Below are 71,545 nucleotides of genomic sequence, written 5' to 3'. Positions count from 1 at the left end.
GTGGCAGCAAATACTGAAATTCAAGAGCTTAAAGCAAGAGGCAGCTCGCGCATGGAAGCTAAGGAAATATATTCTGACAATGAGAAACAAAAAGATGTTGAGGTCTCGAAAGGGAAGCAAGTCCAGATAATGAAGGACATTGAACTCGACAAAATATCTACATGTCCACCATATGGCATGGGAGCTAGCCTCTATCCCCTTGGCAATGGCGCAAATGCTGAGTTGGATGATGATATGCTTCAGCTGTGGGAGGCTGCGGAGACGAACTGCAAGAATCAAACAGCCAAGTCGTCGTCATCTGAGCACGACATACAAGCAGTTGAGGAGGTGAAGAGTGAGTACCCTTCTTCTGAGCTAGTAAGGGGAAGGGACCTCGGGATCAATAAGCTAGAGGTGTCAAAGGGACCTGTAGAGCCCCATGAAGTGTGGAGCAAGAGTGTACTCGAAAGGCTCGCTTCTGATGCTCAGAGGCTGTTGAGCATGCAAGCGAGCATCGAGGAGTTGAAGCGGAAAATGGAGGAACCAGCAAAGGGCAAATCCCCAATGAATTCCGAGTACAGTAGTGTGAGCACTCAGCTTCATGAAACGGAGGAATATGTCTTGGAACAGATCAATTTCAACAACAAATTGACTAGGAAGGCTGAGAATTATGCTGCTTTGTCAGATAATATGAACACTGAGCGAGAAGGGTACTCCAGCAGGAGGAAAATCTCCGAGCAGGTGCTGAAAGGGTCGGAAAATGTGGCAAGATTGGAACTCGAGCTTCAGAAGATACAGTACGTCCTGCTCAAACTTGAGGAAGAGCATGAGTACCGAAGGCTCAAGGTCTCTGACAAGCGCACCCGTGTGCTTCTTAGGGATTATTTGTATGGAAGGAAGGACCGTAGTGGCGGGCAGAAGAAGAAAAAGAAGAGGGCCCCATTCTGCGGCTGCGTGCGTCCTAAACCAAGAACTGAGCCCTAACCTTTTTTGTTCTCGCGGCAGAAGAAATAAAACGAAATTGAGATGCTGGCTCCTCTAAAAGGCTGGCAGAGTGTCACTGCTCTGGAAGAGCAAGTGATGTTGCTAGGATCCCATCTGTAATTGAGTTAGAATCTTAGCATTCAGAAGAAACTTGTGTATTATTTTTTTTGGTTTCCTGTCTAAATGAGGCCATTTTAGCTAGCTCAATATGTTAAGCCTTAGATATCAATGTGATATATATCAAGCCATCAAGGCATTTTATTTCTATTTATACATGCTTCATATTGATGGCCAATGCAGTGCATTTTCCTTGCAGGCTCAGACTGCAGCGGTAGTGCATTTGATATCCAACCCCTATCCCAATTTCCTTCAGATTCTGCAGAAGTTAGGCAATCTCCTGTTTCAAGTAATGAAGTAAAATCGGTTATTTCTGTTTCTGTTAATCTCCTGTGATATAAAAGGCATCATATTGTGTGTGTGTGTGTGTGTGTGTGAAAACATTTATTTTCGGTACTACTTTTGTTCACAAGTATGCAGTGGTTATGGTGCTGTACCTTGTGCTGCTGTTTGGTGCCTAGTACTGAAGTTTCAGATAAGGTTACTGCTCTTTGCAACTGTACACGGCAGATATGAAAATTTTGTCGCACCAATGTAGTTTTTCACCTCCAAATTCATGATTTCAGATTAGCATTAGAAGTTAAAAGCTGCTCTTAGCAGAAGTATACAGTATTGAACTCTGGCTCTACCAAAAAAGGGCCTTGTGGCCGTACTTTCAGTGATCAACTTGGCCAGCCAAGCTGGTGTTCAGAGCTTCAGAGTTCAGACCATCTCATCAGGAGACACGGTTCCAAACTTGCAGTTGCTCTGCGCGTAGTCGCAGGCCTCGGCCACCGTGAGGAAGATCCACTCGTCGCCGACGAGCTGGAGCACCTCGGATTTGTCCAGCTTCCTCATGATCTCGCTCCCGGGGTTCGCCAGCGCCATCTGCAGGCGTCTCTTGTCGAGGCTCTTCTTGAGATCCTCCACCATCTTGGTCCCGCACGAGTCGATGCTCGTGACGGCTCCCATGTCCAGGACGACGCACCGCAGGCTCTCCTCGCCGGCGGCCCTGATCCTGTCCTCCTCGTCGTCGACCCACCGCGCGATCCTCTCCCGCAGGTAGCTCGCGTTGGCGAAGTAGATGGGCGAGTCGATGCGGAGCACGAGCACCCCAGGCGTGCCCCGGGCCGTGGCGTACTGGTCCATCCTCCGGTACACCGTGGTGCCCGGCACCCTCCCCAGGGCCATCGTCCGCGGCCGCGCGACGGAGAGCAGGATCCGGAGGACCAGCACCGCGACGGCGACGACGAGGCCGATGTCGACGCTGGCGAAGACGACGCCCAGGAAGGTGCCGAGGCAGACGCAGAAGTCGACCTTGTCCACGCGCGCGAGGCGCGCCGCGGCGCGGAGGTCGACGACGCCCAGCATGGCGGAGGCGATGATGGCCGAGAGCGCCACCTGCGGCGTGTGGCGGAAGAGCGGCGTGAGGAAGAGGAGCGTGGCCAGCACGGCCAGCGCCATGACGGCGTTGGACGCGGCCGTCCGGCAGCCGGCGTCGCGGTTGACCGCCGAGCGCGAGAAGGGCCCCGCCGTGAGGTAGCAGGAGGCGCAGGACCCCGCCATGTTCATCGCCCCGAAGGCGATCATCTCCTTGTTCCCGTCGACGTGGTAGTTCTTGGCCATGGCGAAGCTCCTCGCCACCGCGGACCCTTCCTGCACGGCGCAAACCATGCATCAGATCATTAGTTATCTTGTACACGAATTGAACCAAGCGGCAGATAGATAGACAAGAAGGCGATCGACGACGTGCTTACAGCGAGGGAGATGATGCCGGTGATGATCCCGGTCTTGGCGGCGAGCCACGTGTGCGGCGACGAGAAGAGCAGGCTGTGGATGGAGGACGGGTTTATGCCCTTCTTGATGGAGCCGATCTACACATCATCAGTTGAGGTTGCCAAGTTTAGTCATACAGTGAATCTCGTGAAACAAATCACGCACTATGATCTAGTCGATGAGTGAGCTTACCGATTGAATTCCGTGCTTCTCCCCATGGATGAGGTAGACCAGAACGGTGGAGAGGATGACCGAGACCAACGGCGCCGCCGCCGATACCCAGAACAACTTGGGCCGCCTCTTGCCCAAGTATCGAGTGATTTGCAGGAAGAGGAAGAGGCAGCATCCAAGAACAAAGGGTTGCCAGTGCCACTGGCCCGTCTGGGAGAAGACGGAGGCCAGGATGGCGGGGAGGCCGGTGTGGTGGGTGAAGTGCGGGAGGCCGAGGAACCCCCTGAGCTGGCCGAGGCAGACGACGGTGGCGCAGCCGCCCATGAAGCCGACGATGGCGGCGTGCGAGAGGAAGTCGACGAGGAAGCCGAGGCGGAGCAGGCCCAGCGCGGCCTGGAAGGCGCCCGCGAAGAAGGTGGCCGTGAAGGCGAGGCGCGCGTACAGCGCCGGCTCCGAGGCGGGCGGCGCCGCCGGCCCCAGCGTGGAGGCGAAGAGCAGCGAGCCGACGGCCATGGTGCCCACCGCCAGGTCCCGCGAGCTCCCCAGCACCGTGTACACCAGCGCCGGCACGAAGCTCGAGTCTGCAGCAAAAGGGCCAGTCAGACACTCGCACGATCGATTACAAGTACTAGATCTTGATCGGGACACTAGCGAGCTAGTAGTACTTACAGAGGCCGATGACGGGGTCCAGTCCGGCGAGCCTGGCGTAGCTGATGCCCTGCGGGACGGCGAGGCTGGCGACGGTGAGGCCGGAGACGACGTCGGCCCGGAGGTCGGCGAGCGAGTAGGACGGCAGCCACTCGAGGCAGGGGAGCGCGTAGCGGAGCGCGGCGAGCGCGCGCGCCCGGCCCGCGGGCTCGCGCGCCACGGCGCGCCACGGCTCGTCCGGGAAGAGCGTCTCCCGGAGGCCGGCGCCGACCGTGCGGAGGAACGAGCGCGGCGGGGGCACCGGCACGCGCGGCGGCGGCGCGACGGCGACGATCTGGTGGCTCCTCATCACCATGCTGGCCGGCGTGCACGGTGATCGGGCGGCGAGCGGTGCGCGTGCTAGCCGCCGGATCTCTCTGCTGGTGCCTAGCTGCCCGGCGTGCGGAGATGATGATGATTTGGGCCGGTGATCGTTGCGAGGACGTAGACGGGAAGGATGAACACATATATATAGTGATAGGGTGCGCGTTGGAGGGACTCCGATCCTACCCTCCTACTCGTACTCGGCTGCTCTGCTCCTACTCGGAAGTCTTTTTTTTTTTTTGGGAACAGCTCCTACTCGGAAGTCGGAACAGCGTAAACATTCTGCTCAACCTAGCGCCTCGTACCCACCCATTCGAATCACCGTTGGATTGGATTTCCGAATCTTGGCGCACCACAGGTTAAGGTTAGCTAATTGCTCTGTTACAGTTAGAGCGGGGATGGCGGCGGCGGGCGTCGAGGCGGCGACGGCCGGAGCCCCGCTCGCAGACGGAGGTCGAGGCGGCGGTGAGCGGAGCCGCTGCCCGCTGATTCCGTCAAGCCCGTTTTCTTGGCTGTGGTTTCACTGGATAGTAGACAGAGATAGTGGAAATCTCGTTAATCCATTCATGCGCGTCACTAATTAGATGACGAGGCATTTGGCTATCTTAAGAGAGTCATAGTTACTCCCGCCGTTTACCAGGGAGTCGAGGTGGCAGCGGGCATCCAGGCAACAGTGAGCGGAGATGTCCGCGGCCGCGGAGCGGCCGCGTCTTCCCCAACTCTTGTGGGTTTAAAAGAGAAGGGGCTCGGGGTAGGCATGCCGGCCAGGCGGTGGGTGGCAGGAGGGCGGCTTTAGGGTTCTGGCGGTGGTGGAGGCGGCCGGGCCAGGTCGGGGTGGGGGCGAAGCACCCATAACCGCGATTTGCCTATTGTTACATGTTCCATTACCTAAAACCTGTTGTGTTTAGTCGCACCAATCCTAAAGTCTGTTGCATCTCCCGACCGTCGATTCCCTATGGGCACATAGCACTAGATTCAGTAAATCCGCATCGGTCGGAACAGAGGGACCCGGCCACCGGCGGGCCGGTGGTGGCCAACCCAACCCAAGCCAATGCCCAATGCAAGGGTAGGCTACCATGTGCGACGGCCGAAAGCCCAAGAGGGGGCTCAAGCTCCTGTATATTTATGTACATACAATACGGTTTCTGACCAGCTGATCTATGTGATCGCAGTCTAAGACGTCAAAAGTTAAATATTAAAGGTGCTGCAAGTAACTTTGCTAAATTTTTTGATGTCAGCACTTGAGATTCTGAAGTTGTTATGACTGCAGATTATTGTCCAAATATTTTGGTTGCTTATCGAATCCTCTTAATTGTACCTGTGACTGTAGCTCTAGCTTAAAAAAAAATTCTCATGACTGAAGTTGTTGAACAACTCTTTGAGATTTCGTTGAAATTGTTCGTTTGGATATGTCAAAAAAAGATTAAATGGCTTTGCAATGTGGAATATTGTAGCAGCACCGTCTAAATTAAACCGGCTTAAGTGCACTAACCATCATCTTAATACTTAATAGAGTTACTGTGCACTTAAAACAGTGTAATCTGACAGGCTGTCGGGTAAGTCCCGATTAAACTACTGTACTCCAGGATCACAATTGCACTAGTAGACTCGTACGAAGACGAGCACACTCCAGGATCACAATTGCACTAGTAGACTCGTACGAAGACGAGCACATGTGACACAAGCATACAACAAAACCAAATTAATTTACAACACTGAGTTTTACAGATAAGTTCGATATATCAAATACAGTGTTTTTAAACATATAGCGGAAGTTTTAAACGGGTTTCCAAATACAATACGGTAGATGCAAACGACGATAAAAGGTGAGCTCCACATCCTGCCCACCGATGTGATGCCGACCTGCCCGACCTTTACGGAGAAGACGGAACCCACTCAACAGTCCACCCAGGAAGAAATGATTGTCCAATCCAAGACGCACAGACCTCCTCGAAGTCAGCGGAGACACAACCTGCTAAAAGGGGTTACAACAACAACCCTGAGTATACTAATACTCAGCAAGTCTTACCCGACTATGGTATATACTTAGCCGACTCCTAGACATGCAAAGCTGTTTGGCTCTGGAGTTATTTTGCTAAAAAGCTACTAATAGTGGATCCTTACTTTCAGTATTTTAGCTCAAGTTTATTATACAAATACTGACTAAGTTTGCCTAAACATCTAGAGCACGCATGGTTGATCACATTATCTTTTCAGAGTACCGCAGCCATACCTCATATTCTCAACTTTCCATTTCTAATTCCATCATTTACTACGATGTGACAGAGAGATCAATGTTCTCATATCCGCGAGTCACGGCGAATCGATTCGATTTAACCTTGCAAGGTAGACCTAACCAACACGACACATGTAAACCCCGTCGGGCCACACGCATCAACTGTTTCCATCGTTACCACGACATCTGAATCGCGCCTGCTAAAACCCAGGTGTTGGGCCCCTCACGGTGAACTCCCAGAGAACCCGAAGGTGGCATCCATCCAACACCCGCCAACTCCCACGCCCAGCGTAGCAGGTAGGGATTCAAAGTATCGTTGTAAAGCGGTACACAGCTTACCGGTTTCGAGTACCTCCTACTTCCGGCATGTGGTTAGTACTGTTCAATCCTCGATCAGTAGTGCCAACAATGGTACGGTCCTCAATCGACATAGGCGGAGACTCACTTTCCATACCTTCCATATCCATAACCAAATTCATCTCCGCCCGTTCTCCATTTTTCCTTTCTTTCCCAATGATTCATTCTCTAGCAACCCTTTCATAAGTAACAAGGACCTATATCTCGCGAGTGACACGAATCACTCGACTTCTACCGAATCCTGATTAAGCATTGCAACACTAACGACCTATACACTAGTAGAGACTCATAGGTACCTAGGGAGAGACATGTATACTAGGGTTTCATTCAAATCCTAGAAAACTTAATGCACAATACTTAAATAATAACATTGAATACTGAAAGTAGGGGTTATGCTCCGGGGCTTGCCTTGCAGGTCAGTAGGTTAGTGATTTCTTCGGGAGCTTGATCAACGACTTCTCCTGGCTGCGGTTCTCCTGCGGAAGGCTCCTAGACCGGCTCGGCAATCAGCTCGTAGGCGACTTCGGTTTCAGCGTCTATACGAATAAAATATGCCATGCATGAGACTCATGAAATGATGCAATGAAATGCAACACACGCAAATAGAAGCATAGGCATGACCGATAAACAGCATCCCAAAACTATGGTTCAAAGGAATGATGTAGTGCTGAGATGGGGTTTCGGTTGCTAATTCCTTTTAGCCTGAAGTGTCTCCATCAAAGAAGACTGGAGTTGCCCTTGCTCAAATCAAGCTCAACTCTAAGGTAGATAATAAGTGTTCTAAACCTCAGCAGCGATTAAACAAGCCTAAGAAAAACCACCTAGCAAAAGGGTGTGAACTACCCATTACAAGAGTCTAGCAGGTAGAATATGAAATTATGAAGCTATTGCAACTGGTTTTGCATTTTTAGGATTTTTCTAAGAATTTCTATGAATTTATGAAATATCACCAGAAATAAACAATAAAGAAAACATTAGGGGGGGGGCTGACAGCCGGGCCCCACATGTCAGTGGGCGCCGGCCCAGCCCCCAATTCCCCCCCTCCCCTGTTTTTGCCCGCGCCACTGCTGGCGCGCGGCCAGGCGGTTCGCGGCGGCGCTCCCCTCGCCGGCGATGGCCGGCCGGCGGCGCGGCTTGGTCGAGCTGCGGCCAGGGCGGCCGGGGAAGACAGGGGTGGCCGGCGGCCGAGTAGGGCGCGCGTGGAGGCAGGGCATAGGGGCGCGCACGGCCTGGCGGCGGCGCACACGGGGCAGAGGGGGCGCCGCCGCGTTCCCCGCCGGCGGGGGCCGGCCGACGGCGCTGCGGCACGGGCCCACGGCCAGGATGGGCAGGCGGGCCCGGGGTGAATGGCAGGGGCATGGGGCCCCGCGCAGGGCGGCCCCGCGGTGTGCGCGTGCGGCGCGCAGAGCCCGCGCGGCGGCGCGACAGCGAACCGGCGGCGGTGGCGGCGGATTCGCGCGGGGAAAGGGTAGGGAAGGAAGAGGGGGTCATGTACGAGCTCACCGCGGGTTCGATTTGGTCGGAGAGTGGTCGGAGGAGTGGGATCGACGGAGAGGGCGGAGCTCCGGTGAGCGGCAATGGCGGCCGGCGGTCTGCGGGCCTGATTCCGGCCGGGTTTGGGCGCGGCCGAGCTCGGGAACGAGTGGAGAAGGCAAAGGGCGAGGCGAGGGAGGCTCTCACGCGAAGGATTCGAGCAGGGCAGCGAGGAGATGGCTGGCGTAGCGAGCGGCGGCGGCTCTGCTTGGTTTGGCTCGTCTCGAGCTCGAGCAGGAAGAAGAAGGGGAGCGAATGAACCAGAACGCGGACGTCGAGGAGAGCGGCGAAGCTTCGAGGCGAGATGGCGTTCGCCGCGATGGCCGACGTGTGGCGTCGCCGGTCGCGGTATGGGCGCCGGGGCGTCACAGTGCCGAGCACAGGAGAGCACAGTGAACGATTTTTGACCAAAATTGACTCGCGTTTGACCGCCCAAAACTCAAAATTCGATATAGGAACTTGAAATTTGGCCAAAATAAAAGTTGTAGAGCAAAAGAAGATCTACAACTTTCGTTTTGGGCGAAAGTTGATTTGAGGCTCGGATCAAGGAGAAAAACGTAGTCGAACACGGCTAAAATGATGTTTAACACGCGAACTCGGTTAACGCTAATGACGCGCTTAAGCCATGATTAGCGATTAAACACGGGTTTAGCGAGCACAATTAACACAGGGGTGTTACAAATATCAAGAAGGCTATAGCAGACACTATTGATCTCAATACTGTCTTAATGATTTTGCGTCAAGAAACGCCAGAAGAAGTATCTTTTTTGAGCCAATAGATATTATGGAGTGCAAACATATAGTAATCAAATTAATTTTAGATGTACAAATAAACTATTGTTTTAGTCTATAATGTTTCCCGATAATTATCAAACATGTTTAATGTTGCAAGAATACAAGGCAACCTTTTTGAGTATTCTCCACAAAGCAATAAGAAGATATTTTCATGTAGTACTCTAGAATTAGTAATAAATAAATTAGAAAATCTTGTAATATTTAGGAATTCTCTAAAAGGGGCACGTGTCGCCTTGGACTATAAATAGAGGACTCCCTCCTTACCATGCCATCTATCTAATTGTATGGTAGATGAGTAGGGTGAGTGCTAGCATAGTCACAAAGAGAGGATGTGTTGTGTAGTCTTGTGTAATACTATTGTGTTGTAATAAAAGTTATAAAATAAATATTTTGTAAGTGTTAATCTCCTAGTTTTTAAGTACTTAGTTTATAAGTTGTGATCTATTGTAGGGTGGCTCTGCCACTCGGGATAAAAAAAGGATCTGAATTTCATCATAGAAATGCTCTACCTTCCGGAAGCCAGCTTCATCTGTTGGTAGGCTCTGCCACCCGGAAGTAAGAAATCGACTCTGCCGTCGAAAGAACCTTATACACTAAATAACTAGAAATTGAAAAAACTAACTGACTCTAGAATGAGTTAGTGTGTCGTACTCGGCTGCTCCCATTAGGAAGTCGGATGTCTGAACAGAGGGACCGTGGCCACAACCCAACCCAAGCCAAGCCAACAAAATAGCGGAGACATGCTTGCACTACTACAAACTAGATTTATATAGTGGTAGCAGGATGCGTGTTGGAGCGAGTCCGATCCCGCTCCTACTGCTCCTACTCATACTCGGCTGCTCCCAGGGGCGGACCCAGTATTAGGACATGGCCACATGAGTGTCAAGGAAAAGTGTTACAAAGGAGAAAAGATTCTGCGTCGTACGATCTGTAGATTTGGAGAGGTGGTCGCGTGCCACGGTTGAAAATCTTGTTGACTGAGGAAGGAGAGATTGACCAGATATTTTAGCTTCGGTTTGGCAATAGTTATCTTATTTTTAGAATAGTTTCTTATTTCTTAAGATAGAATCGTGCTTTGCCGTAATCAGCTAGGATTGTGTTAGCGTGGGGTATAAATATGAGTCCCCGGCTATTGTATAGATTGATACACATCCAACCAACAAAACTTTACTACTTGCAATTTACTTTCTCGTCAGCGACTTCGCCACCTTTTTTTTTCTTTTCCGCGAGTTCTTTCAAGCTGATCAAGGACGCCTCACATTCGAGCGACTTGGTTTACTGGTAAGTGTTTGTTTTACCGAGTAAATCTGAGCTTTAGCTATCGGGTGTATCGTTGTTGCTTCGTTTAGATCTATTCAAAATTTATCGAATTCATCTAAGCTTTGATCTCGGGCGTATCGTTGTTTTATCGTTTAGATCTATTCACAACTTACCCAGGTTAGTGATCTGTTTAATCGGCTGTAAGCCCATTGTTTATCACAATAAACTTTATAAAGCTGATTAGATCGGTTGCAAGCTTAGCTTTGTACAGATCCATACATTCGTGGGTTTATACACTGTTACCTGACACGTGTCGGTTCTAGATCTAGCAGTCTAGTTGCATATCGGTATAGGCAGCTCATTGCCAATTCCTTGTAGATCGCTTTTATTATACACTTTTCATACCCGATCTGTTGTCGTTTTCTGTATCGACAGAATCTTACCGATACACCATGTAAAAGTGATTCGGAAATGCAGCCGATACACTTTTGAATTTGGCAGTTTGCTGTTTCCTTGTCAATTTACAGGTCAAATTGACTGGCACGACTTGGTTTGAATCAAGTGCAGTCCGAGCTTGGCGTACAGGGCTCTCGGGCTTGGTGTGTGAACGTTTCGCGTCAACACATCTTTTCGCACGCCTGGTGGGACAAGAAACATCAAGATGTCAACTGAAGAGATGGGAAAGGTTTCTCCGCAGAACCAGATCCCGATCGACAAGGACAAGCTGAGGGAAGAGCAAAAGGCAGAACTCAAGGCAGCCACTGAAGCTTTTGAGCAGCAATGCCTTTTATCCTACAGCACCAACAGTAGTAGAAAGATAATCAAGAAGTATGATTTTCCTACTCTTCCACCCTATAATGAGTCACAGAAGGAAGACAGGATGATACACCTGATGAATCAAGAGATCGGACAAGCTTTCGTAAATCATGCTCCGATCATGGCTAACCATGTTCACAACGCTGTGCTCAAGACACTGCAAGACAGGGGGACACCTGGCTTTGTAGGACCGGCCTATCAACAGGCCAGTCAGATGGTCTTTTCTCCTACTGGATCGGCTACTGGGCATCACAGATTGACCCTCAAGCTCAGGCAGATGGGAATGTCATAGATGCACAGCCGATTAGTACTATGGCGTCAACTCAATTTTCTTTTGTGTACAGCAGTTCCATGCCAATGGCTACATATGCACAGGGAAGCTTCATGTCAGGATACCGAACTGGTTGGGATCCTACCACCGGATTTGGTATGCCTCCAGAATACATGATTCCATCTCCAATAGGGCAACCAAGTACATCGGCTTCTCAGCCGATGGATCAGAAAGTTAATGCGTCGGTTCCACAGCCGACCCAACCTCAAGATGTCGCACCGGTTTCACAACCGTCGGTTACACCTGCATCAGTACCTTCACCAGCAAGCCCAAGCAACGCGTCGGCCCCATGGCCGACGCCTCAACAACAGAATCTGGCGATGATACTGCAGCCCAAGTCTCCTACGAAAGTCCTGGCAAATAGAATTCCCCATGCCAGTGGAGTCACCTGGGTTTTCTATGATCTTGCGACTGGTTTTGTGCGTCACGTGAACATGCCCAACATACCTCTTGTGGCACAACAACAACCCAGTCAGAGGACAGCGCAGAGCGGTCATGGTAATGAGATGGTACTCTACCAATCACCGTCTAATCAACCTTCTCAGCAAGTCGCACAGACCGCATTGGCTGCTCAGCCGATGACCACACCGAATGTCCAGCCAGCATCGGCAACCTTGCCGATAACTCCACCAGCGCCACAGGCAGCATCAACTGATGGTCAGTAGATTGACTGGGCGTCTAGGATTGCTGAGGTGATGAGAGATCAGTTTGGTTTGAAGCCAAAGCATCAGAATCTGATGTACAGGACTCCGTATCTAGCTGCTTATGATCAATTGCTGTTGCCCCACAAGTACAAGCTTCCAAATTTCACTAAATTTTCTGGACAGGGAGAGGTCTCCATAGTGGAACACATCAATAGATTCATCATGCAGTGTGGAGAAGCAGCTTAGAACGACGCATTGAAGGTGCGATTGTTTTCCATGTCTCTCTCTGGATCGGCTTTTATATGGTTCACGACGTTGCCAGCTAACTCCATTATATTCTAGGCCGATCTGGAGAAACAGTTCAACCAGTTCTTCTATTCTGGTATAGAAGAGATGAAGCTGACCGATTTGACCAACTTGAGGCAAAGGAATGATGAATCGGTCTCTGCCTTCATTCAAAGGTTCAGGGATGTTAAGAACCGGTGTTTTAGTCTGGTTCTATCTGATCAGCAACTTGCAAAGGTTGCCTTCCAAGGACTCCTACCATACATCAAGGAAAAGTATGTTTCCCAGGAGTTCTACAGCATCAGTTAGATGGCTCACATAATGACAGGGGAGGTCAGACCGTATGAGCAGAAGAGAAGCAACTTCCAGAAGAAAGTCAATATTGTTGACTGTTCGGACACTTCTGATTCAGATGATAACCAGATCATGAGATCGGCTGAATGGGTCCAGAACAACAAAAAGCCAGTTTCATGTACTTTTGGTAACAAAGAACCCAAAAAATATGGGTTTGATATCACCCAGGCTGACAAGATCTTGGACCTGTTGCTGTCAGAAGGGCAGATTAAGCTGAAGCCATATCATAAGATCTCGACAGATCAAGAGTTGAAGAATATCATGATAGGTGGCGATATGAATCAGCACAAGGATGGCCCAATCTTCACGATAGTAGGTTCAAGAACAAGAATAACTTTGCTGTGAACAGCGGGTAAATAGCTTTATACCTGCCAAGGTTGGATGCGACCAAGCGATGGGGAGAGAGGCATCGAAACCTTGAGGACTTCGACTCGATCTCCGAACGATCGCAGAACCACAAACCGGGACTAATCCACACAAAATGGTGCAGCTGAACTGGCAACCGTTGAGCACGAAGTAGGAGACCTCAGAGAGATCTTCCTCACAAGTCCAAGAATAACTCGCAAGAATAAAGGTGTAAGTCACTCATCAGCAAATCAGCTGGAATACCATACCGGTTTATCAAACGATCAAAAGTTCTTTTCTAATTACACATAGGGGATATTTATACTAGGAACAACCCTCTTAGATAGGTAGGAACTGAAGTCTCCACGTTGGAAGATGGAAGGCCAACAGGTGAAGCATTCACGAGATCATCTTCAATTCCCGCGCGCCTCCTGGGTTTCTGCGCAGTCTTTAGTAAAATGACCATTTCTCCCTACTCGGAAGTCGAAATGATAAGCTGTTTATTGGGTGTGAAACTAGACTTGATAAGCTTTCCAAGCATGTGTGGCATGCGCCATGAAACATTGTAGAATGATACAGTCTTGCACGGGAAGTTGAGCAAGATAAATCCTCGGGCAGACTCTTGACATTCTGAGTAGTCTTCAATGATTCGATAATAAATCCTGATTGGGAAGTCGAAATGACGTGAAACTTATTGGGTTAGAAATTAGACTTCATAAGCTTTCCAACGGGTACTCATGGACCTTCAGATCTTTCGGGAATCAATAGTTATGGGTGTTTCTTTTGGTGGTCCGAACTGGCTGGTCCGATCTGGCTGTCCGAACTGGTTCGGACTGGTCCGAACTGGTTGACGTGAATTGGTTGCCTGATTGCTTGATGTTCCAATATTCTTTATGTACATGCCTAAGTAGAATCAAAGTAGAACATTTAGGCAGTATAACATCCTCAAATATATTGAAGTTAGTTTCAGATAGGAGTGAGTTCACCTCTTTTTGGAGTAGTTTTGCACGGCTTCGTGTAATTGGTCCATCATAAACAAATTTATGTGTAACTTGAGTAGCCTCTAGGGTCATGTCCTCATCATCCTTCCCTTCTTGAAAAGGAGTCGTCCGCGACTCTTCTACTCCCAAGAATGGAGACAAATCGGCGACATTGAAGCTTGAACTCACACCATAAGAACTGGGAAGATCAATCTCATATGCGTTGTCATTGATCTTGCGAAGCACTTTGAATGGACTATCAGCTCGTGGCTGCAACTTGCTCTTGTGTTGTTCAGGGAAACGATCCTTGCGTAGGTGCACCCAAACCAAATCTCCTGGTTCAACTAACATCTTCTTGCGACCCTTGTTGGCGCGCTTCTCATACATCTTGGTCATCTTCTCAATATTGGCTCTAGCTCGATCATGAAGGTTCTTGACAAATTCAGCTCACTTGCTTGCATCAAAGTTCACTAGTTCCTGCATAGGCAAAGGCAAAAGATCGATAGGAGCAGTGGGTTTGAACCCATAAACAATCTCAAATGGACAAAATTTTGTAGTAGAGTCTACTGCCCTGTTGTATGCAAATTCCACATGAGGCAAACTTTCTTCCCACAATTTTAGGTTCTTCTTTAGGACAGCTCGCAGCAGTGTGGAGAGGGTACGATTCACAACTTCAGTTTGTCCATCTGTTTGTGGATGACATGTTGTGGAGAACAGCAACCTTGTCCCAAGTTTACCCCACAAAGTCTTCCAAAAGTAACTCAAAAACTTGGTGTCACGATCCGATACAATGATACGTGGCACTCCATGGAGACGCACAATTTCCCTGAAAAATAATTCAGCAATGTGTGAAGCATCATGGCTTTTATGACAAGGAATAAAGTGTGCCATTTCGCTAAAACGATCAACCACAACAAAGATTGAATCCTTCCCCCGCTTGGTTCGAGGTAAACCAAGAACAAACTCCATAGAAATGTCTTCCCATGGAACACTAGGAATAGGCAATGGGGTATATAAACCATGGGGGTTCAAGCGTGACTTAGCTTTGTGGCAGGTTTCGCAGCGAAGAACATGTCTCTCTACATCTCGCCCCATCTTTGGCCAAAAGAAATGATCAGCTAACACTTCCTCCTTTAAGATGTTTCAAAGATTCATGGTCTGAATGGATCACAAATTCCTTAGGTAAAAGATAGTGTTGCCAAGTCTCCAAACACCTCACAAGAGCATAAAGTTTTTTTTGTCATAAACAGAATAATTCAGAGTTGGACCACTTAGCTTTTCACTGAAGTATGCAATGGGCCTTCTGTCCTGCATGAGCATGCCTCCAATCCCTACACCACTTGCATCACATTCAATTTCAAAGGTCTTACCAAAATCTGGAAGTGCAAAGAGTGGGGTTGTTGTCAACTTCGTTTTCAGCTCTTTAAATGCCTTCTCTTGTGCTTCACCCCATTGGAATGGTACATCCTTCTTTGTCAACTCATTTATTGGGGCAGCAATGGAACTGAAATCTTTCACAAACCGACGGTAGAAGCCGGCGAGTCCAAGGAAGCTTCGCACTTGGCTCACATTTTGTGGAGGCTTCCACTCACGAACTGCCTTGATCCTTTTCCACCTCCACGCCATGAGCTGAAACAACAAAGCCTAGAAAGACTACCTTGTCGGTGCAAAATGTGCACTTTTCAAGGTTAGCATACAAACATTCCTTCCTCAAAATAGCAAGCACACATTTTATATGTTCAATATGTTCATCAAGAGACTTGCTGTAAATCAAGATATCATCAAAGTAAACAATAACAAATTTTCCAATGAAAGTCCTAAGCACATGATTCATCAATCTCATGATTGTACTAGGTGCATTAGTCAATCCAAAAGACATTACCAACCATTCATAGAGCCCAAACTTGGTTTTGAAAGCTATTTTCCACTCATCTCCATCTCTCATTCTGATTTGATGATAGCCACTTCCTAAGTCAATTTTTGTAAAGATAATAGCACCACTAAGCTCATCAAGCATGTCATCAAGCCTAGGTATGGGGTGTCTATACCTTATTGTGATGTTATTTATAGCTCAGCAATCAACACACATTCTCCATGAACCATCTTTCTTTGGAACTAAAAGAACAGGAAGAGCACAAGGTGAGAGACTTTCTTTCACATAACCTTTGTTGATGAGCTCTTGCACTTGGCGCTGAATTTCTTGTCTCCTCTGGATTTGTGCGATAGGGAGCACGGTTAGGGAGCGAAGCACCTGGAACAAGATCGATTTGATGCTCAATCCCTCTCTTTGGTGGCAGCCCAGGTGGTACTTCCTCTGGAAACACATCTTCATAATCCTGTAACACATAAAAAAACAGCACTAGGTAAAGTAGAGGGTAAGTCGTTAGTGGAAAGAAAATTATCCTTGTACAGGAGTACAAAGAATATGGCATTGGGTTCACTCAATTCTTTTAAATCCCCTTTCTTAGCCATCATCACTAAACCCTCTTTTCCCTTTGACTCGGTTCTTTGCAGCTGTGGAGTTTTGTTTGGCTTTGGAAACACTCCCTCACTATGTTTGTGGGTCACTCGTAATTGTTTCTCACTCTCTCGCTGTTTTCTTTTCAGATCATCATTCAAAATCTCCTCCGGTGACAAAGGAAGCAAAGTGATTCGGTCTCCTTTGTACATGAGAACAACTTTATTGGATCGACCACAAATCTGAACATCACGATCATACAACCAAGGTCTTCCCAACAGCAATTGACAAGCTTGCATTGGCATCACGTCACACTCCACTTGATCATTGTATCTTCTAATGGAGAAGGGAACAGTCACAACATTGGTCACACGCAGCGCACCACATTCATTCAACCATTGCATTTTGTATGGAGATGGATGGCGCTGCTGCTTTAATCCCAATCTCTCAACCAATTCTTGACTTGCAATATTATTGCAGCTGCCATTATCAACAATGATTCTGCATAATTTAAACTTAATCATGCCTCGAGTATGGAAAAGATTATGCCGCTGTCCATTCTTCTCCTTCACAGTAGTAACACTAAGCACTTGCCGAGAAATGAAGCATTTATCACCACCTTCTTCAGGTTGGATCTCATTCTCATCATTTTCAATTTCCTCATCATAGCGTGGTGCATCTTCTTCTTCACTTTCAGATTCCCATTCACCAAGCTCATTTACAACCATGGTTCTTCAACTAGGACATTGAGCAGCAATATGTCCACGACCTTGACACTTGTGACAAACAATGCTTCGGCTATATGAAGAAGATGCAATAGCTGATGCAACAGAGGGGACTGCTGTACTTGTAGTAGAACATCATTTTTCTTGCTGAATTGCAGGTGAAGATGCAGTAGAAACCGCCATCTTTGCAGCACTAATAGATGGAGCAGGCCTAGCTGTGACACCTTGAGATCGACCTCCAACAACAGAGGTCCCAGCTTGCTGTCGACGCCATGGAGCTGAAATAGATTGACTACCATATGACCTCCGTCGGCCCTCTTGCTGAATTTTTCTCTCAGTGCACATGGCTTGCTGTATAAGAGCTTGCAAGTTATTATATGGAAACATCTCAACAAAATCTGAAATTTCTTCATTGAGACCATTCAAAAATCTTGCCATTTTTGATTCTTCATCTTCTCTAATTCCAGATCTCACCAAGAGCAACTCCATCTCCTTGAAATAATCATCAACTGATTTTGATCATTGTCTCAATGCTTGTAACCTATTGCGAAGGTCACGATAATAGCTTGATGGCACAAATCGTCTTCTCATCACTCTCTTCATCTCATCCCATGTGTTGATATGATCATGTCCCAACACAAGCTGATTTTCTTGAATTTGATTCCACCAAGTGAGAGCATAACTAGAGAACTCAACGGAAGCAGGATTTACACATCTTTGATTAGAGAGATTATGCACTCTAAAAATTTGATCACATTGCTCTTCCCACTCAAGATATGCATCTGCATCTTCTCTACCACTAAATTTAGGGACACTCAACTTGACTCGAGCAATGCTATCTGGATCATCCCTATTGTGACGACCACGATGATGTCCTCCATCATTACCAGCACCTCGACGGCGATTACGATGCTGTCCAAAACGCCCATGGTCAGCAAAATGGTTGTCATTATCATCATATTCCCTATTTTTAGATTCACTATGAATTTCCTCTTCATCATCAAAGTGAACACGACGACCATGTCTGCGTTCTCCTCCAGCACGCCGATCATTGTGACCAGCACGCCTACCACCACCATGACCTCTGAAATCATCATGAAATCCATCCCCAAAACCTGAATTTTCATCATCAAAATGCACATGACGATCACGTCCATATCCTCCTCCACGCTGATCACAAAAATCAGCATGCCGTCCACCACCTTGCTGATGAAAATCAGCACGCCGTCCACCACCACGACCACCATTACCATTGCAGAAACGGTCATGAAAGCCATTACCAAAACCAGAATTTTCATCTCCAGATTCTTCTTGATGTGGACCTCGACCACCCGCTGCGGGAAGACGTTCATTGAACATCCTCTCCATGGCTTCCAACAATGAGTTTTGTAGTTGGTGTAACTCAGCCCGTGCAACAGGAGGTTCTTGCTCACCATGATGACCACCACGAACACTCGAATCAGATCCTGCCATGTTAGAAAAATGCAATGGAAAGTGGAATAGGTAAAATTTGTGGAGTCACACAATCTCACCCCTTACTTACCAATATTCTTACTCATTCTCAAGGACTGTGAGTGTGCTAATGTGGAAGTACCGCAGCTGTGATTAAGCGATCGAAAGGATACAAGACGAGAGGTCCGGTTTTAGAGTTTTGTTGAGCTATAGGTGGCTATTAAAGGGAGGCTTATGGTACTAAAAATTCAAGTGTGTAAGCCCTCAAAAAGATGCAAATGTTGCTGTCACAGACACCACAAACTTTAGGATCTGAAATTAAATTTGCAGCTACACAATCCACAATATATCCCCTTTCAACTTCTTCTCTCTTTCAACTTTTTTCAACTCTTTCTTTCTGATCTCTCTATTTTTTTTCTTTCTCTTTTTTTTTCAGCAGACACAAGATAGCATACGAGGAGGGTGGGTGGGAAAAAAATTAACAAGAGTACGGTAGAAGAACAACGATGGTGACTAGCAAGCAACAAGATGAGTGCAAACAACACAAGATTATCAGTACCAACAAAAGGCTATAGGACTTTTTTGTATGGCTTTTCAGTGGACTATAGGATATGGCAAAACAAATATATGTGATGGATGAAAACAGTAACAGATGGTAAACAAATGATAGATAAGTGGATGAAAAACAAAACCTACCGTGACAACGATAGCTCTGATTACCACATGATAGGTGCCGATATGAATCAGCACAAAGATGGCCCAATCTTCACGACAGTAGATTCAAGAACAAGAATAACTTTGCTGCGAACAGCGGGTAAATAGCTTTATACCTGCCAAGGTTGGATGCGACCAAACGACGGGGAGAGAGGCACCGAAACCTTGAGGACTTTGACTCGATCTCCGAACGATCGCAGGACCACAAACCGGGACTAATCCACACAAAACGGCGCAGTCGAACTGGCAACCATTGAGCACGAAGTAGGGGACTTCAGAGAGATCTTCCTCACAAGTCCAAGAAGAACTCGCAAGAACAAAGGTGTAAGTCACTCATCAGCAAATCAGCTGGAATACCATATCGGTTTGTCAAATGATCAAAAGTTCTTTTCTGAGTACACATAGGGGATATTTATACTAGGAACAACCTCCTAGATAGGTATGAACTGAAGTCTCTACGTTGGAAGATGGAAGGCCAACATGTGAAGCATTCACGAGATCATCTTCAATTCCTGCGCGTCTCCTGGGCTTCTGCGCAGTCTTTAGTAAAATGACCATTTCTCCCTACTCGGAAGTCGAAATGATAAGTCGTTTGTTGGGTGTGAAACTAGACTTGATAAGATTTCCAGGCATGTGTGGCATGCACCATGAAACATTGTAGAATGGTACAGTCTTGCACGGGAAGTTGAGCAAGATAAATCCTCGGACAGACTCTTGACATTCTGAGCAGTCTTCAATGATTCGATCATAAATCCTGATTGGGAAGTCGAAATGACGTGAAACTTGTTGGGTTAGAAAGTAGACTTCATAAGCTTTCCAACGGTACTCATGGACCTTAAGAGCTTTCGGAAATCAAGAGTTATGGGTGTTTCTTTTGGTGGTCCAAACTGGCTGGTCCGATCTGGTTGTTCCGATCTGGCTGTCCGAACTGGTTGACGCGAATTGGTTGTCTGATTGCTTGATGTTCCAATATTCTTTATGTACATGGCTAAGTAGAATCAAAGTAGAACATTTAGGCAGTATAACATTCTCAAATATATTGAAGTTAGTTTCAGATAGGACTGAGTTCACCTCTTTTTAGAGTAGTTTTGCATGGCTTCGTGTAATTGGTCCATCATAAACATGTTTATGTGTAACTTGAGTTGCCTCTGGGGGCATGTGCTCATCATATCAAGTACTGCAAGTGGCATAATGCAACATCTCATAATACAAATGAGTGCAAAGTGTTTCGTCAGTAAATACAATCGGCTATAGAACATGGTAGGCTCAAATTTGAGACACCCAAAAAGCCGATGAAGATTGATGGGCATCCATTTCCTACAAACATGGTGGATGTTGGAAAGAAAGGAAATGCACTACAAACGAAGGTGCTCACGTCGCAATCGGCCAAGGCATCTGGGGCTGTTGATCCCAATGCACAGATGACGGCCGATGAAGCCAAGGGTAAGGAGCCGCAACAGAAAGAGGAAGCAGCAGCACCAAAGAAGAAGGTCATGTCTTAGATGTTGCTGAACAAGTTTCAATGTGATCAAGAAAGGAGACAGTACGAAGAAGAGTCTGCACGACGGCATGAAGGACACTGGAGATGTCCTTTCTTTGTGAACTGTTAGGAAGAAGGCTTTACTCTGCCGACAGTAGATAATTGTCCAGAGTGCAACGGTTTCTACCGTGAAGGCCGATCGCACAAGAAACCATGTTTCTACCAGAGGCCTCGAGGGCCGATCATCAGAGAGAGGGGTGACGATAGACACATCTCTGTACATGATCGGCTGGGGGTAGGGTTTCGGTGCATGTTCGGCTGGGAGGCAGGACCATGCTGCGTGATCGTACAGGAGGAAGGATTTCTGCCGATGAGCGGGTTGAACGAGTTGCTGATGCCCAAGTTTCGGATGAATACCCACATCGCAGGGATCCGGAAAGAGAGCCTGTTCATGACAATGTTGATCGGCCTCGATGGTGCCCGGCAGGTTTGATCAGATCACAGAAGAGACGAGTTCAGAGATTACGTCAGACAGAGACACTGGAGGAGGAAAAAAAGGAGGCTCCCAGAAGAAGGGTCAGGTCAGAAGTTTGGCGTGTCAAGCCAAAGACCGATGATGTGCAGCAATCAGGATCATCGGCTGCACCTGTTAACATAGCTACCATGCTTCTACCGATCCAAGCAGTCGGTTTCTCTAAACATTCCTAATGGATGAGTTCCTAGAAGATGAAGGAAAGTTGGGGCACGGGTTCACGTCGGCCGATGCATTGGAGGAAGTAGATATTGGAGATGGAGATAGACCAAGGCCGACGTTTCTTAGTGCTAAGTTAGATCCAGAGTATAAACAAGAGTTGGTGAAGCTATTAAAAGAATATAAAGATTGTTTTGCTTGGGAATATTATGAGATGCCGGGTTTGGATCGATCTATTGTTGAGCATCGGTTACCTATTAAACCTGGATATCGGCCACATCAGCAGGGTTCAAGGCGGTGCAACCCTAAGATTTTACCAGATATAAACACTGAGATCACAAAGTCAATAGAAGCAAAGTTCATTAGGTAGTGCAGATATGCTGAGTGTATATCCAATGTGGTTCCTGTATACAAGAAAAATGGGAAGTTACGTGTGTGCATTGACTTCAAGGATCTCAACAAAGCTACGCCGATGGATGGTTACCCGATGCCAGTTGCTGATATGTTGGTGGATGCTGCTGCAGGACATAAGGTGATTAGTTTCATGGATGGGAATGTTGGATATAATCAGATATTCATGGCTGAGGAAGATGTTCATAAAACTGCATTCAGATGTCCAGGGCATGTCGGTTTGTTCGAGTGGATTGTTATGACTTTTGGGTTGAAGAACGCTAGAGCAACATACCAGAGAGCCATGAACTATATTTTCCATGAAATCATCGGCAAGATTGTTGAGATTTACATTGATGACGTTGTGGAGAAATCCAAGGGGTATCAAGAACATTTAGCCGACTTACGTAAAGCTTTGGAATGTACCTGAAGACAGGGATTGAAGATGAATCTGTTGACGCGAGATGATCACACACCAAGCCCAGGAGCCCCGTACGCTAAGCCCGGACTACACTAGATTTGAACCAAGGCGTGCCAATCAATTTTACCTGTAAATTGACAAAAAAATAACAAACAATCAAATTCGAGATTGTATCGGCTGGATTTCCGAATCACTCTTATGCGGGGTATCAGCAAGGCCCTGCCGATACAGAAGACGACAAAAGATCGGGTATGATGAGCGTGTAATAAAAGCGATCTGCAAGGGATCGGCAATGAGCTGTCGATGCCGATAAGCAACTAGACGGCTAGATCTGAAGCCGACACGTGCCGGGTAACAATGTACAAACCCACGAATGTTTGGATCTGGACAAAGCTAAGCTTATGATTCAATCTAATCGGCTTTACAGGATTTATCGTGGTAAACAAGGAGCTTTCAGCCGATTAAACAGATCACTAAGCCGGGTAGTTTGTGAATGAATCTAAACGAGAAAACAACGATGCACTCGAGATCAAAGCTTAGATAAATTCGATAAATTTTGAATAGATCTGAACGAAGCCACAACGTTGCCCCCAGAAGCTAAAGCTCAGATTTACTCGGTAAACGAAGATTACTAGCAAACCAAGTCGCTCGAATGTGAGGTGTCTTTGATCAGCTTGAAAGAGCTCACGAAAAGAAAAAGAATGGCGAAGTCGCTGACAAGAAAGTAAATTACAAGTAGAGTAAAGTTTGTTTGTTTGGATGTGTATCAACCTTTACAATAGCCGGGGGTTCATATTTATACCCCACGTTAACACAATCCTAGCCGATTACGGCAAAGCACAATTCTATCTTAAGAAACCTACTTAAATAAACAAAAAACACCGCCTTCCAAACCGAGATCATCTCGTATCAAAACTTGCCCAAAAAAAATGCTGAGACGCCTGATCGGCACCAAACCATGCCCGTACCCTTCCTTCTGCGCACCACCATCATTTTCAACCTGGTATTCCTTCCTTTCACCAATCTCTTGACACGTGCCAAAAAATAGTGTCAACACATGCTCCCTAGTTTTGGAGTGAGATATCTTTTTGCTCTGAAATTATTTCTCAATCATAATTATTTCCTTCAAACAGTTGCCTAGAAAGCGCTCCATGCCGTTGTGATGTAAATGGCCCATCAATTCGGAATCCCAATTTTTTAGGTGGGGTCACCTTACAAATACATCAGCACATTTTATCCATCTTCCTTCTCCTCAGTTCCTTGCACCCAGGCCATTCCTCTCCTTGCTCAAGAACTCACCCGTTCTGCCGCCTTCGAAGTCCAGCGCATCTTCTCCAATCACAAGAGGCTCTTTCCATCTCCGAGATCCCCTTGGTACAATAACTCCCATTCTTTTTTGCGTTGCCATTTCATTCTGCGATCTGCGACTGTTCCTGATTTCCCCCCTTTTTCCACCATTACTTCTAGGCCCTTAGGAATTCAATCCTCGTCCCCCTGTCCGAACAACCTAGCATGGTCTGTCTAGGTCCCATGGGTAATTCAGATCCGATTAGCATAATCAATCTGGAGACTAGCAGAATCCCCCTCAAGGCCTCAAATATGACATCAGACTGGTCTCTCGCCTTCAGGTCTTGGCCAAGCATCACTCCAGGATGGAGAAACTGGTTTCGTAGAGTAGCAGGCAGTCACCGAGCCACCTGGGAGCAATATGACATTAGCCAATGTCTCAATTTATCTTTGTCTGAAATGGTTAGGAACGAGCCGATGCTCATATCGGCTTCCTTCTTTTGGTCTGATGCCATCAACGCCTTCTTGTTTGGTCACGGTCCAATGACCCCAACCTTGCTAGACGTTATGATGCTGACCGGTCTAATTGTCACCACCTCCGACCGGTCTTTTAACTTCCTTGACAGTGCTTCTTTCAAAATAGAGACCAGGACCATCGGTGGGTGGAAGGGATACATTACCAAGAACATGAAAACCGGTTCTGTATCTCTCAGAGAACACACCGCTTTCCTCAACATGTGGCTAGAAAAATTCATCTTTTGTGGTAAAACAGTGGGTCCAACAAACAACACCTTGAAGATGGCTGAAACTCTGGCTAGTGGAAATCCAGTACCACTTGGTAAACATCTTCTTGGATCAGTTTATCATCTGCTTTACTAAGTATCAGCCAAACTTGGGGCCGATCAACCAATCTCTAATTTGGGGGGCCCACATTGGTTCATACAATTGTGGCTGAACATGTACATGCATAAAACCATGGGCATCAGGCTGTCAGAAATGTCCTTCCCATCAGAAGACTTTGGTGAAGAGGAAAACCCAATTACTCGTCGTTGCACTTCTTTCGGCGAAGCTGCTATCATGATTGCCAATGACCCCAATGTCTTTGGCAAAATTGACTTCTTCAAATGCTTCTATAATGGCTTCACCGAAAATTCCACTATCTGGTTTGCATATCATGATGATAACAAGGAATACGAAAACCCCTTCAAGTTCAATCTTGATTCCTGGAGGGATGATGAAGAAGCTACAAACATCATGAGAGAGGTCATATCTCCAAGAATTCTGCTTGCTAACTTCACCTCTGGAAAGAGTGCGATTGGTTACGAGTTCTGCTACCCATCAGTTGTAGCTAGGCAACTAGGATTTGTCTAGATACTGTCTCTCCCTTACTTTGCCGATAAAGTTTAGGCAAGGAACCCAATCGGCAATGCTCTCACATATAATCGGCTGAAGAACTTGGAACCTGTGATAGATATGACACAACTAGCCGATTGGCAAGTAGCACCGCTTACCACCATACCCTTCACACAATGGTGGTCAGAGTGGCAAGAGCACCTTTTTTGCGGATCACTAAAAGTCTACTGCATTGCCCTGAACGAAGATTACCAAGGTGCTGATGACGAGGTACACACAAAAATTCCTTTCGTTGCATTTCTCTTCCCTTACTGCTTCTTCATATTTTGACAAATATTTGCAACAGGTCGACGATACTCCACCTCCAACAATCAGCGGAAGCGGGCAGCCGATTAGATATCCCCCCCCCAACTAACTATCCTCTCATCAGTTATGACGCACCAACCCTCGCTGATGTCACTGTTGGCAAAAAACGCAAGATGACCAGCACCAAGAAGATATCTCAGAAGACCCACGACTCTTCTAGTCAGGTTCTGACCATTACATCGGCACCATACACCGATGCTCCAACAGATGCTACTCCTCCTCACTCAGAAGGTAATAACTAACTTTTATTTCCTCTACTAACTATAATGCATCCCTTACTGATCACACTGTTCGGCATTTTAAGATATAGCCACTGAAGATACAGACGAGGAAGACATCCAAGAAATTGCCTCTCAAACATCCCCGATAGTCCAGGTATTTTGCCTGTTTACTTATCACCCTTTGACATGCATCTGACATTTGTATTATCATACCAGATTCAACATCTTCCTTCCAAGAGAGCCAGAACAACTGTTTCATCAATCCAGGTAACACAATCATCTTTCCTTTTCTGTTTCAACTCTGCACCTAACATTGATTTCTTTATTCAGCAAACACCAAACACTGTGCAAGAGCCATCAATTACCCCACAAGATGCCCTTCCTGACTCTGGCACTTCAGCATTATTGCCTGCATCCTCTTCTGCACCGATTACTGATGAAGTTCCTCGAATTCAAGTAAGATATTTCATTTTTTCAGAAATTCAAAAAGGGAACATCTAATTAAAATCTCCTCCCCTCTTAACCAGGCACAAGATAGTCCAGACAACAGTCTGTTTTCTTTTCAACTAGGGACTACTGGTGCAGAAGATGAGGACATATCATCAGCAGAATCGGCTCTACTATCTGAAGAAACTAGGGCCAAACTCCAGGAAGTCCTGTAGTTGCTGAACCAAGACATTGGCCAACTGGTTCAAGATGCTGAGCCGATTCACATTATTCTGAAGTCTCTAAAGGGCACTCTCTCTGAATCTCTTGAAGAAGCACTACATCCTGCTGCTTTTATCGAAAGCCACCAGATCTCTGTCTTCAAAGCCCAAAAGCGTCTCTCTGATCGGCTTCACCAAGAGCGAACGATCAAACAAAGAGATGACCTGAAGAATCTTGTGGAAACAACCCGTGGGAAGATTGCCTCTCTGACTCAGTCCAAGGCAGATATGGAACAGTTCAAAAGAGACTTGGAAGTCAAGCGGGAATGCCTCATCAAAAACTGGAACAAGTAAATCAAGAAATTGCTGATGTGGATAACAAATTATCCCAGCTTCCAACGGCTCTTCAGCAACTTGAGGCAGAGAAACAAGGGCAAGCTTGTCAGACTTATCAACTCCACAAGAGCATCAAAACAGTACCAGGTTCGGCTGAGGCTGACATCAAAGAGATCTAGGATGCTGATGATATTCGCCTGCGTGCGATCTCTGTGATCCAGAATGCCCTTGGATCCTTGTAAATTGCTACTTGTTCTTGTCAAGGTGGAAAAACTTCAATCTAATGTATTGTAAACAATGTTTAACTTACAATCCCTGCCTCTAGCCAATACATCCTTTTCCTTTTGGATTTTATTGCCCTAAGGTCGATACAAAATTATATCGGCCATGTATAGCCAATGTTATCACAACATCAATGGCTTTCCTTTACATTTTTTCTCTAAAGGCAACATTTACTATGTCGGCTATACTAAATCCTAGCCGATGTTTGCATCATTAGCTTTTACAATGCCATTCAAGATTCATCTGTAGACTCAGTTGCTGAACTTGATGACATCTCATAATCGGCGACCTTTAGAAACTCAGCTTCCCATGCTTGGCCAGAAAAACATTTTACTCTTTCATAGTTTTCCTCACAGGTTTCTGCCGATGCAATACTGAACGACGAATCGGCAGCAACAACTTCCACAACATCGCCGATCCATTGTATAAGGCATTGATGCATAGTAGATGGTATGCAACAATTGGCATGAATCCAATCTCTCCCCAACAGCAAACTGTATGAACCCTTCCCATTAATGACAAAGAAAGTAGTAGGGAGAGTTTTACTACTGATGGTCAAATCAACACACAATGCTCCAACTGCCGGAGATACGACTCCTTCAAAATCCTTGAGCATCATATCCGTCTTGGCCAGGTCCTCTCTACCCTTTCCGAGCTTGCGTAGCATGGCATATGGCATTATGTTCACCGCTGCTCCTCCATCTACTAGCATCTTTGTAACAGGCTTACCATCAACAAATCCTTTCAAGAACAAAGCTTTAAGATGTTTCCTTTTTTCATCCTCTGGTTTCTCAAAAGTAGCCGGCATAGGTTCCAAATTTAGCTGAGCCATGGCCTCATCCAAGTCTTGCTCCTCATCATCATCACTTGGAGCCATGAACTCACTGGGTAGCATAAAAACCATGTTGATAGGGACAGCCGATGACCTTGATTGTTGCCCTTCATCGGACCTTGGCTTGACATGCCAAACTTCTGACCTGACCCCTTTCCGGGGAGCTTCTCTTCTTTCTTCTTCCTCTAGGGCCTCTGTCTGACGCAGTGTTGGCGTTCCTTATGCCCGATTAGAATAGATATTCTACAAGCGCACAGAATCACCGCTGTAGTACTTCACCTTGGAGTATTCCAGGGTATCGTATTTTTCCTCAGGGAAGCACAATGGTAAAGAGTATCGTAAATCGATTGATAACCGTACTAGCTTAATCGACCGACTGACTAGATGGGGGTAAGCCAGATAGGTAGTGACATAAATGGCCAGGCAATGACCGAGTGACACACGGAGATTCTAAACCTTAGAGAGGTAGAGCTGGGAGGACAACGAGCAAGATAAGACACCTGATACACTTCTGAACTATCGAGCTAGCCTCTCTAGATCAGACTAAGCACCTAACTAGTTTTTGAGAAAGCAGAGCTTACTTCGGCGGCTGGAAGAGGAAGGACTTCAGAAAAGGATGAGAGGGGAGTCCAACGGCAACCTGCACTACTGCTATGAAAACACCCGAACGTGGTGGACTACAAAGGACGGATAGGGCTGTCACCATCTACCGACTACCACAATGGTTCCGTGGGGTGGAACACACTTTCTAGCTAACACTAAGATCAGACACCACGTCTGCACTCGGTGTTAGAATTTCTCTCGAGGCCTTCGAGAGAAATCCCCCTCAACCTAGAGCACTAACTTGAGATACTCTAGTCCGGGCAAGAAAACCCGTAAGATAGATTCCCGATTACTAAGAGAGATAACTTAGCCTAAGCTAAAGGACAACTTCCGTGCTCAAGCTGAACCTCAGACTTGTGTAAATAAAAGACTACGGAAAGTAAAGCTGACTCAGAAAAGTAAAGAAGATAACTTATATTAATAAAGTCAAAAGAAAGATACAAGAGCTATACCAGACTTCCGACGACTCCGGAATCCCGAGCAAGCTCAACTCGACTCTAACTCCCAAGCTACTAACCTACTCTAGAAAGTAGAAGAGAAGAGCTCCAATGGTGTGTGTCTTGAGTGATGGATGGTGCCTCCTTTTATAGCCCTCCCAAGGTCGGTACTGGCAGTTATCCCCCGTAGCGTTAGTTGCAAGCAGGTAAGGTCGGTGTGCTTATCTTCCACGCGAAGCCGGGGCTTAAGATGCTGCAAAGTGGGGCCGGCCGGTCTCCCCTAGGCCGGCCGGCCTGGGGGTGCCATCACGTGGCCACCGCCTTTCGGACAACAGCTCTGATCACTTCCTAGAGGCGGTTGGTAGTTGGTTTTGCGTCGGTGTTGCAGTTGCTAGGCCGGCCGGCCTCCCTTTGGCCCATCTCGACCTTTGACTCGACCGAGGCTCTGCTCTGGTCTTGTGTAGTCTCCTGGGAAATGGGTTCTTGAAACACTTGTGACCTTGGGCTGCCTTGTAGAATTTTGGATGGATGTTGAGACCTTTCGGTGTTTCCAGTTGAACCAAGGCCTAATCCTTGACTTAGAGCCCCTTGAATGTGTCACATTGGCACTGGTTCAAAGCTGGGACCGTGTCTCTGGAGGTGCCAGGCCGGCCGGCCTAGGAGAGGCCGCCCGGCTTGGGATTTTGCCCAATTCTGCTCAATTTTGGTATACCTATTCCTGGAATCAAAACTCATCCAAAACTCGTGGAACTCGTTAGAAATAAATAGAATTTGAATAGAACATAATGTAAAGCTCATATTATTTCCGAGAAGTTGACGGCTTAGAATGTGAAATTATGGCCGTCAACACCCCCCAAGCTTAAACTTTTGCTCGTCCTCGAGCAAAGCTTAAACTGAGGCTCGGTGAATCAGGAGTTGCATCAATGTTTACTCCCTTGCAGGTACCTTGTGCACAGCATACTACTCTTCCCGTATGTACTTATGAAAAGTTGCCACATACCTATGGTTTTGGAAGATGGGGCGTATTTGTTTTTCATCCCTCGGTCTTGAGCGGTTGTTGGACTGAACAACCTTCACCGGAATGTTCCCTGCTATCTATTCAGGTTCCCAACTCGGATTTTTTGCAAGAATTTTTCAAAAGAGGTTCAGATTTCCCAATGGTACTCTCGAGTCTCTCAAAGTGTATGATCCTCACATATGGTCAAGAAATATGACCATCTTCTTCCTATCTCTAAAGTTGGTATGTGTAGTTTATGGGTAGGAAGATGTATGCATATCTTGGTTACCTGTATTGCTTAGCTGAAGGGTGATCCAAGCTGGGGTCGGTACTCTGCCAAATCCAGGTCTCACAGAACATGGGGTTTTTGGAGGGTATGGAGTGGATGGACTGGATGGTTTCCCATTTGAATTTATTTGAACTCCATAATTTGCAACTTGAAATGGAGAGTGGGCTTCTTTTTCTTTCTTCCTTCCTCTCTTTTTTTTAAGGAAGATAACTCCACTCTCCTTTGTTGGAATATCTTGAATTTCTTTGGAGTTTTGAATGGGGAAGCTTTTGTGGAATGAACTTGTGGTATATGAGATGGTGATTGTGGGGACACATAGCTGGCAAGAGTGGATGTCAATACCCGGAGTGAGTGACTGACAGGCCAGCTATGTTTGGGCTAGGAAATGGTGGATTTCTTGTGGGATAAAGACCTGTAGATGGCAAGTACCATTCCCGAAGTGGATGCACCATTTGACAAAGCTCAAAGTAACTTTAGATAGGTCAAAACAGCTTATGCAATATAAGGCTCTGGATGGGTCATTTTTACCATGGGAAACCTCCACCAAAATTTCAGTTTTAAAAGATTTCCGAGGGGTTCCCTACTAGAGCAGCAGTTTAAATTTCGGTTTGGGCTATCTCGAATCCCGCAACAACTTAGACTTTCTGAAATTAAACTCATGCCTCCACTCAACCAAATTTTCAGTGGAACTACTATGTGCCAACTAGTTCAGGTACTAGGAGAGTAAAAAGCTGTAAACAAGGCACATACAGAATTTAAATAGAGCAACTATTCATCATTTCCAAAGTGAGAGCTTACACAGATTTCCACTCATATATTTTATTCAAAGCATGTAAATATTTTTTGGGTTTTTGTTTAAAGATTATTTATTTATTACTACTACTATTTTTGTTGTTTTTTAAGCATGACTACTGAATAAAAGGAACGGGTGTGATGACTTACCTGGTGGTGTGACTCCCCCCAAGCTTCGATGAAGCTCAGTCCTCCTCATCGGAGTCCTACTCTCCCTCGTTGGGGTCCTCCTCATCGTCATCCTTGTCCTCCTCCTCGTTGTTGTTCTCCTCCTCATCATCGTTGTTCTCCTGCTGGTATGGCTGGTGCTGCTGGTACGGCTGGGACTGCTGATAGTCCAGCCCAAGGTGGATGAAGACGTTCGAGATGTCGTACTGCAGAGCGGAGGTCAACCCCCAGCTCTCCTGAGTGAGCTGGGTGTTGTGTGTTATCGTGTCCTGCATCTCCTACTGCTGCGTACCAAGTGTGCTGATGCAGTTCGAAAGGTCCACGATGCTCCGAAGGATCAGGTCCTCGTAGTTGAAGCGTACTAAGGACGAGGGACCCACCTGTGGACCATAGGACAGATGCATACCTGCGGGGTAGTACAGTCCTTGTCCACCGGTGAATCCGCTGCTGCCGGCCTGGTACGGGTTGTAAGTATAATGCCCGTGCGCCTCCTCGAAGCTCATGTTCTCCATGGACGGCCCCGGCTGTGCTGAGGCGTGTCATGAAGGACCTGCTTCGGCTTGTCCGCGCCGTGTTCTGCTCCTCGTCTGTGGACCTGCAACACTCCTTTTTCGGGTACTCTTTTCTCCATCTGCAATGTTAGACTCTTCACCGAGTAGATAGAGAGTCTCGGGCATGGAAGTTCGATCTCCCTATCATACCCAGGGTAGCACATAAAGATAGAATTTCCTGGCCCTTCCCGCATCATGTGCCCTTGCACAAAATGCTCAAGACCGACCTCGTATCTGTATGCCTCCGTCTCAAGCAAGAAGGTGACTTCGGCGCCCTCCATCGCTTTGACATACCTCGCCACACGGGTGACCAGTGGGGTTATGTCGATGGGGCCTTTGGCCGTGATCATCTTCTGCCAATGAGCAAGCTTGCTCCGGATGGGCGAGAAATGAATCTTGTTCGCCATAGCGTACAGACACTGCAGCTCAGGCAAGCTACAGAGGCGAAGGTCTGTGCGGCAATGCACAACCATGGCGAGCCACTTGGCAAGAAACCTCAGAGTAGGATTATGAATTGAAACTATGATGTTCTTACTACTCACGGGTTCATTAGAAATTTCACTCCACCAAGAGCTACGGTCATACTGATAACGCTCAACAAGTGTGTTGGGGTCTAAGATTCATCTTTTATTAAAGCCCAAAGCAACACTAAACTGTTGGAGAGTCATTTCAAATTGCTCGTTAAAGAACCGAAAGTAAACTTTAGTTTCAGTGCTGGTTTCTTCAACGGTAAGAGACATAAGAAACTCCATGGTCAAGAGGTGCGAATCTGGCTCGACGATGTCGGCGAGTTCTCCCATCCGACGGCAATGAAGGCTTGGTTCTTGTCTTGCAGAAGTCCCGTCATGATGAGGAAGCGGGTTTCAAACCTCTTGGCATGGGCATAGGTCTGCCGCTTCAGTAGCTCGAGTGCTTGCCGCTCGTAGTCGTTCTTGTAGACGATCTGCTCCACCATTGTCAAGATCCTGATGCGGAAGCGGCTTCTTGGGACTGCGGGAATTTCTTCTTCTTCCCGAGATGCATGAGAGCGGTGACCGGAGTCGACCAACATGTTATCTCGAGAAGAAGAGGAGCTCCGCGAGCTTCTCGACCTTCTTGAGAATGCCTTCTTGACCTTCTCTTTTGCTCGGGTTATCAAGATGCATGCAAAAGGTTAGCATGAACAATACCCGAAGGAAACAAGAAGTTAAGAGATGGGTTAGCGTTAGTCGTTAGTTGTTAGTCATTCTTGCGGGGCGTTAAACCACCAAAAATGTTCAACGTTCAGCGAGCCATGAATTTATTAAGGGAAATATTTTTGTGTTTTTTGGTTTATGAACTTCACTAATTACTACTCAAATTTTTGTTTTTAGGCAAGCTAGCACTTGAGTTTTTCTCCTAATCAACTCAAAAGAGCTCAATTAGGCAAGAAACTTAAGGAAGAGAGAAGGGATTAAAGAGCTCGGGCTGGAACACGACTACCTAAGCTTCTGGTGCACTGAGGGACGTCGGGCTCGCTGGCTTTTATAGCCGCATGCAGAGGCCAGGTCGGCCGGCCTGGGGTAGGCCGGTCGACCCCCTGAGTGGCGCCCGTTGCTCCACGTCAAAGCTCTAGTGCTTAGGCTCGCGATTATTGCTACCACCGTCGGTGGTGATGGGACTTGGGCGGAGGATAGGAGCTAGCCGGCCTCCCTGGGGCCGCTCGGCCTGCCACCGGCACGATGAGTGCCTGCCCCTTTGTCCCTTGCTTCGTGATCACTCCTGGTGCCCATCCCTTCTTGCTCTCTGTCAACCAAAAGAAAGGTGGGGCCGGCTGGCCTAGAGCTCGGCCAAAAAATTTCGAATTTTTTTTGTGAAGTTCTTTGATGCAAAACTTTCAAAATTTAAACATGGGTTGGTTTAAATTCAAACATGATTATGCAAGTTGGAAACAAAATTATGCAAGGAAAAATTTAAATTATCCTATATGCAATGCAAGTGATGGATATGTGCCACGTACCTCATGGTGAGAGCTCGGGTTTAGAGTCCGGAGCCGGACTCTCCATTCCTTTGGTCTGATTGTCATCGCCCGATGGAGTCTTGGGCGACGACACCTTCTTCCGCCACACTTTCTTGGGTGTGGGTTGTGCTTCGACCCTTACTTCCTGTGATGCCAGAAATTTCTTACGCTGGATTCGACATTTGGCATTCTTCTGATTGTGAAGCTTGATTTGCTTCGCTTTCTCTTGAAGTTGTAGCTCCTCCTGAATCCGCAGATTCTCCACGAATGCGATGAGGGCTTCAATATTTGGAAGCAATGGTTTCTTCATCTCTTTCTCGGGTTTCTTCTTTCTTCGGACCTCTTTGACTTGGTTGCATTGTTCGACCTTCGGTTTGAAGGCGAACTTCTCCTGCTGGCCATTGATGTTGAGCTGGATTTCTCTAGCTCCAACATCAATATGGGCGTTTGCTGTACTCAAGAACGGCCTGCCCAAGATGAGCGGCGTCTTGGCGTCGACTTCCATGTCGAGCACGATGAAGTCGACGGGGATAAAGAAATTCCGGATTTTCACCAGGATATTCTCTACTATTCCTGTGGGATAGCAGACAGTTTGATCCGCTAGCTGCAAACACATGGTAGTAGGGGCAAGTGCATGATGGTTAAGTTTATCATAAACTACCTTTGGCATGACACTGACGCTTGCTCCCAAGTCATAGAGGGCGTTGGAGAAATGTTGAGCCCCGATCGAGCAAGTGATGGTGGGGCAGCCTGGGTCTTTCTTCTTCACAGGAGAGGATCGAGTATAGCTGCGCTACACTCTTCCGTTAAATGCACGACCTCAGTGGTGGGAAGCGTCTGCTTATTTCCAAGAATATCCTTGATATACTTGGCGTACGTGGGTACCTGTATAGCGTCAAGAAGTGGTATATTGATATATAACTTCTTGATTACCTCGACGAACTTGCCGAATTGTTCGTCGACCGCTGGCTTCCTTATCCGCTCTAGAAATGGTAAGGCAGTTGTGTCGTGATAGTCCCGTGAAGTCGTCAGCCTCCTCCTCCTCTTCGTCTTCAACTTCGGTACGGCTAGCAGTTACGGTCTTCCGCTGCTTTCCTGCATCTTTTGGGAAAGGTGGCTCTTATGTGGTCTTACCACCACGCGTGGTCACCGCACTAACATTTTCTTTCGAGGGTACTTCCGGTTGCCCGGGTAGATTCCCCGCATTGACGTTAGGACATGAGGATACAAGCTGAGCTACTTGAGTTTCTATCATTTTGTTAAAGCTCAGTTGGTTTTTAATAATAGAATTGAATCCCTCTAGTTGTGCAGCCATAGATTCTAGGATCTTGTCATTAGCAAGAAATTTCCTACTAATGTTATCATTTATTTGCTTTTGGCCGTACACTAGGTCTTTTATTGTGGGATGAAAACTGTTATTGAAATTCGTACCTTGTTGTTGACCGAAGGGGAGGTTGGGCTTGGAGTTCCAACCCTGCTGAGGACGAAATCCCAAGTTGGGATTGTTGTTGGTCCCAACGAAGTTCGCGTCCTCTTGAGTTAAGGGGCACGAAGTGCCCGAGTGCCCAGTCTCACCACATGTTTCACATGTCATACGAGACTCCGAAACTTGATTAACCTCCTGGTGCGGAGATTCTAGCTTTTTCATCAAAAGTTCCAACTTGGCAGCTAACATGTCGACCGTGTCGATCTGATGTACGCCCCTGGGACGGGCTGGCTGCCTTTCTCCTTTCCAACTTTGGTTGGAAGCTATCTTGTCAATCAGCTCCTTTGCTCCCGCAACATCGAGAGAAAGGAAGGAACCACCCGCAGCTATGTCAATGTGGTCCTGGGCTTGCTGATTCAGGCCATGGAAGGAGTTCTAAATGATCAGCCACTCTTCTATGCCGTGGTGTGGGCATGCTTGTATGTACTCCTGGAGATGCTCCCAGACTTCCGGGATGGTCTCATCTGGCATTTGCTGAATTCCATTGATCCTGTTCTGGAGGGCATTGGTCTTGCCCACTGGAAAGTACTTGGCTAGGAATGCATTTGAACAAGCTTTCCATGTTGTGAAAGCTTTCTTGTTGGAGTAGAACCACGTCTTGGCCTTCCCGAGCAGTGAGAACGGGAACAGGCGAAGACGGACGTCATCCAGAGTAGTTCCTTTAGGGTTGATGGTGTTACTCACCTCCAAGAAGTTCTGGAGATGGGCGTTGGCATCCTTTGATGCCTTTCCACAGAATGGGCTTGCTTGGACCATATTCACAAGTCCAGTCTTAAGCTCAAAGCTGTCATTGCCGGCTTGGTTGATGTTCAGTCCAGTAGGAATGTGGCTGCTGGACGGGGTAGAAAACTGGCGGAGAGTCTTCTGAGCCATGGATGAGGATGTTGAAGTGGAAGGTGAACTGATAGGCCAAGTGAGCTACTTCTGAGGTAGGACGACGCGGCGTCTCACGATTCTCCCAATTCTTTCTGGATTTGGGTGGAAGTTACTTGGTAGGTCGAAACCGGTCATGCACTTCTCTGCATCGATCAAGAGATAGAGAGAGCAATGGTAAGCCCGCTAGGGTTAGCGGAGACAAACTAGTATAGTTTATCAAACTATCTACGATATCTTTAGCCAATTGCTTCCCCGACAACAGCGCAAGAAATGCTTGTTGGCGTTTCTTATGCCCAATTAGAATAGATATTCTGCAAGCGCACAGAATCACCGCTGTAGCATTTCGCCTTGGAGTATTCCAGGGTATTGTATTTTTCCTCAGGACAGCACTATGGTAAAGAGTATCATAAATCGATTGATAACCGTACTAGCTTAATCGACCGACTGACTAGACGGGGGTAAGCCAGATAGGTAGTGAGATAAATGGCCAGGCAATGACCGAGTGACACACAGAGATTCTAAACCTTAGAGAGGTAGAGCTGGGAGGCCAACGAGCGAGATAAGACACCTGATACACTTCTGAACTATCAAGCTAGCCTATCTAGATCAGACTAAGCACCTAACTAGTTCTCAGGAAAGCATAGCTTACTTCGGTGGTTGGAAGAGGAAGGACTTCAGAAAGGGATGAGAGGGGAGTCCAACGGCAACCTGCACTACTGCTATGAAAACACCCGAATGTGGTGGACTACAAAGGACGGATAGGGCTGTCACCATCTACCGACTACCACAACGGTTCCGTGGGGTGGAACATACTTTCTAGCTAACACTAAGGTCAGACATCATGTCTGCACTCGGTGTTAGGACTTCTCTCGAGGCCTTCGAGAGAAATCCCCCTCAACCTAGAGCAGTAACTTGAGATACTCTAGTCCGGGCGGGAAAACCCGTAAGATAGATTCCCGATTACTAAGAGAGATAACTTAGCCTAAGCTAAAGGAAAACTTCCGTGCTCAAGCTGAACCTCAGACTTGAGTAAATAAAAGACTACGGAAAGTAAAGCTGACTCAGAAAAGTAAAGAAGATAACTTATATTAATAAAGTCAAAAGAAAGATACAAGAGCTATACCAGACTTCCGACGACTCCGGAATCTCGAGCAAGCTCGACTCGACTCTAACTCCCAAGCTACTAACCTACTCTAGAAAGTGCAAGAGAAGAGCTCCTGTCGGTACCCTATACCAGGAATACCCACTTCTACTGCAACAAGGCAGGACTCGCATAGTCATATGTGATTAACGCCATAAGGGGCGGAGCTGCCGGGCCACACGGGTCAGGCTCCTACCCCACCGGGCAAATGGCCCCGGACCTGCTCCCCTCTCTGGGACGGGTCCGGTGACGCCACGTGTCCCAAGAGGAGGGGGAGCTCCGAACCAACGGCCGGAGGCCCGGACCCCCCATAGGGGTACGGGACCTCCCCGCTCCTGCCCAGACCTCCCATGCGCGTAGAGCCAGCATACCGCCAGGGAGGTCCGGAGACTCCACGTGTCCCGCAGGTGCGGGACACGGGCACGAGTCTTCCACTGGAAGACTCGCCCACCTACCGCATTTAATGCGGATGGTTGAGGCGTGCTCTGCATCCACTGCGCGCGGGGCAGCCTTTTTCAGGCCTCACTGTGGACCGCGTATTACCAAGGTACACAGTGCAGCTGCCTGCGCCGCACCCACGCAGAGCTCGTCTGCCACATTAATTGGATACGACGGCATGACACTTTTCCATCATGCCACCTACGCTGCAAGCTACACAACCATCCAGCTACGTGGCAGGCGATGCCGCTGGCTACGCCCGGCGCCGTTTCGACAAGACAGCACCTGGACACGCCGGACGGAGGATTCTGGGAGCAGGCAAGGAAATCCAGGAGGGAGATCTCCTTCGCCTGCGACACTTAATGTATGAACAATACTTAGTTTATACTACATCGTTGGGCCCACCTGTCGGGAACCAACGACCATGTGCGCGCCTCCCTTGAGATATAAAAGGGAGGCGCCCGCTGTACGCAGGGAGGTTGGACACAAGCTCTCCAGAGCACCCCAGACGCTCGCTAGACTCAGCTCCAAGCTCTTCCAAACCCAAGCAATACATCACACAGTAGATGTAGGGTATTACGCTCCGGCGGCCCGAACCACTCTAAATCCTGGTGTGTTCATCGTGTTCTTGAGCGAGATCTAACTAGGACTAGCTAACCCCCGAGTACACACCCTCTGGGCTTAGGCGGGTGCCTTCCACCACCCGGCTGTGGTTTGCCACACCACGACATTTGGCGCGCCAGGTAGGGGCAGTAGCTGGTCGCAGTTCATCTCTTCCTTGTCTCCATGGTTCGTGTGGACGACGTGGAGATGACAGAGGGTGTGGCGTCCTCCATGCCACACGCCTCTCGTGTTCCTGCTCCAGGGGTAACCATGCCCGTGGAGCAGGCGCCGTCGGCGGCAGCGCGCGCTGCTCGACGGCAAGGGTCAGGGCGGCCGTCACGGCACCCTCGCAGGCTGCGAGCGGCAGAGCGCTGGCGGCGGCTAGGGAGTTGTTTTGCAACCCTCCGGCTGCTGCAGCCTCACCAGATGCCCTGAGGCAGTGGCGAGACGACGTTGATCGTCTCCTCCATCTAGCTCATGCCTCCCCCAGTTCTGCAAGGACTGGGCAACGACCACCGCCCGGCAATGCGGTGGTACCTTACCACCAGCGCTAGGGCGGTGCGTCGGCATCCGTGCGCTCCCCCACCGTGAGGGGTGTATGATCAGAAGACCGGCGGGCAGAGCTCAACCACCGGCGTGCGGGAGAGGATGCCCACATCTCCGTCGAGAGGGCGCGAGAGCGCCGTCTCAGCATTGAGGGTCGCAACCTCAACGCCGACTTGGACGTGGCAGCACCCAAGCCTCCGGTGAACGCCCGGATACAGGCGTGCGCCCCGGTGGCTGGGGTAGGCTGCGCTGCACTGGCGGAGCACTTCCGCGCGGTGACATGGCCGTCCAAGTTCCGCCCGCACCTGCCGGAGAAGTACGATGGTACCACTAACCCGTCGGAATTCCTGCAGGTGTATGTTACCGCCATCACAGCAGCTGGTGGTAACGATGCCGTCATGGCGAGCTACTTTCATGTAGCCTTGTCTAGGCCAGCCCGGACTTGACTCATGAACCTCACACCTAGGACGATTTAGTCCTGGGAGGAGCTCTGTGCGAGGTTCACAGCGAACTTCGCCAGCGAATACCAGAAGCATGGTGTGGAGGCACACCTCCACGCCGTGAGGCAAAAACCCGGAGAGACGCTCAGGGCCTTCATCTCGCGCTTCACCAAGGTACGGGGTACCATTCCTCGTATCTCCGATGCATCTATTATCACTGCTTTCCGCCAGGGGGTACATGACGAGAAGATGCTCGAGAAGTTGGCGACGCACAAGGTGGAAAGCGTTACTACACTTTTCTCCCTGGCAGACAAGTGTGCCAGGGCCATTGAGGGCCGTGCATGGCACTCAGTCCCCCAAGACGGAGACGCCAAGGCTGGTGGCTCCGGTGCTACCGCTCAGGGCGGTGGCAAGAAGAAGAACAAGAACTGGAGTCGCGGGGAACCACATTCTGGCGGGCCAGTCGTTGCAGCAACGGCGCCAGCTGCAGCGCCAGCTGCTGCAGCAGCGGCTGGGGGCCAGAATGCGCATGGCAAACGCCCTCGCCCGCAAGGTGGAAGCGGAGGTTCATGCCCAGTGTATCCCACCGCTCGCCACAGCGCCGCTGACTGCTGCGAGATCCAGAAGCTCGCGAAGCGGGTCAGTGGGCGGCGTGAGCAGTCCTCTAAGGATGGTTCACCCCCTCCTTGCCAGCGGTCTGGCAAGGAGAAAGCCTCCGACAGCGGGGCCGCTGCTGGGGAGAAGGAGCTGGGGTACCAATCCCCCGCTCGGGAGCTGAAGGGCGTGTACCACGACAACGACTCCGACTCTGACAATGACAACCGCCGCAAGAAGCTGTACGTGATATACGGCGGAAGCTGGGAGCTTGTCTCCCAGCGGGACGTGAAGACCCTTCGCCGAGAGGTCCTTTCGATGAAGCCGGGTGTCCCGAAGGCGGCGCCGCACCAAAGGTGGATGAACACCACCGTTTCCTTCGGGCCATCCGACTGCCCGGGGAATATGGCAGGGGCTGGTATACTACCTCTAGTCACCACTCCTGTCATATCCAACGTGAGGCTCTATCATGTGCTGATCGACGGTGGGGCTGGCCTCAACGTCATTAGCTATGCAGCGTTCAAGCAGCTGTAGATTCCGGAGTCCAAGTTGACTCCCTCTCGCCCATTCTCCGGAGTGGGCCCACATCCGGTGTTCCCTCTGGGGAGCATCACACTGCCGGTTATGTTCGGGACCGAGGAGAACTTCCGCACATAGAGCGTTCTATTCGATGTTGCGGAGGTGAACCTCCCATTCAACGCCATCATTGGCCGGCCAGCACTTTATCGCTTCATGGCCATTGCCCATTACGGGTATTTGGTCTTGAAGATGCCTTCCCCTGCCGGTGTCCTCACCGTGCGGGGTGACCGCACCGCTGCTGTCACTACAGTTGAGAGACTGCATGCTCTGGCGGCAGAGGCTGCCCGTACCGAGGAGGATCCATCCACCTCGCAACCCAGGGCGCCTGCAAAGGCTCCTAGGGTTTAGCCATCTGATCCGGATGATGTTCCCATGAAGACGGTGCAGATCGGGGCGGACTCCTCCAGGACCATCCGCATCACGGGGAACCTGGAGGAGAAATAGGAAGACGCGCTCATCACTTTCCTCCGGGCAAATGTGGATGTGTTCGCCTGGGAACCGTCACAGATGACCGGGATCCCCAGGGAAGTGATCGAGCACAATCTGAGGATCTACCCCGATGCCACGCCGGTGCGCCAGAAGCCCCAGAAGCAGTCCATGGAGCGGCAGAACTTCATCCGCGAAGAAGTGCACAAGCTGCTGCACGCTGGCTTCATCGAGGAGGTCCACCACCCCGTGTTGTTGGCCAATCCGGTCGTCGTCCCAAAGGCCAACGGGAAGCTTCGGATGTGCATCGACTACACCAGCCTCAACAAGGCATGCCTTAGAGACCCCTATCCTCTTCCACGTATCAAATCAGATCGTGGACTCCACCTCCGGGTGTGACCTTTTGTCTTTCCTAGATGCATACTCTGGTTTCCACCAGATTCAGATGTCTAGAGAGGATAGGAAGCATACTACTTTTGTAACAGTAGATGGGCTTTATTGCTACATTGTCATGCCGTATGGTCTAAGGAATGCCTTGCCCACGTTTGTACGAGCTATGAACAAAACCTTCTGTAATCTAATTAGAGATGTTGTTGAGGTGTATGTTGATGACATTGTGGTCAAGACCAAGGTAGGGTCAACACTAGTGGAGGACCTATCCCTCGTCTTCTACTGGCTCCGCGCCACGCGCACGAAGCTGAACCCCGAGAAGTGCATCTTCGGCGTCTCAGCAGGGAAGCTACTGGGTTTCCTGGTCTCACATCGAGGCATCGAGGCAAACCCAGCCAAGATCATGGCGATCGAAGTGATGAGGCCTCCCGGCCACATCAAGGATATCCAGAAGCTTACTAGATCTCTCGCTGCTCTTAGCAGCTTCATATCGAGGCTGGCTGAGAGGGCCCTCCCTTTCTTCAAACTATTGAGGAGGTCCGGTCCATTCTCTTGGACCGAAGAGGCTGAGCAAGCCTTCCAGGAATTGAAGCAGCACCTCACCTCACTGCCAGTATTGGTGGCTCCAGAGCCCGGTGAGCCGTTGTTTCTGTATCTTGCTGCGTCTGCAGAGGCGGTCAGCATGGTGTTGGTCGCCGAAAGGACGGAGCAACCTCGCCAGGGGGACACCAAGGTCTCCCCGGCCAAGGATGGTGAGCCGGACCCCGGACACGGGGGCCCGTCAGCCTCACCTCTGCCTGAAGGTCCATACCCCGCACAAGGGGGTCCCGAGGAGCCTCGTTCCTGTGGGAACCCAGAGGCGCTGGGGGCCCAAGGACCTGATGTGGTGGAGAAGGGCGAGCCGGACCCGGTAACCAGGGTCCGGACCGTCCAAAAGCCAGTTTACTATGTCAGCGAAGTCCTCCATGAGGCAAAGGCCAGGTATCTTGAGACGCATAAGCTTATCTATGTCATACTTATTGCGTCCAGGAAGCAGCGCCAGTACTTTCAGGCACACCGAGTTGTTGTAGTGACCTCTTATCCGCTAAGAGCGATCCTACACAACTCCAACGCCATGGGCAATATCGCCAAGTGGGCAGCAGAGTTGGCTGAGTTCCAACTGGACTTCCAGCCTTGCCCCGCAGTCAAGAGCCAGATCCTGGCTGACTTCATAGTGGAATGGACTCCTTCCCCAAGTAATTCTGGGGGTCCGGACTTCAACGCCAGACCCCCGGAGCCGAAAATCAGGACGCCAGTCTTCACCGAGCTCCACTGGACACTCTTCTTCGATGGGTCCTCCCGCGAGAAGCGGGCCGGAGCTGGTGTGGTCCTCATCGACCCAAACGGAGATCATCTGAAGTACATGGTGCACCTTGAGTTCAAGGCCACCAACAACATGGCGGAGTACGAAGCTCTGATCTTTGGCCTGACGCAAGCCCTGTCTTTGGGGGTCCGGCAGCTTCTGGTGAAGGGGGACTCACAGCTAACCTTCAAGCAGGTCCGAGGGGATTGCAGCTGCAACAATCCCCAGCTTGCGGCATACCTCATCCATGTGAGGAAGCTCAAGAAGGACTTTAACGCCTTGGAACTGCAACACGTTCCCCGCGAACTCTACTCAGCAGCGGATGATCTCTCCATGAGAGCATCTACCTGGGCATCCGTGCCCGTGGGCGTCTTCGAAAGACGGTAGCTGAGACCTACCGCTCAGCCCGCCGAACTGGGTGAAGGGGATCAAGCTAGCACCTCGAAGCTAGCTGTCTCGACGGCATTCCACGTGTGGTGCCCGCCCTGGGTTGTGAGCTCTGTTGAGGATCCTGGAGACCTTATAGAGCCACTCCCACCTGCTCAGGAAGCTCCCGATGCATGGATCTTCGAGATCCAGGACTACCTGAAAGATAATATCCTCCCTGATGACGATGTGTCCGCTGAGCGTATAGTACGATTGGCTAAACGCTATGCGGTGGTAGAAGGGGATCTCTACCGCCGTGGCGCCAATGGGGTCCTCATACGGTGCATTTCCCAGGGAGAGGGCCATGAGTTGCTCGCGGAGATCCATGGAGGCGAGTGTGAAAATCATTCCACATCTCGCACGCTTGTTGGCAAAGCCTTTCGGCATGGCTTCTACTGGCCGATAGCACTCCAGGATACGGCTGAGCTGGTAAAGTCCTGCAAAGCATGCCAGTTCCATGCAAAGCAAATACACACACCGGCTCAAGCTCTGCAGATGATTCCGCCCTCAAGGCCATTCGTCGTGTGGGGTGTGGATATCCTGGGGCCATTCCCCCGGGCCGTCGGCGGGTACCGGTTCCTCTACGTCGCCATCGACAAGTTCACAAAGTGGCCGGAGGTTACCCCTGTGGTGAACATCACCAAAAAGTCAGCAGTTGCATTCCTCAAGTCCATTGTGTGCAGATTTGGCGTCCCAAACCGCATCATCGCGGACAACGGGACCCAATTCAAAAGCAGACTCTTCCAAGAGTACTGCGAGGACATCGGCATCCAGCTATGCTTTGCGTCCGTGGCACACCCCCGCAGCAATGGACAGGTTGAGAGAGCGAATGCAGAGATCCTCAGGGGACTCAAGACCCGCACCTACAACTGCTTGAAGAAGCATGGTGCCAAATGGGTTGACGAGCTTCCGTGCGTACTATGGGGCAATCGGACCACACCTAGCCGGGCCACCGGGGAGACTCCATTCTTCCTGGTCTACGGGGTTGAAGCATGCCTTCCCCCAGAAATTCACCTGGGCTCACCACGGGTCCAGGCTTTTGATGAATCCATGCAGGAGCAGCTGCGGCGTGACGACGTGGACTTCTTTGACGAAAGAAGGTGGCGAGCAGCAATCCGAAATGCACGCTACAACCTGGCGCTCCGGCGCTATCATCCACGGTTCGTGCACAGTACGGAGCTCCGGGCTGGCGACCTCGTCCTCAGACGGATCCTGAACCGAGCAGGGCTCCACAAACTTTCCCCCAGCTGGGAGGGGCTCTTCAAGGTTACAGAGGTATGCCGGCCCGGATGCGTTCGCCTCGCCACAGAAGATGGAGTGCCGCTGCCCACCCATGGAACATAGAACATTTGCGTAAGTTTTACACTTAGGCAGAGCGGCGAAATGAATTTTTCCTTTGTAATAAGATAGAATCAGTGTGCGGCCCAGAGCGGTTGGGGTCCGCCCCCATAAACCCGACCTCTGGCATCCATCGCACCGTCGGCTAGCATTAACGCGCGGCCCAGAGCGGTAGAGGTCCGCCCTCGAAAACCCGGCCTCTGGCATCCATCGCGCGCGCCATGTATATCAGATTGCAAAGGAAAGATTTGCCCAGTTCTGTCTTTGTGTCAAAATTTTATTTCGCATTTCGACTCTCCAGATTTTACTTTTCTACCCCCCTAGCGGACTTAAGCTCTTGTCGCTACAACTAAGATCTATATTGAGTTGCTGGATTGCCGTATAGGTCCGGACCCTCTTGCTGCTGGTAGAGGGGTCCGGACCCCTAGGGACCTGCTCTGGAGAGGGGGTGCTTGTTTCCTGGGGTGGTCCGGAGCCCTGTGTAGCCGCTTAGCCGGTTCCGTACCCAAAGCCGACACACTCCACCACCCTGTAACGAGTGCTCTAGTACCTGGAGCCGGGTAATTAGTGGCCCAGACCTCGTTCTAGCTCAAGGGTTGGCTTCCTAAGTCCTATACGGCATAACCAGCTCCATATCTCAAAGGATAGAGTACGACAGAGTGACCTCAACCACTGCTAGGAAGGGTCTGGAGTGTCGGAGCTAGGTCCGGAAGAGTCGTGTTGTTTCTTGGATTGGTCCGGAGCCCTATGTAGCACCTTAGCCTAGTTCCGCACCCTAAGCCTACACACTCCACCACTCTATAACAAGCACTGAACTACCTGGACCTGTGCCTCCGGAGCTCCGGACCTCGTACTAGCCTGGGGGACGGTCCAGAATAGGTTCCGCGGTCCTGCAACTAAGCTATAACTTTGAAGTGGTACACAGGTTAAGCCTTGGCAGGTGGTACCTAGCCTCAAATCATTGAGCCTACCTACCAGGGGGTCCCGGCGTCCGCTTCAAAGGTTTCATGCAGATTAAGGTCCAGTCTCAGTGGTAGACAGACTCAAAACAGCTGAGTCTGTCTCCTAGTGGCCCGGAGCATTCGCTTTAACCCAGACATCGCGGATCGATTCTGCATGTGTCAAACAGCTAAGTTGCAGTATCATTACTACCATATATGCGAGATTCATTTCCCTCTCTGTAGTTCTTTCTGCTACGCAGGGAACAAGATGCTCGCTCGGCTTGCAATCTATGCTACACCTATGACCAAGGACGCTTGCCCAACTTTATGCGGGGGTCCGAAGTGTCTTCTACGGCTCCGGTGGCCGATAGGTCCAACAACTGAACCTATCAGCCAGGGGGCCAGGGCGCAGGGGTGCTGCATACCGCAAACCAGAACAATTGATGAACAGCTAAGTTGAAATTTTATTCTATCAAGTTTCAAACAAGTACAATGTTTTGTTACGTAACTCAAAAAGCAAAGCAAAAGTACACAGTCCAACTCAGGGATCGGCAGGCTCCCGCTTGAAGTAGGCGGCGACGAAGTCGATGACCTCCCGCACGCTATCCCGAGCGGCGGCCTCCATCTCTGCCACAGGACCATCGAGCACCGGGGCTAGCGAGATGGCCGGGTCGTGGCCCCGGAGGCACGTCAGAATGTGCTCCGCCACCATCCGAATCAGCTCGCGGCCCTCGACCTCAAGCTGGCCAGCAAGGACCGGCTCCAGACGCCGGAGCCTATCCGAAGCGGAGTTGAGCACCGGAAGGGCGTCAGCTATCGATGCTGGCGCCTTTGCCACTTGGATTGGGCTCATTCCAAATGGCACCAGTGCTAAACTCGCCTCGTTCGCCCAGTCGGCGATCCGCTGGGCCCCCAGGCGCTGATCCTCCTGCAGCTTCTGGACCGCCTCCTGGACCCGGCTGTCCAGAGTTGCCTTGGCCGCCTCAACCTCGCGGAGCCTCTCCTCGAGCTCGGCCTTCCTCTTCTCCGCCGACTCCTTCATCTTCTTAAGGGAGTCGCGCTGCATCCCAAGCTGCTTCTCCATGTTGGTGGCATGGGACTCCCGCTTATAGAGGGACTTCTGGTCCTCCTCCAGCTCTGACTCGGCTGTAGCCAGCTGGCTGGCACTCTCCTCTAGCTGCTTCCGCCATCCGGCCAGGGTCCCAGAGAGCTCGTCCAGCTCCTGCTTGCGGATCTCGAGACCCTGGCTGCGGGTCTCAAGCTCGGACTGCTGGGCAGCGAGCAGAGTCTCAAGGCCGGACCGCTGAGCTGCAAAGCTAACCACCTCCAGGGCAAAAGTCTCCTCCCGCTGCGCCAGGGTTTTTTTCCCGGTTCGATACTGCGAACTCCCGGTCAAACACCTTCCGAAGGTTGGCCCGGTAGGCCTCTTGGTCGGCCTTGAGTTTGGACCGGACTTCCGCAGCATGGGAGGCTTCAGCCTTCGTGTGCGTCTCCAGGCGGGTGTGCCAGTCGGAGAGGCGCTGGTGCTCGCTCTCCAGAGAAGCCCACTCCCGCCGGAAGGCCGCCTCGGCAGAGGAGGTTGCCGCCTCGGCAGAGGAGGTTGCCTCCTCTATCGATCGCCGGACCTGGACCAGCACTTGGGGAAGGGGAGTCGCTTCCTCCTCCAGGGGTTGGAGCTGCAGGAGCTGCCTGCCAAAGACCACCTCCAACTCCTCCTCTGCAACAGGACCAGAGCTGGAGGTGGGAGCTTCCGATGTAGGCATCGGAGCCTCAATAGCTGTTGTGCTCGCCGCGGCTGCGCCTAGCACCGGCGCCTCCGCCGCCGCTGCGTCGGGTGCGGCTGTGCCCAGCACCGGCGCCTCCGCCGCCGCTGCGTCGGGTGCAGCTGTGCCCAGCACCGGCACCTCCTCTACCGCTGCGTGGGGTGCGGGAGCGCCCAGCACCAGCGCCTCCGCCGCCGCAGCGTCCGGCGCGGCAGTTCCCAGCACCGGCACCTCCGCCTCCGCTGCGTCAGGCGCGGCTACAATCAGCACTGGTGCCTCCGCCACCGCTGCGTCTGCCGTGTCCGCCACCGGCGCGTCCGCTGATGCAGCGTTGGGCGCTGCTGAGCCTGGTGATGGCGCGCCCGTCACCGCCGCATCGGGCACCACTGGGCTAGCAGAGGTTGCTGCACCCGAGGATCCCGCACCCGCCCTCGCAGCCGCTGTTGCTGCCGAGGCCGTGGTCGCCTGGGCACTAGCCGTCGAGCCGGCGATGGTGGAAGAGATGCTTGGGCGAGGAGCCTTGGCAACAAGGAGAAGGAGCTTTCAGCGTAAAGCGGAGCACCGAGAATAAGGGATGTGGCCAGAATAGCACTAACCCTGAGACGATGGGTCTCCAGTGTCCGCGGAGGCCCGACGACTGCTTCTGCTGCTGCTGCACCTGTGGCTGCTCCTCCTGCTGCTGCTGATGCTCCCGTGGCTGCCGCTGCTGCTATTGCTGCCGGGGGGAGGTGTCTCTCGGCGGTGATGGTGGTGGCACGTCCACCCCAGAGGTCCCGCATTGGCCGGGGGCCCAGGAGCTGCCTTGGCCCGCGTCCTCGGCAGACCTCTGGCGCTTCGCGGCGGGTTCCCCAACTAAGGTCCCGTCGCCCCGCTGCAGCCTGCGCCGGCTCGCATCTCCAGACGGCGCGTCGGAGCTGCCCCGGGCCTGGCTGGGACCGCTCGTAGCGGCGCTTCCAGCCACGGCCTGCTTGCCCTTGGCGGTGAGGCCGGACCCCGCGACGTCCGCACGTCTTGATTCCCGGACGCACCAGGGATCCAGATCCCATGGTTCGGGTCGCCTCCGGTCTGGCGTGCAGCTAGCCCGCCATCGTCGAGAGTCGGTAGGGTGGCCAGCACCGCGGTCCTCAGGCGCGAGTCCTCGCAGAGGGGGATGACACCCTGGGGGAGGATCAGGTTCTCCGGGATGAAGACTTCCCCCGTCACCGCCCGCACCAGGACCTCCAGGGCTTCCTGGGTCAGGTCGCTCCCCTCTCCGCGGTGGGTTCTGCTGTAGTCGTTGAGGCCGGTGAAATTCCAGGCAGGGCGCGGCCGCTACCTCAGGGGGGCGATCCGGCGCTTCAAGAAGTCCCCGAGGATGTGCAGCGAGGTGAGGCCGCTCTCCGCCAGCGACCTGATCTTGCCCAGCACGGAGTCGAAATCTAGCTGCAGGGACGGCTTGGCCCTCCAGGATCCACGGTCGGAGGCGGGCCCCTCGGTCGGCAAGGCGAGGCGCTCGTTAGCTTCGGTGGTGGCAATCACCCAATCCCTGCGCCACTCCTCCCACTTCCCGCAGTAAGGCCGGGAATGTAAGGCGTCGGCAGGTCGCTCCTTGTCTGGAAGTAATACGCCCCCACCTCATCCTTCACCCTCCCGAACTTCACCAGTATGAAGAAGTAGAGGAAGAGGATGACGCATGGCCGCACTCCCACAAACATCTCGCACAAATGGACGAAGATGGACGCCAGGAGGAGGGAGTGGGGCGTGAGGTGCTGAAGCTGGAGGCCGAAGTCTTCCAGCATCAGCAGCAAGAACGAAGAGATCGGCAGCCCCACGCCAGTGGAAATGTGTGAGGTGAATATCACGAATTCCCCGGCGCGGAGGTTACCGAGGGGAACTGAGCCTGCTCGGATCCCCCAGCCAGTCTCCTGTGGGCTCCGCCCTTGCAAGCGGCGCACCGTGCTCAGCTGTAACACCCTAATTTAAATTTCAGCAATTTATAACAAATATAATTGGCTTTATTTAATTTTCTAAGGTTTATTGTGTTAGACTGGCATTTAATCTAAAATTTTGTTCCTTAAGTAATTAAAATTTTATCATAGGTTTAAATCTTGATGTTGCATTCATGCTGGAGCATCTCTTTTATTTGTTTGAGTGTTAGTGTTGAATTCAAATTTGAATTTGAATTCGAATAGTATTAGTTTGGTTTGAATTAAGAAAAAGGAATAGAGGAAGAAACCAAACCCAAGCCCAGGAAAACCCAACACAACCCAGTCCGGCCCATCACCCCCCCTTCCCTTTTTCCCGAGCCCAGCCCAAGGCAACCCAAACCTCTCCTTCCGCTCGGCCCAGCCAGTCCCCGCGGCCCACGCTCGCGCTAGCGCTTCCCGCTCCCGCGTCACCAGGCCCAGCGAGCCAGCGCCGCTTCCTCCCTGACGGCCCGGCCCCACACGCCAGCGTCTCCGCCCGCTCAGCGCTCGCTCGCGCGTTCCCCGCCGCCGCATCCCGCTGACAACCGGCCCCACGACTCAGCCGGCCCACCTGGCAGCCCGGCACCCGCAACGCGCGCTCGCCCGCCCGCGCCCCACTCCTCTCCCTACGCACCCGTGCCCACCTGTCGGCGCTGCTCACCCGCACCGCGCTCGCCTGCTCCGCCACTGACCGAGCGGCCCCACCCGTCAGCTCCACCTTCCTCGCCGCGCAACGGCCGCGCCGCGTCCCCGTGATCTCCGGCGACCTTCCTATTCGGGCGAGCCCCCCTAGATCCCCGGCGCCCCTTCTTAAACCAGCCCGCGGACCCCCTGCACCTCATTCCACCCCACCGCCGCCCCAAAACCCTAGCCGTGCCGCCCGTGTTCCCGGAGCCGGAGCAGAGAACCTGCGGCGCCGTGGACACGCTCTTCCGCCACCGCTCCGCCTCCACAAGTCGACGCCACGACTTCGCATTGGAGTCAGGAGCGCCGTCGACTTCTCCTTCCTCGACTTCGACCCCAGCAGCGCCCTCCTCCGCGAACGCCGGTCCACGCCGCGCCGCCGTACCTCACCCCAACCCCGCTGCGCTTCATCTCCGCCCGATTCGGGCCACGGTGAGGACCGTCTCCACCTCCTCTCTCTTTTGCGTTAGATACTAGAGCCTGTAGGCCACCCCGAGGAACCTGCGCGCCACGCCCCGGCGAGGTTCGCCGCCTGCGCCGCCGCACCCATGTCCCGAGACCCAAATCCTCTTATCTGAGCACAACCGTGGATTACCCATGCCGCAATAGAGCTCCACGGCCAAACCCCATCCCAAATAGCCCCCGGAATGCCGGATTGGGCATCTCCGACGAGCCCGCCGCCACGGGAGCCCTGTTCCCGGCGATCCCCGCCGCCGCCGTAGGCCACGATGGCTCCCCGCCGTCAGATCCGAAGCAAATGCCCAGGATTAGATCCCACGTACCCCTTCACCCGGGACCGACGGATCGAGATCCAACGGCCTGGATCCAAGGAACCGGTTCGACCTGTCTTTTTTCTAAAGAGACCCCCGGTTTTGTTAGAATCAACCCGCAGTCCGATCTTATTCAAAAATAATTACGCAGAGGTCCTGTTTTTAGCGTTTGACCCCCTGAGCTTCTTTAAAATTGAACCCGCCTTCCAGCACCTGGTCTTTTGCACGCTAGCCCTTAGATTTAATGGTTAATTACATTTAGGCCCTCGGTTTTATCAGAAAAGTCCCTGGAACCATGTTTTTATTACAAATAAGCCCCTAGAACTTGTTTTTGGCCTAGAATACGCGTTTTAGCTCCGTTTTAAGCGTTCTTTATGTCCACGCGATCGTTGTAGCGCGTAGAATAGTTTTAGACTAGTTTAGTGTGCTGTTTTTATGTATTGATGTACTATTTCTTAGCTTTTGTTATTGTTTGCTTGTATGCTTATTGTTGTGCCTCGTTTTGGCCATGTGTTCGTGAGTAGACGTTGAGCTACCGGAGGAGCCCCAGTACCAGTACCCGGAGCAGCCGTCTTCTGACCACTTTGAGCAGCAGCAGGAGCAGTACGAGGAAGGCAAGTATAACATGAACACCACCTATCACTGTAAATACGTTTTCATACTGCATTTAATACTGTATGCCTATAAGGATTTCCTAGCCACTTTATATCCTTTATATGTCCTTTGGGTTGCATTTTGGTTAGTTGTGCTAGGTGCCGCGCTATAACACATAATGGTCCTTTTTAATTAATTTGATTAATGGTATATGCAACTTAATTCTGAGAGTGACCCTCTGTGTGGCTTGAGTGGTTCACGTCTCGTTAAAATTGGTTTTTGTTAGAAACATGGTTTAGGGGGCCAGCACGGTGCTTACTGCTGGGTTGGCCACTCTCCATAAGGACCGGTTCATAGAGCGACTCTATGACAACCTGGGATAACAGCGCTACCACAAGACTGGAATGGGACGGTCTTGGCTTACTAATTAGGTCATTTTGGTTCGGGAGTAACTTACCTGCGGGGCAAGAGGGGAGTCGAGCTTCAATGGTGGTCAGGCTACGAGGCTGGTCTGTGTGTCTTGTACCCCCTCGAGGTGGACACCATCATTGCATTGACTGAATCCTTAGCGGTTACACCTTACCAACGTGTCCTTTGTAACGGCCTCATAGTGAGTTTGCTAGTCATCTCACCTAAGGAAGTGTGATGAACAACTGGCGTAGCTCACGACTTGTGGGTAAAGATGTGCAACCTCTGCAGAGTGTAAAATTGGTATACTAGCCATGCTCACGGTTATGAGCGGCCCAGATCCTCCTTTTGATTAGTGGGGCTGTCTCCTTCCGACGAGGGAGGTGCCTCTCGGGGTTACCTTGGTATGGTTTTGGTATGGTTCTCAGTAGTTCCATAATTAATTCTGATTAATTACTATGTAACTGGGTTAATGGTAATTCATCAACTCGTAGTAAATAGCTTTAATAAAATTTTGCCAAGACTTAAAAGCTAATGCAGTCAGTCAGCCAACCTTAGAGCCTCATAGTTTGTGTTATACTTGTTGAGTACAAGTTGTGTACTCACTCTTGCCTCTTCTCTACTTTTTCCTCTTGGATACTCTACTGCTGCTCAGTTCCTGCCGACGCGAGGGAGTTCGCTCAGCGCTACCAGGACTATGAGGACTTCTAGGCATTCGTCACCCAGTCGACGTCCCTGTGGCGCCCTGCTCAGCTTCGGAGAGTTTTTACCGTATTTGTACTTCGCTTCCGCTGTATCAGACATTTTTGTCATTTATGTAATAAATACATTCGTATTTCGATTTGTTATGTCTTATTCGTGATATGTGCTGTGATATACTATTCATTCTGTTGTATATACGTGTGACTTGATCCTGGCACGTATATGATTGCTCGGTTTATGTCCTTTTATAAACCGGGTGTTACAGAGTGGTATCAGAGCTGTATCGACTGTAGGACGAAGCCTAGATAGAACTGGTCGAGTCTTAGGACTTCTTCTCTCCAATCCTTGTCTGCTGAAACTATTTTACTATTATACCCCTTGAATTCTATGACTTTTACCCTTCTTGCCTTGATTTTTTCTCTCTGAAGAATAGTTTTCGTAGATTTTTGGCCTGAATCAGTCATCTAACCACCATGAGTATAAGCTAGGTGACCCTTTTATAATAATACAATAGCACGCTCTGCGACGCGTTGTGTTAGTCGAGTCGTATGTTAAACTCGGCTAAGTTGTGAAAATTGTCTGCTTGTTATTATGCTACATGTTTGATTTGGATTTTTGAATGATTGCATAGATTAGTAGTTTAAATTTGTTTAAAGAAAATCACTCTTGTGTTAAGTTAACTAATTAATAAAATGTGTTAGATCGTTGGGGGTAAAACAGTCCACTCTATCCTGTCTACTTTATCATGGCTGAGTCTTTTTCCGCAAAGAGTTATCATATCTATCTGAATTTATTCCTGCAATATCCTTACTCGTGAAATCTTTTGTCCAAAATCAGATGGTGAACACCAGGCGTGGTTCTGACCAGCAGGGGCAGAACAACCAGGGTCAGAACACCCAGGGGACCGGTATCTCGATGCCTCCGCCTTTGACTCCGGAGCAGTACTTCCAGCTCCAGATGCAGATGATGGCCACCCTGAACAACACTGTTCAGGCTCTTCAGCAGGCTCACACTCAGCCTCCGCCTCCACCTCCTCCACCGCCGCAGCCTCGCGACAGGCGTGCTGAGTTCCTGAGGGGTCACCCGCCTGACGTTCTCTCACACGTCCGACCCTCTTCAGGCTGACGACTGGCTCCGTGCAGTGGAGCGCCAGTTGGACATCGCCCAGTGCGATGATCGTGAGCGCGTCTTGTATGCAGCAGGACAGCTGCGAGGGGTAGCTTTGGACTGGTGGGAGTCCCACCCAGTTCAGGACCGCGAGGCTCTCACTTGGCTCCAGTTCCGGGAGCGGTTCCGCAGCCACAACGTCCCCGTGGGCGTTATGAAGATGAAGCAGAAGGAGTTCCTTGCACCTTAGCAGGTAATCTTAAATATAATCATTCCGCGGTTTCTTTTGAGCTAATGCCCCTTGTTCTATCCTTATGAATCTTGAGTTAATCTTTCGATATCTATCTGTCTTTGTCACTTCAGGGGACTATGACGGTCACGGAGTATCGTGATCGCTTTCTGCAGCTTGCTCGCTACGCCCCTACCGATGTTGCGGATGACCGCAAGAAGCAGGAGCACTTCATGGAGGGTCTTGAGGACTACCTCCAGTACGCGCTGCTCAACCTCCGCCTTCGACGACTTCAACCATCTGGTTGACAGCGCGCTCAACACGGAGCGCAAGTACTTGGAGATGGAGGACAAGAAGAGGAAGATTGTCCCCGTTGCTTCTGGCAGCAACACTCGTCCTCGCCTCCAGCCGCCCCAGCAGTACCAGCAGCAGCAGTACCCGGCCTCCCCAGTAGTACCAGCAGAGGCCGCAGCAGTACCCGCCTCGACAGTAGCAGGCAGGTCAGGGCCCGAGGTTACCGGCACCTCCGGCTCGTACTGCTCTACCAGCTCCGCCAGCACCTCAGGCTCCACGGCAGGCAGCTCCTCCTGCCGGACAGCAGGCTCTAGCACCTTCTCGTGTGTGCTATCACTGCGGCCAGCCGGGGCACTACGCCAACACTTGCCCCCGGAAGGCGCAGGCGGGACAGCAGGGGTGCCCAGCTCAGCCCAGGGCGCCAGCACAGGGCAGAGTGAACCACGTGACGGCCGAGTCAGCGGCCGAGGCTCCTAACGTGGTTATTGGTACGTTCATGGTCAACTCCCATCCAGCTACAGTGCTTTTCGATACTGGTGCTACTCATTCTTTCATCACCAAGTCATATGTTGAGGAGCATAGTTTCTTTACCAATGCATTAAGGAAGTGTCTGCTAGTCTCTTCACCGGGAGGGGAGTTGAGATCCCATATTGTTTGCCCCCGAGTCAGTGTATCCATAAGGGGGGCAACGTTCAGTGCTGATCTGAGGGTGCTAGACACCAAGGGTATCGATGTGATTCTGGGGATGGATACTCTTGCCAAGTGGGGAGTCAGAATTGATTGTGCTCATCGGGCAGTTCACCTGACAGCATCTGATGGCCAAGAAGTGACAGTCAGTGCTTCAGAGCCTTCTGGATTTCTTCATCAGATGGAGGCTAGGCCCACGGATGGTATTCACGTGGTGTCTGAATTTCCGGATGTCTTTCCGGATGATCTGCCAGGTATGCCGCCTAAACGCGCCATTGAGTTTTGTATTGATCTCTTGCCTGGCACAGCTCCTATTGCAAAGCGGCCCTACCGTATGGCACCTATAGAGCATGAAGAAGTCAAGAAGACTATTGATGAGTTGCTAGCCAAGGGCTATATCCAGTCGCAGCTTCTCTCCTTGGGCTTTTCCATTGTTGCTGGTAGATAAGAAGGATGGCTCAAAGAGAATGTGTTGATTATCGGGAGCTAAATGCAGTCACTATCAAGAACAAGCATCCACTGCCCCGTATTGAGGATCTCTTCGATCTGCTTCGAGGTGCTCGTATATTCTCGAAGATTGATCTTCGTTCGGGTTATTTTCAGCTGAGGATCCGTCCTGGGGATATTCTGAAGACGGCATTCACCTGCAAGTACGGGCTATATGAGTATACGGTCATGTCCTTCGGCTTGACTAATGCCCCGGCTTTCTTCATGCATCTGATGAACATGGTCTTCATGGATTATCTAGATGTCTTTGTGGTGATTTTCATTGATGATATTCTAATCTTCTCCAAGACAGAAGAAGAGCATGAGGAGCATCTGAGACTCGTATTGCAGAGATTGAGAGAGCATCAGCTATATGCTAAGTTCAGCAAGTGCGAGTTCTGGATTGACGAGGTCCCATTCCTCGGTCATGTTATCTCTCAGGGAGGCATTGCTATTGATCCGAGTAAGGTGAAGGACGTGCTCGAGTGGGAGACACCGCAGACGGTAAAGGAAGTCAGGTCTTTCTTGGGCTTAGCTGGATATTATAGGAGGTTCATTGAGAATTTCTCCAAGATCGCGAAGCCTTTGACTTCTTTGCTGGAGAAAAATGTGGCTTTCGTGTGGACTGAAGAGCGTCAGAAGGCCTTTGATGAGCTGAAGAAAAGGTTGACTACGGCGCCAGTCCTGACTCTGCCAGACCAGACGAAGAGGTTCACGGTATATTGTGATGCTTCGAAGGATGGTCTTGGGTGTGTTCTGATGCAGGAGGGCAGAGTGATTGCTTATGCTTCATGGCAGTTACATCGGCATGAGCTGAACTATCCTACTCATGATCTTGAGTTAGCCGCAGTTGTGCATGCTCTGAAGATTTGGAGGCACTACTTGTATGGGCAGCGGTGTGATATCTACACTGATCACAAGAGCCTCAAGTATATTTTCACGCAGAATGAGCTGAACATGCGGCAGAGAAGATGGCTAGAGTTCGTCAAGGACTATGACCTGGAGATTCACTATCATCCGGGCAAGGCCAATGTTGTAGCAGATGCTCTGAGCAGAAGAAGTTATGTCAACATGGCCGTGGCTTTCCAGATGCCTCCAGAGTTATGTGAGGAGTTCGAGCAGTTGAGTCTAGGGCTTCTTGCATCATACTTCCAGTGCAGCGTTTGAGGCAGTTCCGACTCTAGAGGCAGAGATCAGGCAGCATCAGAAAGATGATGAGAAGCTGCAGGAGATTCGTGAGTTGCTCAAGAAGGGCAAGGCTCCCCATTTCAGAGAGGATGATCAGGGTGCTTTGTGGTACAAGAACCGGATCTGTGTGCCAGATGTGAAGGATCTCCGGAAGTTGATTCTGAGTGAGGCCCATGATACAGCTTACTCTATTCATCCGGGCAGCACGAAGATGTATTATGACCTGAAGGAACGTTTCTGGTGGTATGGGATGAAGCGTTCAGTGGCAGAGTACGTGGTTATTTGTGACACCTGTCAGCGTGTCAAGGCTGAGCATCAGAGGCCAGCAGGTCTGTTACAAGCCTTTGAAGATTCCAGAGTGGAAATGGGAAGAAATCACTATGGACTTCATTGTTGGATTGCCTCGTACTCAGAAAGGGTACAACTCCATATGGGTAGTAGTGGATCGATTGACGAAGGTTGCTCACTTCATTCCAGTGAACACTACTTACTCCGGTGCTAGACTTGCAGAGTTGTACATCTCTCGGATTGTCTGCTTGCATGGTGTGCCCAAGAAAATCATATCTGACAGAGGGTCTCAGTTCACTTCTCGGTTCTGGGAGCAGCTCCATGATTCGTTGGATACGAAGCTGCGTTTCAGTACGGCTTATCACCCTCAGACAGATGGGCAGACAGAGAGAACCAACCAAGTGTTGGAGGATATGCTGAGAGCTTGTGCCAGTTCAGTATGGTACTAGTTGGGATAAGTGTCTGTCTTATGCTGAGTTCTCATATAACAACAGCTATCAGGCCAGTCTGAAGAAGTCCCCCTTTGAGGCATTGTATGGCAGAAAGTGCAGGACTCCTCTCTATTGGGATCAGATTGGTGAGAAGCAGCTCTTCGGCCCTGAGATCATAGATGATGCAGAGCAGATGGTTCAGGCTGTGCGAGAAAATCTGAGGATTGCACAGAGCAGACAGAAGAGCTATGCCGATGGTAAACGGAGAGATCTGACCTTCAGTGTCGGAGATTATGTGTACTTGAAGGTGTCTCCGATGAGGGGAATCCGCAGATTCAATGTCAAGGGGAAGTTAGCCCCTCGGTATGTGGGGCCATTCAAGGTGCTAGAGCGGAAAGGCGAAGTTGCTTATCGCCTGAAGTTACCTCTCAGCCTCTCAGGAGTCCATGATGTCTTCCATATATCTCAGCTGAAGAGGTGTTTGCGAGTACCCGAGGAGCAGGCACCACTGGATGGAGTAGATGTCCAGGAAGATCTGACTTATACTGAGCATCCGGTGAAGATTCTGGAGACATCAGAGAGGGTTACTCGGAACAAGCGCATCAAGATGTGCAGAGTTCAGTGGAGTCATCACAGTGAAGCTGAGGCTACTTGGGAGCGAGAAGATGAGTTGAAGAAGACATATCCAGATCTCTTTGCTAGCCAGCCCAGCTAAATCTCGGGGACGAGATTTCTTTAAGGGGGTAGGGTCTGTACCACCCTAATTTAAATTTCAGCAATTTATAATAAATATAATTGGCTTTATTTAATTTTCTAAGGTTTATTGTGTTAGACTGGCATTTAATCTAAAATTTTGTTCCTTTAGTAATTAAAATTTTATCATAGGTTTAAATCTTGATGTTGCATTCATGCTGGAGCATCTCTTTTATTTGTTTGAGTGTTAGTGTTGAATTCAAATTTGAATTTGAATTCGAATAGTATTAGTTTGGTTTGAATTAGGAAAAAAGGAATAGAGGAAGAAACCAAACCCAAACCCAGGAAAACCCAACACAACCCAGTCCGGCCCATCACCCCCCCTTCCCTTTTTCCCGAGCCCAGCCCAAGGCAACCCAAACCTCTCCTTCCGCTCGGCCCAGCCAGTCCACGCGGCCCACGCTCGCGCCAGCGCTTCCCGCTCCCGCATCACCAGGCCCAGCGAGCCAGCGCCGCTTCCTCCCTGATGGCCCGGCCCCGCACGCCAGCGTCTCCGCCCACTCAGCGCTCGCTCGCGCGTTCCCCGCCGCCGCATCCCGCTGACAACCGGCCCCGTGAACCAGCCGGCCCACCTGGCAGCCCGGCACCCACAACGCGCGCTCGCCCGCCCGCGCCCCACTCCTCTCCCTGTGCACCCGGGCCCACCTGTCGGCGCTGCTCACCCGCACCGCGCTCGCCTGCTCCGCCACTGACCGAGCGGCCCCACCCGTCATCTCCACCTTCCTCGCCGCGCAACGGCCGCGCCACGTCCCCGTGATCTCCGGCGACCTTCCTATTCGGGCGCGCTCCCCCAAGATCCCCGGCGCCCCTTCTTAAACCAGCCCGCGGACCCCCTGCACCTCATTCCACCCCACCGCCGCCCCAAAACCCTAGCCGTGCCGCCCGTGTTAACGGAGCCGGAGCAGAGAACCTGCGCCGCCGTGGACACGCTCTTCCGCCACCGCTCCGCCTCCGCAAGTCGACGCCACGACTTCGCCTTGGAGTCAGGAGTGCCGTCGACTTCTCCTTCCTCGACTTCGACCCCAGCAGCGCCCTCCTCCGCGAACGCCGGTCCACGGCGCGCCGCCGTACCTCACCCACAACCCCGCTGCGCTTCATCTCCGCCCGATTCGGGCCACGGTGAGGACCGTCTCCACCTCCTCTCTCTTTTGCGTTAGATACTAGAGCCTGTAGGCCACCCCGAGGACCCTGCGCGCCGCGCCCCGGCGAGGTTCGCCGCCTGTGCCGCCGCACCCATGTCCCGAGCCCCAAATCCTCTTATCTGAGCACACCCGTGGATTACCCATGCCGCAATAGAGCTCCACAGCCAAACCCCATCCCAAATAGCCCCCAGAATGCCGGATTGGGCATCTCCGACGAGCCCGTCGCCGCGGGAGCCCTGTTCCCGGCGATCCCCGCCGCCGCCGTAGGCCACGATGGCTCCCCGCCGTCAGATCCGAAGCAAACGCCCAGGATTAGATCCCACGTACCCCTTCGCCCGGGACCGACGGATCGAGATCCAACGGCCTGGATCCAAGGAACCAGTTCGGCCTGTCTTTTTTCTAAAGAGACCCCCGGTTTTGTTAGAATCAACCCGCAGTCCGATCTTATTCAAAAATAATTACGCAGAGGTCCTATTTTTAGCGTTTGACCCCCTGAGCTTCTTTAAAATTGAACCCGCCGTCCAGCACCTGGTCTTTTGCACGCTAGCCCTTAGATTTAATGGTTAATTACGTTTAGGCCCTTGGTTTTATCAAAAAAGTCCCTGGAACCATGTTTTTATTACAAATAAGCCCCTAGAACTTGTTTTTGGCCTAGAATACGCGTTTTAGCTCCGTTTTAAGCGTTCTTTATGTCCACGCGATTGTTGTAGCGCGTAGAATAGTTTTAGACTAGTTTAGTGTGCTGTTTTTATGTATTTATGTACTGTTTCTTAGCTTTTGTTATTGTTTGCTTGTATGCTTTTTGTTGTGCCTCGTTTTGGCCATGTGTTCGTGAGTAGACGTTGAGCTAACCGGAGGAGCCCCAGTACCAGTACCCGGAGCAGCCGTCTTCTGACCACTTTGAGCAGCAGCAGGAGCAGTACGAGGAAGGCAAGTATAACATGAACACCACCTATCACTGTAAATACGTTTTCATACTGCATTTAATACTGTATGCCTATAAGGATTTCCTAGCCACTTTATATCCTTTATATGTCCTTTGGGTTGCATTTTGGTTAGTTGTGCTAGGTGCCCGCGCTATAAACACATAATGGTCCTTTTTAATTAATTTGATTAATGGTATATGCAACTTAATTCTGAGAGTGACCCTCTGTGTGGCTTGAGTGGTTCACGTCTCGTTAAAATTGGTTTTTGTTAGAAACATGGTTTAGGGGGCCAGCACGGTGCTTACTGCTGGAGTTGGCCACTCTCCATAAGGACCGGTTCATAGAGCGACTCTATGACAACCTGGGACAACAGCGCTACCACAAGACTGGAATGGGACGGTCTTGGCTTACTAATTAGGTCATTTTGGTTCGGGAGTAACTTACCTGCGGGGCAAGAGGGGAGTCGAGCTTCAATGGTGGTCAGGCTACGAGGCTGGTCTGTGCGTCTTGTACCCCCTCGAGGTGGACACCATCATTGCATTGACTGAATCCTTAGCGGTTACACCTTACCAACGTGTCCTTTGTAACGGCCTCGTAGTGAGTTTGCTAGTCATCTCACCTAAGGAAGTGTGATGAACAACTGGCGTAGCTCACGACTTGTGGGTAAAGATGTGCAACCTCTGCAGAGTGTAAAATTGGTATACTAGCCATGCTCACGGTTATGAGCGGCCCAGATCCTCCTTTTGATTAGTGGGGCTGTCTCCTTCCGACGAGGGAGGTGCCTCTCGGGGTTACCTTGGTATGGTTTTGGTATGGTTCTCAGTAGTTCCATAATTAATTCTGATTAATTACTATGTAACTGGGTTAATGGTAATTCATCAACTCGTAGTAAATAGCTTTAATAAAATTTTGCCAAGACTTAAAAGCTAATGCAGTCAGTCAGCCAACCTTAGAGCCTCATAGTTTGTATTATACTTGTTGAGTACAAGTTGTGTACTCACTCTTGCCTCTTCTCTACTTTTTCCTCTTGGATACTCTACTGCTGCTCAGTTCCTGCCGATGCGAGGGAGTTCGCTCAGCGCTACCAGGACTACGAGGACTTCTAGGCGTTAGTCTCCCAGTCGACGTCCCTGTGGCGCCCTGCTCAGCTTCGGAGAGTTTTTACCGTATTTGTACTTCGCTTCCGCTGTATCAGACATTTTTGTCATTTATGTAATAAATACATTCGTATTTCGATTTATTATGTCTTATTCGTGATATGTGCTGTGATATACTATTCATTCTGTTGTATATACGTGTGACTTGATCCTGGCACGTATATGATTGCTCGGTTTATGTTCTTTTATAAACCGGGTGTTACATCAGCTCCTCCTCGGTCTGGAATCGACGGGGGTGGCTGAGGGACGCCATCACGCTGTGGGGGTGTACAGCAATCAATGCAGATGAGCAAGGGAGAAGGCTTGAAGGCAAGGGCAAGGGGCGCAAAGTTTGGAAGGAAGAAGGCGAATGCGGAAAAGTAACCGCAGTACGCGGTTCGTCCCTTTATAAAGCCTGATCCAACCGGCGCGCCCCGGAACCGTCGCTGCAACCCAAGCGACGCACACACCTAGAGTTAACCGCCGAACCATGACAAGGGGGCCCCGGCCCACCAGTCAGGGAGGGCGAGTAACCACAAAGGTGTGAAAGGGCGGAATCGGAACCTTCGTCCGCGCGCGAAAGCGAGGCGGAAGCTGAGCTGACTTGCGCGCATTAAGCGCTGGCGTGACCGGGCTCTTCGGGAACTGCTCCAGTGGTAAACATCCCGTTTACTCCGGCCGCAACAATGCCGAGCGTCGCGCGCGTGACTAGGTGAACCACTGAGAGTAGGACCCATATGTCAGTAAGCCGTTGCGACGTGATGAGGTAGCAAATAACCCAAAGGGTGGTCAAAGCCGGTCAAGACCCCAGTACTAAGAGGCTTCAAGTTAAGCAGAGCCAAATCGATGTAGTGGCCCCACCTGCGGGTTCGTTCCTCTCCCGAGGTGGGCCCAGGGGCCACTGTCGGTACCCTGTACCAGGGATACCCACTTCTACTGCCACAAGGCAGGACTCGCATAGTCATCTGTGACTAATGCCATAAGGGGCGGAGCTGCTGGGCCCCATGGGTCAGGCTCGTACCCCACCAGGCCAATGGCCCCGGACCTGCTCCCCGCTCTGGGAAGGGTCCGGTGACGCCACGTGTCCCAAGAGGAGGGGGAGCTCCGAACCAACGGCCACGGGTCCGAACCCCCCATAGGGGTAAGGGACCTCCCCGCACCTGCCCAGACCTCCCATGCGCGTAGAGCCAGCATACCGCCAGGGAGGTCCGGAGACTCCACATGTCCCGCAGGTGCGGGACACGGGCACGTATCTTCCACTAGAAGACTCGCCCACCTACCGCACTTAATGCGGATGGTTGAGGCGTGCTCTGCATCCGCTGCGCGCAGGGCAGCCTTTTTCAGGCCTCACTGTGCACCACGTATTACCAAGGTACACAGTGCAGCTGCCTGCGCCGCACCCACGCAGAGCTCGTCTGCCACATTAATTGGATACGACGGCACGTCACTTTTCCATCATGCCACCTACGCCGCAAGCTACACAGCCATCTAGCTACGTGGCAGGCAACGCCGCTGGCTACGCCCGGCGCCGTTTCGACAAGACAGCACCTGGACACGTCGGACGGAGGATTCCGAGAGCGGGCAAGGAAATCCAGGAGGGAGATCTCCTTCGCCTGCGACACTTAATGTATGAACAGTACTTAGTTTATACTACATCGTTGGGCCCACCTGTCGGGAACCAACGACCATGTGCGCGCCTCCCTTGAGATATAAAAGGGAGGCGCCCGCTGTATGCAGGGAGGTTGGACACAAGCTCTCCAGAGCACCCCAGACGCTCGCTGGACTCATCTCCAAGCTCTTCCAAACCCAAGCAATACATCACACAATGAACGTAGGGTATTATGCTCCGGTGGCCCGAACCACTCTAAATCCTAGTGTGTTCATCGTGTTCTTGAGCGAGATCGAACTAGGACTAGCTAACCCCCGAGTACACACCCTCTGTGCTTAGGCGGGTGCCTTCCGCCACCCGGCTGTGGTTTGCCACACCACGACAACTCCAATGGTGTGTGTCTTGAGTTATGGATGGTGCCTCCTTTTATAGCCCTCCCAAGGTCGGTACTGGCAGTTATCCCCCGTAGCGTTAGTTGCAAGCAGGTAAGGTCGGTGTGCTTGTCTTCCATGCAAAGCCGGGGCTTGAGACACTGCAAAGTGGGGCTGGCCGACCTACCCTAGTCTGGCCAGCCTGGGGGTGCCGCCACGTGGCCACCGCCTTTCGGACAACGGCTCTGATCACTTCCTGGAGGCGGTTGGCAGTTGGTTTTGCGTCGGTGTTGCAGTTGCTAGGCCGGCCAGCCTGGGGGAGGCTGGTCGGCCTCCCTGTGGCCCATCTCGGCCTCTGACTCAGCCGAGGCTCTGCTCTGGTCTTGTGCAGTCTCTAGGGAAGTGGGTTCTTGAAACACTTGTGACCTTGGGCTGCCTTGTGGACTTTTGGATGGATGTTGAGGCCTTTCGGTGTTTCCAGTTGAACCAAGGCCTAATCATAAACTTAGAGCCCCTTGAATGTGTCACATTGGCACTGGTTCGAAGCTGGGACCGTGTCTCTGGAGGTGCCGTGTAACACCCGGTTTATAAAAGGACATAAACCGAGCAATGATATACGTGCCAGGATCAAGTCACACGTATATACAACAGAATGAATAGTATATCATAGCACATATCACGAATAAGATATAATAAATCGAAATACGAATGTTATTTATTACATTAATGACAAAATGTCTGATACAGCGGAAGCGAAGTACAAAATACGAATAAAGCTCTCCGAAGCTGAAGCAGAGCGCCACAGGGACGTCGACTGGGAGACGAACACCTAGAAGTCCTCGTAGTCCTGGTAGCGCTGGACGAACTCCCTCGTGTCGGCAGGAACTGAGCAGCAGTAGCGTAGCCAAGAGGAAAAAGTAGAGAAGAGGCAAGAGTGAGTACACAACTTGTACTCAACAAGTATAACACAAACTATGAGGCTCTTGGCTGGCTGACTCAACTGCATTAGCTTTTAAGTGTTGGCAAAATTTTATTAAAACTATTTACTACAAGTTGATGAATTACCATTAACCCGGTTACATAGTAATTAGTCAAATTTAATCATGATACTACTGAGAACCAAACCGAAACCAAGCCACCAAGGTAACCCTGAGAGGCACCTCCCTCGTCGGAAGGAGACAACCCCACTAATCAAAAGGAGGATCTGGGCCAGCTCATAACCGTGAGCACGGCTAGTATACCAGTTTTACACTCTGCAGAGGTTGCACATCTTTACCCACAAGTCGTGAGCTACGCCAGTTGTTCATCACACTTCCTTAGGTGAGATGGCTAGCGACTCACTACGAGGCCTTTACAAAGAATCTCGTTGGTAAGGCGTAACCGCGAGAGTTAAGGTCAGCGACGATGGGGCCCACCTCCGAGGGTACAAGCACAGGAGCGCAATCCAAGCACAGACCAAGCCGGAGGAGCAGGGACCATTGAAGCTTACTACTCTTGCCCCGCAGGTAAGTTACTCCAAACCAAAAAGATCTAATTATTACGCCAAGTCTATCCCATTCTAGCCTTGTGGTAGCGCTGTTGTCCCAGGTTGTCGCTCTATGAACCGGTCCTTATGGAGAGTGGCCAACCAGGCAGTAAGCACCGTGATGGCCCCCTAAACCATGTTTCTAATAAAACCAATTTTAACGAAGAAGTGAGCCACTCAAGCCACACAGAGTGCCACTCTCAGAATTAAATTCAAGTAAACCATTAATCAATTTAATTAAAAAGGACCAGAATGTGTTATAGTGCAGCAACCTAGCACAACTAACCAAAATGCAACCCAAAGGTATATATATAGGATATAAAGTGGCTAGGAAATCCTTATAGGCATACAGTATTAAAATGCAGTATGAAATTGTATTTAAAAGTGATAGGTTGTTCATGTTACACTTGCCTTCCTCGTACTGCTCCTGCTGCTGCTCAAAGTGCTCGGAAGACGGCTGCTCCGGGTACTGGTACTGGGGCTCCTTAGATGGATCAACGTCTACTCACGAACACATGGCCAAAACAATGCACAATAATAAGCATACAAGCAAACACTAACAAAAACTAAGAAATAGTACATCAATACATAAAAACAGCACACTAAACTAGTCTAAAGTTATTCTACACGTTACAACGATCGCGTGGATATAAAGAACGCTAAAAACGGAGCTAAAACGCATAATCTAGGCCAAAACAAGTTCTAGGGGCTTATCTGTAAGAAAACTGAAGTTCCAGGGGGTTTTCTGCTAAAACCGAGGGCCTAAACGCAATTAAAGGATAAACCTAGGGTCTAACGCGTAAAAGAACTAACCTGGACGGCGGGTCCTATTTTAAAGAAACTCAGGGGGTTATTTGTTAAAATCAGGGTCCAACTGTAATTATTTTTGAAAAGGCTAGGGCCGCGGGTTGATTTGGCAAAAGCCCGAGGGCTCTCTAGCAAAACATCCATGACGAAACGGTACGCTTGATTTGCGGCTGTCGGATCAGGATCGAGTGGCTCAGATCAGAAAGGGCCTGGATCTAATCATGGCCGTTGATTCAGGATCGGGCGGCCACGGGCGGTTGGGGGCACGGGCGGCGGCGCTGGGTCACCGGAGCTCTGCTCCCGCGGCGGCGCTGCGCCGGAGAAGACCAAACTCGGTCTTCCCGGGGCGGATTCGTACGGGTCTGGGTCGGGAGGCATCTACGCGGCATGCGTAAAGCACTGGTGGACGATGGGGAGGTGGTTCGGGGCTCCGAGCGTGACGCTCGTCGGGGATGGCGGCTCGGCAGCGCAGGGCTCGCCGGTGCTGGCGTGTTCCAGCTCCTACGGTGCACCTTGGCTACGGGAACTAGCGCAGAAGCAAGAGGGGGTCGGGGCACAGCTCACCGGGGGGTCGAGGCGGCCGGGGCTGTAGCGCAGGCGGTCGGCGACGAACTCCGGCGGCGGCGATGGCGTGGTGGTCGCGGACAGCGCGCTGCGGAGATCTTCCGGGCGTCGGAGCTGCAGGTCTCGATGCGTGGTGGCGCTGTGAAGATGGTCTAGGTGTCAGTGACGCAAACGAAGTCGCCGGTGGCGCGAATTTTTCCAAATCGATCTTACCTGCGACGGCAAGGTCCGAGCAAAATTCCGGCGCGGGCGTGGCGCAACCTCGGAGCTGAGGTCTCAGGGAGTGTCACTGGGCCTTGGTGGAGCTCTTGCGCGGTTGGTGGTGGTATGGGGTGCAACAGGACGGCGTCTCCACGGCGGCGCAGAGGCACGGTGCGGCGGAGCGAGGTGCGGCGTGGCACGCTAGGGTTTGGGGCGGCTAGGGCGTGGAGATAGGGTGCAGGGGGGTCCGCTGGGGCCAATTATAGGCCGGGCGGTGATCTGGGCGTGCGTGCCCAGGGGAACCGCAGCGAGATTCCCGGCGAAGATCGGTGCGGTCGCTGCGCGAGGAAGGAAGGGAGGAGGGGGATGACAGGTGGGGTCGGACGGTCAGCGGCCGAATGCACGACGCGGCCGGGCTGTGCGCGCGGAGGGGGAGCGGGCCAGGCCTGCTAGGCTGGGCGCGGGTTGCAGGCACTGCGGGAGTGGGCCGGTGCGGAGAAAGGACTGGGCCCATGCGGGAGAAGGAAAGGGCCGACTGGGCCGCGGGAAAAGGATGGGCTGGGTTGTTGGGGTTCTCGGGCCGGGTTTGGTTGGCTTGTTGGGTTTGGATTCCTTTTCTAATTTCTTTTCCTATTTCTAGTTTTAACTCAAACAAAGTTTGAATTCAAAAACAGTTTTGAATTCAAACCACACTCAAATAATTAAAACTATGCACCAGCATGAATGCAACACAAAAATTTAAGCCTATGATAAAATTTTAATTACTCATAGAACAAAAATTTAGATTAAATGCAAGTCTAACACAATAAACCTTAGAAATTTAAATAAAGCCAAATAAATTTATTGATAAATGCTGAAATTTAAATTAGGGTGTTACAGACCCTACCCCCTTAAAGAAATCTCGTCCCCGAGATTTAGCTGGGCTGGCTAGCAAAGAGATCTGGATAGGTCTTCCTCAACTCATCTTCTCGCTCCCATGTAGCCTCAGCTTCACTGTGATGACTCCACTGAACTCTGCACATCCTGATGCGCTTGTTCCGAGTAACCCTCTCTGATGTCTCCAGAATCTTCACCGGATGCTCAGTATAAGTCAGATCTTCCTGCACATCTACTCCATCCAGTGGTGCCTGCTCCTCGGGTACTCGCAAACACCTCTTCAGCTGAGATATATGGAAGACATCGTGAACTCCTGAGAGGCTGAGAGGTAACTCCAGGCGATAAGCAACTTCGCCTTTCCGCTCTAGCACCTTGAATGGACTAACATACCGAGGTGCTAACTTCCCTTTGACATTAAACCTGCGGATTCCTCTCATCGGAGACACCTTTAGATACACATAATCACCGACACTGAAAGTCAGATCCCTCCGTTTGCCATCGGCATAGCTCTTCTGTCTGCTCTGTGCAATCCTCAGATTCTCTCGCACAGCCTGAACCATCTGCTCTGCATCATCTATGATCTCAGGGCCAAAGAGCTGCTTCTCACCAATCTGATCCCAATAGAGAGGAGTCCTGCACTTTCTGCCATACAATGCCTCAAAGGGGGACTTCTTCAGACTGGCCTGATAGCTGTTGTTATATGAGAACTCAGCATATGACAGGCACTTATCCCAACTAGTACCGTACTGAATGGCACAAGCTCTCAGCATATCCTCCAACACTTGGTTGGTTCTCTCTGTCTGCCCATCTGTCTGAGGGTGATAAGCCGTACTGAAACGCAGCTTCGTATCCAACGAATCATGAAGCTGCTCCCAGAACCGAGAAGTGAACTGAGACCCTCTATCGGATATGATCTTCTTGGGCACACCGTGCAAGCAGACAATCCGAGAGATGTACAACTCTGCCAGTCTAGCACCGGAGTAAGTAGTGTTCACTGGAATGAAGTGAGCAACCTTCGTCAATCGATCCACTACTAACCAAATGGAGTTGTACCCTTTCTGAGTACGAGGCAATCCAACAATGAAGTCCATAATGATTTCCTCCCATTTCCACTCTGGAATCTTCAAAGGCTGTAACAGACCTACTGGCCTCTGATGCTCAGCCTTGACACGCTGGCAGGTGTCACAAATAGCCACGTACTCTACCACTGAACGCTTCATACCATACCACCAGAAACGTTCCTTCAGATCATAGTACATCTTCGTGCTGCCCGGATGAATAGAGTATGCTGTATCATGGGCCTCACTCAGAATCAACTTTCGAAGATCCTTCACATCTGGCACACAGATCCGGTTCTTGTACCACAAAGTACCCTGATCATCCTCTCTGAAATGAGGAGCCTTGCCCTTCTTGAGCAACTCACGGATCTCCTACAGCTTCTCATCATCTTTCTGATGCTGCCTGATCTCTGACTCTAGAGTCGGTACTGCCTCGAATGCTGCACTGGAAGTATGATGCAAGAAGCCCAGACTCAACTGCTCGAACTCCTCGCATAACTCTGGAGGCATCTGGAAAGCCACGGCCATGTTGACATAACTTCTTCTGCTCAGAGCATCTGCTACAACATTGGCCTCGCCCGGATGATAGTGAATCTCCAGATCATAATCCTTGACCAACTCTAGCCATCTTCTCTGCCGCATATTCAGCTCATTCTACGTGAAAATGTACTTGAGGCACTTGTGATCAGTGTAGATATCACACCGCTGTCCATACAAGTAATGCCTCCAAATTTTCAGAGCATGTACAACTGCGGCTAACTCAAGATCATGAGTGGGATAATTCAGCTCATGCCGACGTAACTGCCGTGAAGCATAAGCAATCACTCTGCCCTCCTGCATCAGAACACACCCAAGACCATCCTTCGAAGCATCACAATACACCGTGAACCTCTTCGTCTGGTCTGGCAAAGTCAGGACTGGCGCCGTAGTCAATCTTTTCTTCAGCTCATCAAAGGCCCTCTGACGCTCATCAGTCCACACGAAAGCCACATTTTTCTCCAGCAAAGAAGTCAAAGGCTTCGCGATCTTGGAGAAATTCTCAATGAACCTCCGATAATATCCAGCTAAGCCCAAGAAAGACCTTACTTCCTTTACTGTCTGCGGTGTCTCCCACTCGAGCACATCTTTCACCTTGCTCGGATCAACAGCAATGCCTCCCTGAGAGATAACATGACCGAGGAATGGAACCTCGTCAATCCAGAACTCGCACTTGCTGAACTTGGCATACAACTGATGCTCTCTCAATCTCTGCAACACGAGCCTCAGATGCTCCTCATGCTCTTCTTCTGTCTTGGAGAAGATCAGAATATCATCAATGAAAATCACCACAAAGACATCCAGATAATCTATGAAGACCATGTTCATCAGATGCATGAAGAAAGCCGGGGCATTAGTCAAGCCGAAGGACATGACCGTATACTCATATAGCCCGTACTTGCAGGTGAATGCCGTCTTCGGAATATCCCCAGGACGGATCCTCAGCTGAAAATATCCCGAACGAAGATCAATCTTCGAGAATATACGAGCACCTCGAAGTAGATCGAAGAGATCCTCAATACGGGGCAGTGGATGCTTGTTCTTGATAGTAACTGCATTCAGCTCCCGATAATCGACACACATCCTCTTCGAGCCATCCTTCTTATCTACCAGCAACAATGGAAAAGCCCAAGGAGAGAAGCTGCGACGGATATAGCCCTTGGCTAGCAACTCATCAATAGTCTTCTTGACTTCTTCATGCTCTATAGGTGCCATACGGTAGGGCCGCTTTGCAATAGGAGCTGTGCCAGGCAAGAGATCAATACAAAACTCAATGGCGCGTTCAGGCGGCATACCTGGCAGATCATCCGGAAAGACATCCGGGAATTCAGACACCACGCGAATACCATCCGTGGGTCTAGCCTCCATCTGATGAAGAAATCCAGAAGGCTCTACTGCACTGATAACAACCTCTTGGCCACTGGAAGCTGATAGCAAGACTGTCCTCTGAGCGCAATCTATCCGGACTCCCCATTTGGCCAGAGTCTCCATTCCCAGAATGACATCAATGCCCTTGGTGTCTAGCACCATCAGATCAGTACAGAACTCTACTCCCCTCAAAGAAACACTGACTCTCGGGCAGCAAGTGTGAGACCTCAACTGTCCTCCCGGTGAAGATACTAACAGGCACCTCTTTAATGTGCTTGTATGAATACCATGATGCTCGACAAAAGACTGAGTAATGAAGGAATGCGTAGCACCAGTATCGAAAAGCACTGTAGCTGGATATGAATTAACCATGAACGTACCAATAACCACGTTGGGAGCCTCGGCCGCTGACTCGGCCGTCACGTGGTTCACCCGACCCTGTGCTGGCGCCCTGGGCTGAGCTGGGCGCCCCTGCTGTCCCGCCTGCGCCTTCCGGGGGCAAGCGTTGGCGTAGTGCCCCGGCTGGCCGTAGTGAAAGCAGGTGCGAGGAGGTCCCTGATCCTGCTGTCCGGTAGGAGCTGCCGGACGTGGAGCCTGCGGTGCTGGTGGAGCAGCACGAGCCGGAGGTGCCGGTAACCTCGGGCCCTGACCTGCCTGCTGTCGAGGCGGGTACTGCTGCGGTGGCCTCTGCTGGTACTGCTGAGGAGGCCGGTACTGAGGCTGCTGGTACTGCTGAGGCTGCTGGAGGCGAGGACGAGTGTTGCTGCCGGAAGCAACGGGGACAATCTTCCTCTTCTTGTCCTCCATCTCCAAGTGCTTGCGCTCAGTGTTGAGCACGCTGTCAACCAGATGGTTGAAGTCGTCGAAGCGGAGGTTGAGCAGCGCGTACTGGAGGTAGTCCTCAAGACCCTCCATGAAGTGCTCCTGCTTCTTGCGGTCATCCGCAACATCGGCAGGGGCGTAGCGAGCAAGCTGCAGAAAGCGATCACGATACTCCGTGACCGACATAGTCCCCTGAATTGACAAAGACAGATAGATATCGAAAGATTAACTCAAGATTCATAAGGATAGGACAAGGGGCATTAGCTCAAAAGAAACCGCTGAATGATTATATTTAAGATTACCTACTTCAGTGCAAGGAACTCCTTCTGCTTCATCTTCATAACGCCCGCGGGGACGTTGTGGCTGCGGAAATGCTCCCTGAACTGGAGCCAAGTAAGAGACTCGCGGTCATGAACTGGGTGGGACTCCCACCAGTCCAAAGCTGCCCCTCGCAGCTGTCCTGCTGCGTACAAGACGCGCTCACGATCATCGCACTGGGCGATGTCCAGCTGATGCTCCACTGCACGGAGCCAGTTGTCAGCCTGAAGAGGGTCGGACGTGTGAGAAAACGTCGGCGGGTGACCCCTCAGAAACTCAGCACGCCTGTCGCGAGGCTGCGGCGGTGGAGGAGGCGGAGGCTGAGTGTGAGCATGCTGAAGAGCCTGAACCGTGTTGTTCAGGGTAGCCATCATCTGCATCTGGAGCTGGAAGTACTGCTCCGGAGTCAAAGGCGGCGGCATCGGGATCCCGGTACCCTGGTTGTTCTGACCCTGCTGCTGGCCAGAACCGGAACCGGTGCTCCTGGTGTTCACCATCTGATTTTGGACAAAAGATTTCACGAGTAAGGATATTGCAGGAATAAATTCAGATGGATATGATAACTCTTTGCGGAAAAAGACTCAGCCATGATAAAGTAGACAGGATAGAGTGGACTGTTTTACCCCCAACGATCTAACTCATTTTATTAGCTAGTTAACTTTAACATCTGAGTGATTTTCTTTAAACAAATTTAAACTACTAAACTATGCAATCAGTCAAAAATCCAAATCAAACATGTAGCATAATAACAAGCAAACAATTTTCACGACTTAGCCGAGTTTAGCATACGACTCGACTAACACAACGCGTCGCAGAACGTACTACCGTGTTATTATAAAAGGGTCACCTAGCTAATACTCATGGTGGTCAGACGACTGATTCAGGCCAAAGACTACGAAAACTATTCTTCAGAGAGAAAAATCAAGGCATGACGGGTAAAAGTCATAGAAGTCAAGGGGTATAATA

At 50.6% G+C, this 71,545-nt stretch overlaps 2 protein-coding genes and 1 non-coding gene across 4 annotated transcripts in view; 2 read left to right on the top strand and 1 right to left on the bottom strand.

The window, feature by feature from the left end:
* LOC120687577 (protein NETWORKED 1A-like) overlaps window positions 1-1,258 on the top strand; it is an 11,482-nt gene extending 10,224 nt beyond the window's left edge. For both annotated transcript variants that reach the window (XM_039969592.1, XM_039969593.1), the window contains exon 6: window positions 1-1,258. This exon is cut by the window's left edge and continues 177 nt beyond it. In XM_039969592.1, coding sequence (XP_039825526.1) covers window positions 1-963 — 963 coding nt within the window. In that variant the 3' untranslated portion in view covers window positions 964-1,258.
* A 524-nt stretch (window positions 1,259-1,782) lies between these two features.
* Window positions 1,783-4,009, bottom strand: LOC120688939 (sulfate transporter 3.2-like). Its single transcript, XM_039971283.1, has 4 exons — window positions 3,676-4,009; window positions 3,028-3,587; window positions 2,817-2,933; window positions 1,783-2,715 (listed from the first exon to the last, which is right to left on the bottom strand). The coding sequence occupies exons 1-4, from the start codon at window positions 4,007-4,009 to the stop codon at window positions 1,783-1,785; spliced, it is 1,944 nt and encodes a 647-aa protein (XP_039827217.1).
* Window positions 4,010-35,306: 31,297 nt separating this feature from the next.
* Window positions 35,307-35,413, top strand: LOC120693628. The gene has a single exon (XR_005683086.1). It is a non-coding gene; the product is annotated as a small nucleolar RNA R71 (small nucleolar RNA).
* Window positions 35,414-71,545: the final 36,132 nt, after the last annotated feature.

The sequence above is a fragment of the Panicum virgatum genome, chromosome 9N (assembly GCF_016808335.1).
Source record: "Panicum virgatum strain AP13 chromosome 9N, P.virgatum_v5, whole genome shotgun sequence".
NCBI classification, from domain to species: Eukaryota; Viridiplantae; Streptophyta; class Magnoliopsida; order Poales; family Poaceae; genus Panicum; species Panicum virgatum.
This window is presented reverse-complemented; position numbering and strand designations above follow the sequence as displayed.

Excerpts from the sequence above, each read along its gene's own strand:
- LOC120688939 (XM_039971283.1), bottom strand. The coding sequence starts at position 4,009 with ATGGTGATGAGGAGCCACCAGATCGTCGCCGTCGCGCCGCCGCCGCGC. Across the intron at positions 3,588-3,675 it reads GGACCCCGTCATCGGCCTCT|ACTCGAGCTTCGTGCCGGCG; the intron begins GTAAGTACTACT and ends CTTTTGCTGCAG. Across the intron at positions 2,716-2,816 it reads CCGGCATCATCTCCCTCGCT|GAAGGGTCCGCGGTGGCGAG; the intron begins GTAAGCACGTCG and ends TGCGCCGTGCAG.